This window comes from Chanodichthys erythropterus, chromosome 22 (genome assembly GCF_024489055.1).
Source record: "Chanodichthys erythropterus isolate Z2021 chromosome 22, ASM2448905v1, whole genome shotgun sequence".
Taxonomy (NCBI): domain Eukaryota; kingdom Metazoa; phylum Chordata; class Actinopteri; order Cypriniformes; family Xenocyprididae; genus Chanodichthys; species Chanodichthys erythropterus.
In genome coordinates this window covers 10,078,364-10,150,452 of record NC_090242.1, presented here as the reverse complement: position 1 = coordinate 10,150,452, position 72,089 = coordinate 10,078,364, and the positions used below count along the sequence as shown (strand labels likewise).

Genomic DNA, 72,089 nt, shown 5'->3' with positions numbered 1-72,089 from the left:
TTTCTTCCTTAATTAATCTGATTTTTGAATGAATTGGCTGAATGAACGATTTAAGTAGCTCACTCATTAAAACGTCGAATCGCTGCCACCTACTGGCGGTTTCAATATATAACATTATTTATTTTTAGAATCACTCCGTTATGTTAGAATTTGATGAATAGTTATATTCCATAAAGTTATGATAGATAGATAGATAGATAGATAGATAGATAGATAGATAGATAGATGATAGATAGAGAAGAAATAAATTATCCAATAACGCTACACATAAAACAGATTTTTTTTTTTTAATTAAAAAAAACACAAAAAAACAGGCAGCATACCAACGCTCAACCCCCCCAATGTTGAAACCAAATCTACGCCCTTGACTCCATCAGTAGTCTATTGTTTTAACGCTGTAATGTAAACGATAGCTGCTTAACTTTTGACATGTTTAATTGGCGTGCGCATTTAACATTTCGAGTCCCGTGAGCAATCGGATTGGAGTCACCATGTAAACGGGGCAAGCAACCAGGCGGCAACTCAACCAACTGACAAGTGTCAAGCAAGAGCACGACCGTCTGTCACTGTTATTTTCACTGCTTTCAGGTAAGTTTAGTGCCTAAAATTACACAAATAATACATACAACTGTTCTTGACACGTTCATACATGTAATTGACAAGCTTCTGTTGAATATTTTCTTCATAGAAAAGGTTTGTTGTCTTTGGAAAAAGATCGTTAGAATCTCAACCGTTAGGCTAACTTTAAGAGGTAGACTAACTTGACATAAACTCTTATTTATGAAAGTTTGGGCTTTTAATCACATTTTATGTGTAGATTAGAGGTTTTGATAGTTTTGTAAATGATTTTCTGGCAATTTGTCAATGGATGATTAGAAAATATAACTTAAAAGTATGCGGTGTACTGTTAATCGGTGACGTCACTTATATGGAGCGTGAAAATGGGGTGAAACTAACGTTATTTCAAACATGTTTTGATATTTCATGGTAAATAAATATTGATTAAAATTGCACTGTGATTTCAGGAGCGTCAGATATATGAATAATTTATATTTATTGCGTCCAAACATAATTAAGTGACATTGTATGAGGAATACTAAATAGAAGTAAAGCTACAAATGTAAATGCTGGCATCTTAAGACTTTTTTTTACACACACACACACACACACACACACACACACACACACACACACACACACACACACACACACACACACACACACACAGACAAACACACATAGCCTATATATAAATATATATGTATATATATATATATATACACATATATGTATATATATATATACACATATATATACACACATATATATGTTCTGTATATTATTCTTTCTCATTTCTGCATTTCACCTCTATTCTATTTTTTTTTTTTTTTAATAAACCTGACATTGAATACTACATTTTGTTGGCCCTGTGACAACTTGTTTATGTTCCTAGATTCTTCCATGTTAAAGTTTGATCAAAAGTTTATCAAGTATTCAAAAAATTCATCAAATATTTTTTGAGTCCTCTATGGCCATCTTGTTTAACTCTGCATTGAGGACACTTGGTATAGAGTTAGCAACCTACAGTAAGGTCCAACATAATTCAAAATGAGACAGATGATAATAAAAAAAGTACTGAGCATTGTGAATGTAAGAGCCTCACATTATATTAATAACAATCATTGTTGGTGTGTGAATTGCATTTCAGGGCAGTTTGTGAAGACGAGATGCTGTGACAACCTGGACAGAAGTCAGTTCCAGATCCACCTTCAACACCAGACTTCTCATATGGATTGCTGTATACTAGCATATTATTATTCGCTTCAGAATTGGGTGCATGCAGACAAATGTTTATAACATTCTTTCTTTCTGGTGTTGTGTCGAATTCTGTGACCTACCAAATCATATGACTATAGGCACTGCATTGACCTAATCTGACTAAACCTAACCCTAATCCTACCCTTTTGATAATTAACCATGGTTTTACTATAGTAAAATCTTGTTGTTGTTTTTTTTTTTGTTGTTGTTGTTTTTTTGACGTATTGATTACCATTTGTATAATCACACAAATACCATAGTTAAAACTGTTTTTCTAGCAGAACCATGGTTCATTTGTGGTAACCATGGAATTACTACAATGACTATATTTTTGCTTTTAATCATGGTAAAACCATGATAAATTTCCATAACCTACACCTTATAACCTACTAGGGTCACATAATTTAGTGGGTTACAGAATTCGGCATTATAACTGTTTGGATCAGCAATTAAAGGGTTAGTTCAACCAAAAATGAAAATAATATCATTAATTACTAACCCTTGTGTCAGTCTACACCCGTTAGACCTTCGTTGATCTTCGGAACACAAATTAAGATATTTTTGCTGAAATCTGATGGCTCAGTGAGGCCTCCATTGCCAGCAAGTTAAAGGATTAGTTCACTTTTTGAATGACAATGTCCTGATAATTTACTCACCCCATGTCATCCAAGATGTTCATGTCTTTCTTTCTTTGGTCAAAAAGAAATTAAGGTTTTTGATGAAAACATTCCAGGATTATTCTCCTATGGACTTCAGTGGACTCCAGACGATTGAAGGTCAAAATTACAGTTTCAGTGCAACTTAAAAGGCTTTCAGTGATACCAGACAAGGAATAAGGGTCTTATCAAGCAAAACGATCAGCCGTTTTTTTAAGTGCTTTCATTGCGAGTGCTTTCATGTTCCGTATTCTTCTAATGCTGTATATCCAATGCCTTCCCTATTCTACGTACGGAAAAAAACTGAACTGGTGCCGGGTTCGTTCCGTAAGTTGAATAGGGAAGGCGTAGGACATACAGAGTAAGCTTTTGAATCATAAACAACACCGTAGCACTCGCAAGGCGATCATTTGTGTTTATAAATCATATACTGTTTTTTTTTTTTTTTTTTTTTTCGAAAATGACTGATCGTTTCACTAGATAAGATTCTTATTCCTTGTCTGGTATCATTTAAAGCCCTTTTAAGCTGCACTGAAACTGTAATTTTGACTTTCAACCATCTGGGATCCATTGAAGACCACTATAAGGAGAATAATCCTGGAATGTTTTCATCAAAACCTTCATTTCTTTTCGACTGAAGAAAGAAAGACATGAACATCTTGGATGACATGGGGTGACTAAATTATCAGGACATTGTCATTCAGAAAGTGAACTAATCCTTTAATTTACACTTTCAGTGCCCAGAGAGTTACTAAAACGTTTAAAACAGTACAGCGGGCCTACTAATATTAGTATTGGGTCTTAATATTGTAGAACAGCACAAGGGTGAGTAATAATATTGACATAATTTTCATTTTTGGGTTTACTATGTCATTAAGACAGCTCCTAGCTGCCACCTACTGGCATAACAATGTAACCTGCAATGAAAGCGCTGAAAAATCGAGAAATCGCTAACATAGTTTCTCAAAATCAGGTATTTATTGAACAATAAACTTCTTATTTAATATATATTATTTAAGTTCCGATGCCTATATATTTGTAATTTGTGTTGAAAAAAATCCTTAAAATATAAGCATTAGTTTTACTGCAAACAAGTGATTAAAATATAATTATTATAATCGCAATAAAATAATTTGTATCTATTTAAAATGAAATACTTTACAATTTACAAATTAAATGTTTTTTTCTTCTGTAAAAACATCTGTCCTCTGAAATTTCTTGGAATTTGTTAATGACCCCATATTTAAATTCGCCAGTAATGGCATAATTTTCATGTGTTTTATTTATTTACATATTTACCTTTTTTTCCATATCATGTTACTTTTTTTACATTTTGTGAATAAATATGAGTGACAAAATTTGTGTGTAGTATAAATTATTAGGCCTACATATATGTTAATGTAGGCTTATACAATGGACAACAACCAGAGGTCTGCTCTACAGGTAAGGTAGTGCAATGTAAAAAAAGTTCTGTTGAATATTCAGATTTACAGAAATGTTGTAAACTGACATAATAGCTTATGATGAATTATAAAGAAATATAAAATACACCACTTAATGTATTTATCTTACCATACATTTATGTTTTATATATTTGTTTTATATGGTTTTAGTCATTTTATCTGGAAAGATAACACTAAAAAAAACATTTTGATGGCAGCATATGAAGTACTAGTTTGGACGTGTCAAGTACGTTTTTAAAACGTTGCAAGGAGACATTCAGACGTGATAAAAACGTTATAAAGACTTTTCTGCAATGTTGTGAAAAAACGTATTTATAACGTAAAAAAAACCCGACATCTGTCGTATTAAATACGTCCGATTAAAACGTTATCACGACCTTTTCACAACGTGAAAAAAACGTTTTTACAACGTTATTGTGTTTGCTGGGTAGTAAAGCAGCACACTGGGAAAAGCTGCATGATGAAAAGCATCGCTACTGAGAAATGTCATTAAACTATAATAGTATACAGTGACGCAGCTGCACGTGAGATGAGTCTGTCTCCTCCCATCTGTGTCTGGAAATAAAGCCTCGCTCTCCTCTGAAGGTTTTGTCGCAGATGTGCTGCGACTGCCATGAACTCTCTAGACTACGATGACAGCACCGCGTTCCTGGGAGACTGGGAACCTTTCCAAAGGACGGTGTTCACTCTGTTGTGTTTGAGCATTATTCCCAATGGATTCACGGGGTTATCCATGGTGTTCATGGGCGATACACCCGCTCATCACTGCCTCATTCCCGCGGCTCTGAACATCACTGATGAGTGGAGAAACGCGTCTATTCCTCTGGACGAGGATTCTCGACTCATAAAATGCTCAAGACACCGAGTGGACATCGTGAAGAACTATTCGGACAGAGGTTTGCTCCCGTGGGTGGATGTGAATGTCTCGTCCATTCCTCGAGAAGCCTGTATGGACGGCTGGGAGTATGATAAAGAAACGTACATCTCCACCATTGTTACAGAGGTTCGTTTGATGCTTTCTCCTTACTTCAGCCTAATGTGTTTATACAGTATGCAAAGCGGAAGTTCAGATTCGCCTTAAGCTGAGCTATCCGGGCCCCCGGGGCAGGTTGTTTCCCTGTGGGCCCCTTGAATTCGCGTTCCGGTTCGGCACCAGCTTTAGAGCAGAGCAGATGTCACGCTTTCATTCCGGTGAATGTTTTCTAAATGGCACTTCTGTATAGATGCATGCCTTGAGGAACTGACTACAAAAACGACTGAACGTGCACATTTTCGCACATCCAGATCCAGTGCAGTGAAAATGTTACCGCAGGGCATGTTGTCACAATAGAGACTTGCATTTTATTCGAACTGATTTGAAAAGAATGCTTTTGTAAGAAATAGGTTCCACGCCATGTATTTCATGTCTGTTACGGGATATGTAATGGCTTTACAGCAATATTATGAAACAAAACAATTCATAAAATAGCACAAAAAGGTGAGCTATTTTTGAAACAACAGAAACATAATTTATAAACAATATCAATGTGATTTTGATCTGTGATGATAGTTTTGTTTGTAGGACAGAATTCCCAAAGATGTTTCTAATATAAAGTCAACATGAAATCGAAATTGCATGCAGCGTAACCTCCATATATTGTTATATGCAACTTCTTACTGAACGGGGAACATTTTTTAAAATAAAAATGGATAAAAAAGCAAAATGCCTTGTGTGCTGCGTACAGTACGTCTGCTGAGAGACATGATTATTATCACAAAAAGAACAAGTTATGACATTTTGGGCCAGATTTACTAAACGGGGCAAATTAGCACAAGCGCGAATTCCACAAATGCGCCGATGATGGGAGTGGCAAGTTTTGCATCTACTGCCGACGCGCAAATTAAAGAACACGGACGCGGTCAAATCATTTACATAATGACCAACGCAATCTAACAAGAGCAGGGCATTGGGACACAAATAAGTAGAGCTGATGCTCATCAGGTGCGGGTCGACACAGGTTCAACTTGTAAATAATGGTGCAAATACCAGTAAATTGACTAGCGCAAACATTAGTAAATCATGTTGCGTGATTCATTTAAATACTCTCCTCCCATAAATTTTGCGTCTGAAGGGGAAACTCCTACAAATGCATATGCAATAAGGTCAGCCGTAAAAACAATGCCTAACTTTGCACTGCGTGTCTTTAGTAAATCCCGACAGTTGTTTTTAATGCTAGTAAGCTGTTAGTAAATCTGGCCCTTAGTTTCAAGATTACGATGTCAAAAATATATGCATGGACGAATCGTTTACGTTAAAATCAGTAATGGTCAGTTCTGATTTCATGACAACTTTAAGACAGTTTTGTTAGACATGGACATACAAAGGCTATAACTTTATTTTTGAGTTAAACTATGGGTTTCACAGAAAACAAGCATTTGTAAATGGAATTTTATCTGAAAATCCATAAAGTTACTGTATTAGAGCTTCTCCATGTGACAACTAGCCCCTGTCTCTATTTTTCCTGTATTCAGTCAGGAATAGAAGTGTCAAAATAATGTAAATCAAGTGTCTTTCATGGGTTAGACAGGAATGTAACTTAGTTTTTACAAATGGATATAATCATTACCAACCCAGCTTTGTTTGTTCGACGGCAGTGGGATTTGGTGTGTTCAGATGACTGGAGAGCTCCATTGACCACCTCACTCTTCTTCTGTGGTGTTTTGACTGGTTCTGTCATCTCTGGACAGATGTCTGACAGGTCAGAAAGCATCAAAACTTTTTCCCCACAAGCTAAAAGTGAATATTACAATTATTTAATGACAAGCACAACCTGACTGTCCTGATCCTCTGTTGTATCACTAGGCAATATGAGTCTGACTCGGCAACACAGCGGGACTGATATTCAGGATTGCAGTATGATTGAAAATGTGATATTGGGTTACACTTTATTTTAAGGTGACAAAGTTACAGAGTAATATTAATTAGGTAGCTACATGTACTTACTTTAGAATTACAGTTAGGTTTAGGTTTAGGTTTAGGGTTAGTTACTTGTAATTATGCATAATTTACTGTTATTACTATAGTAAGTACATGTAATAACTTGTTACTACGTCACCTTAAGATACAGAAAGTGAGAAAAAAACGCTCAGTCACTTCACTGCACTCTCGTGAAAACTGGAATGTTGCCTATTAAACTTGTCTTGTTTCTTCTCTTTTCCTCAGGTTTGGCAGGAAAATAGTGCTGTTTGTTACCATGGGGATTCAGACGGTATTCACCTTCATTCAAGTCTTCTCCCCATCTTGGTTGATTTTTTGCTTGTTGTTTTTCATTGTTGGAATGGGCCAGATTTCAAACTATGTTGCAGCATTTGTTTTAGGTAAAGGCTTTTGATTTGCTGTGATTTTATATTAGCATTGAATAATCGCAACTGACCTTGTACTGTTTTCAGTCATATAACGGCTTATTAAAAATAAACTGGCAGCACATTTATTCTACTAACACATGAAAATTGCATAACAAATGCATGTTTTTGTCTCAGAATATACTTTGAAGAAATTCTCAATAATTCAGACTGTAGACCCTGGATTAAACTACTATTTTTTACGAAATGTCCTTCCCCTAGGAATGGAAATATTGAGCCCATCCATTCGTGACCTCTACTCCACTCTTGGTGTGTGTCTTTTCTTTTCAATTGGTTATATGATGCTTCCACTGGCTGCCTACTTCCTGCGAGACTGGAGAACGCTGCTGATGGCCCTCACCGTCCCTGGATTCTTCTGCATACCCCTTTGGTGGTAAGTGTTTGCTATGGGACAGGTGCTGTTTAATAATGCACCATACAGAACAGTCATAGTTTGTATAGTCAACATTTGCTTGGCAAAGAGGCAGCAAAAAGGTCATGTGAATAAGATGGGTTTTACCTACAAATGCTTACAAACATTACAGAAAAATGAAGGACTCGCAGCTCTCCAGCCTCAAACTCGCCCATGTGGGTGATGCAGATTTGATCTAAAATCTTTATTAATGCTAATAATAAAGCTGTCAATAGATAAACATTTTTAATCACAATTAAGAGCACCCTTTTTGTGCAATTAATTATACACATATCGTGAAAATGAGCAAACAGAAAAATAACACAATGAAAACCAATTTAGAATCTAGACATGAACAGAAAAGCAGATCAAAACCAAACTCTGAAACGGGACTGTGGTCAGGAGCTGGAGCCATCGCTGGACGATTGTAGGGAGATGGAGTCGACTCTGGGCTAAGCTTAGGGACAGGAGCCATTTCTGGGCTCCAAGACATCCACTCATACTCCACCAGTACTCCCAGGCGTACAGGCGTGGTGTGGCTAAGGGCTCAGGTGCAGCAGCCATAATGGGACTAGACTCTGGAATCGCGGCCATGACGGAATGAGACTCTGGAATGGCGGCCATGACGGAATGAGACTCTGGAATGGCGGCCATGATGTGATGAGGTATGATGGCACTGTGGAAACGGAGAGTTCCTCATCTGCAATGCCCACTGTTAATGGAAATTTCCGCCTACCAGGGTTACAGGTGCTTGAGCCGTTGTGTGATAAACTCCCAATTCCCAAGATCATCTATCTGCATAATGAAAATTACTGTAATGGTGCAATATGGTGTGCTTCTGTAATTTACTTGCGTTAAATTATTGTAGTGTGTTAAGGATTTTGAATTAATCACATTAACATGTTAACGTTGACAGCCCTAGTTAGTAAAAATCATTGTTCTTGTAAGCTCACAGTGCAGTAACAAATGTTAGAGAGGACCTATTATGCCCTTGTACAAAGACTTGATTTTGTTTTTGGGCTCTACCAACAGGTTTTAATGTTTGATTGTTCAAGGAATCTTGTTTTCCTACAGAGCCCTGCACATGACATGCAAAAAAAAAAAGTAAATTGTGCACACAATTTACTAATTTGTTCCCTCGATTTACTAAATCATGTGCATGATTTACTATTTAGTTCCCTCGATTTGCTAAATCATGCGCACGATTTACTATTTCGCTCCCTCGATTTATAAATAATGTGCATGATTTCATTTGCCACACCTGTCCTTCCTCATTACCTGCTTTGTTTGCTCCCTATTTATTCTTGTGTTTTCAGTCCTTTGCCAGTTCGTTGTCGTACAGTATGTACCCCTTATGTCCTGCTCTGCCTGATCCAGTTACTGTGTCCAGTCCTGCCTTGTCCAGATGCCAGTCTTGTTTTCCCCCATGGGGTAGTTTTTGTTTTATTTATTTATTTTGTCAAATAAAAGCCTGTTTTCTCTGCATCTCTGAGTCCTCGCCTCATCCCTTTACCCAAAGCCTGACAGGCTGGAAGCAGTTAGTTGTGATAGTTCAAGGGCTTCGAGCATGTTTTGGAAATGTCCTGCCCCTTATTATAAATGCCAGTTTCAACACTGTAGCAAGGTCAGTAGATGTGGAAAGAAGGAGGCGGGAACTGGCGAACGTTTAACAACTTTAATAAACATAAAATAAACAAACAACAAAACAAAAGTAAATGGCGGCAGTCCCTCATGGACGACTGCCACACACACAAACATAATAAAGACATAACACAAATCCAGGCCTGGTTCTCTCTCGTCCTTCACTGTCGTCGCTCTCAATTTTATGCTTTCGGAGCTCCTCTGTAAGATACGTGACCGGTGCTGCACGCAGCTGACGCTCATTATCACTCACGCCGTTCTCTCACAGCTTTTGTCCCACCATGCTTGTCACAAACCCTGCCCCTTTATTCTGCATATGAGTTATTTAAATGAGGAATATTGTGACGTGTATGTTCTTGGAAGAAAGCTCAACTCTACAATGAAGGTGTTTCATGGAGTTCAGAATCAGAGAATAACTTAGACTGGAGGGACTTTAGAACTTTGTAGAGCTTTTTCATGATCAAACAGCAACATTACACACTAAAAAAGATGAACATGGAAAAAAGCAGAATAGGATCTTATGGAATTTAATTTCAATTTCTATTTGCTGCATTAAATAAGTATAATAAATGATCTGGTCCTGATATCTCAGAATAGTTGTTGTTGTTGTTTGCAGGTTTATTCCAGAGTCTCCTCGATGGCTGCTGTCTCAAGGGAGGGTTGACGAGGCCGAGGCAATTCTGAGAAAGGCTGCCAAGATGAACGGGGTTAAAGCCCCTGATGTCATTTTTCCCCTGCTTCAGGTGAAACCCACACCGGCCTGTGCTTTTCAAATGGCACACAGTGCTTTAAACAGTCTCTTTTATATCCTCATATGACAAAAGCTCTTTAACCCCTTTTATTTTCTGTTGAACTCAGTCTAAATTGATTTACTACTAGAGGGGTCATATATTGAGGAGTTGAAAGAGTTCAATGCACTGTGAAAGCATGCCATAATTTAGGCTTGTTTCATATATCTCACACCTGCTGCACATGTGCCACATGGATGTATGTATTAAACCCTTGCGGAAACAAGCCAATGCATAAACTCAGGTTAAAGCAAGCATATGCAGTCATATGCAACAAGCATTGAACTGGACAATTTATATTTAGTATGGCAACATTTAAATGCATGCACTTACTAATATGACAGTGCATTAGCTTCAATATATTATACTTAATCAGTAATCCATCAGCAAACCCGGTAACAATATTTACTCTAACCCAGATTATAATTGCATCTACCATAAAATCAGTTATTTCTCAACTCTTAGAAACAAGCATTTAATCACACTATTGAACAGCCTTTTTCAAAGTCCAAAGTTCATAATCCATAGTTCAGATGCTCAAGTAATCTTAAACACTAATCTAGTTCAGGTGTATGATTAAGCCAGAGTTTCCTAAGTGAGGAGAATTACATGTCAATAAATGACACTTTATTGCCCACTAAACTCTTTCTTTTTTCTCTTGTGACTCTTTTGTCACAGATGTAAACTTGGCAGATGTTAATGAGATATGTTAAATCTGTTAAAATGATTTATCAGTAAAAAAATTTCCTCCTTTGTGAGGAGATAATCTTATTTTATTAGTTAGTGACTTAAATTTAACCAGGAATAAGTGACGGGAATTATATGTGAACTGAGACTCTACTGAAACAATGCAGTATCATCATAAAAACAGTAATTAGCAATTCCACTGGCTTTGAAGATATCTGGTAAATAGTATTTTATTTTTCTTGGATGTTCTTATGATTGTCCACATGAGGATGCTTCATGTTGTTTTAGCTGTGGAAATCAGATGGTCTTTTGCTTACACTGTGTTTTGACAGTGCTGTGTAACAAGACATGTTTGTTGTGACGTGCGATACAGTCAAGGGAAAACGCTGGAAGGTTGCAGACCTACAGTCTCTGTGACCTGGTGAAGTCCAGCAACATCTGCTGCATTACTGTCCTGCTGTGCCTGGTCTGGTGAGAGCACTTACATGTACTTAAGATACACATGGGCTGCATCCAAAATCTCATACTTCTCTAATATATAGTGGGCAAAAAACAGTATATGACTAAAGAAGTATGTCTGGATTCACAGCACTCGTAAAAGAGTAGGCTAAAAGTACCTGGATGACCTACTACTTCCGGCAAGATTCTGAAGAGTGCATATGATGGACACTTTACTATCCCATGAGGCCACAGGAGAGGATTTGTGAATGGCAATGAAGCAATGCAACTGATGCTGGTAGGTCACATGATAATGACAACGTGGGAAATGTAGTACGTCCAAATTACATTCATACTACACACATTCATACTATATAGAAGATACTTTTTAGTGGCCGCAAAGTACATATTCAAAATAAGTACCTACTCAAGAGAGTATGCGATTTTGGACGCAGCCAGTATCTGGTTCAAGATGTGGATTAGTTCATATAAGTATCCCGTTACATTGTACAGATTTGTGTACTATTTAGTTTAGTTATTCAGTCAAACTGCACATCTGTATATCCATAGCTATTTTGACCATTAGTGAAAATGCTTCTGTTGAGCCTTTAATTTACTGTAACATTTGTCTTTACCACACTCTTAGAAAAAAGGTTCTAGAGGTTCAATATGGGACATCTAGGTTGCTAATGTAACCCCCATTCCCTGAAGAAGGGAACAGAGATTTAACGTCAGTGACTGACGAAATGGGATCACGCCTGAGAGCCCTGTCATCTTCGAGTGTTAACAAAACCAGCCAGTGGACATTTGCGAGTGAGATTTGCAACGCAAACCATGCCCCGTACTGCGGGTATATAGGAAATGAGCAGAGATACGCTCAATAATGTTTTCGCTGAGGAGCCGAGCAGTGCCCAGTCACTCAGTGGTGAACACAGAGATTGTGGTGACTAGATGTAACCTTTTCGTTCCCTCCTTCAGGGAACAGGGGTTACACTAGTAACCTAGACATTCCCATTCAGTCAGACACTACGAGTTAAGTCAATGACTGACAAATTGGTATCCCTAAGAAAAATGGCACAATCGCTGCATCTTCCAGTGCCCCGCGTAAGTCACTTGGTCCCCCATGCCCAGAAGGACAAGGTTTACACAGAGAAGTCAATCACAGCTGTTCCACTTGTCCCACACAGTGATACATTCAGATAATACTGGGAAAGCGTGCCTATTCCAAGTGGAATGGGATGCTACAGTGACCAAATCCTGCCCGTGGGGGAGTAACATGGAGATAGACATATGGACTGGCCAGAGGGCAGTACTACATATGGAAGGTCCCTGCAGAGGATCCAACCTAGGCAGGGTGGAGACAGCACCGACAGGGATGGCAGAGCAGCTCTGCCAAGGGAAAGACAGCTGCAGGAACTCCTACATGGTTCGCCAGAGGGGAGCTCAACTGAGGAGCAGTTAGGGCACGTATCCCATCCTAAGAGAGGAATGGCGCTGCAAGCAGGACACAGAGTCAGCCTTCCCATACATCACCTGTTAATAGACAACACACAGGAAGAGACTCTACTCTAAGATTGTAGAATCTTGAGAATGTGTTAGGTGTCACCCAGCCCGTAGCTCTGTAAATGTCTACCAGCGAGGCACCATGCACCAATGCCCAGGAGGAGGCAACACCCAGAGTGGAGTGAGCCCTCACCCCATGGGGGCATGGCTTGCCTTGGGATTAATACGCTAAGATGATGGCATCCACTATCCAGTGGGCCAACCTCTGCTTAGAGACAGACTTTCCCTTCTGTTGGCCTCCAAAGCAGAAAAAGAGCTGTGCGGTCCACATAAAGACAAGTTCAGCACCTGGTCCTTGAAGGGAGTGGTGGGAACATATCTAGGCCAGAGTCTCAGGATTACGTGAGAGTCAGCCTCTTAAAAGGGGGGAATAATGCTATTTCATGTATTCTGACTTATTTATACTTTTAAAGAGTTGGATTCTCATGCTAAACATGGCCAAAGTTTCAAAACACTAGTTGGACGTATGACGGAGTATTTCTGTGCCAAAAATACTCTTCCAAATCCTCATCAATTTTGCAGTCTTTTTTTCGAGTATGGGGCTGTGTGATGTCATAAAGGTCAGAATTCCTTGTACGGGCACCTCTCCCTCACGCAAAAGCTGCACATGCTCGTGACTCTTTAGATCCACTCACACGGCACCCCTCTAGGCGCTCGACTGTTTTCATAAAGACTCTCAAAAATATGATAAAACTAAAGACTTGAGATGTGACGGATGCACTACTACTCTATATGTCATCATCATCATCATCATCAGTCCCATGACCTGGTGTGGTTGTCGGGTCGCTGCGCTGTTGAACATCTGATCAGGTCCCTCCATTTGTCACGGTCATGTGCTAGTGCCTGTGTCTCTGCAAAGCTTTTTATGGTCCATTCTGTAATGTTGTCCGCCCACTTCTTTCTCTGTCTACCTTGTCTTCTGCCACCTGGGACACTACCTAGGAGGACTGTTGTGGACAGGTTATTGGCTCTGACAACATGTCCATACCATTTCAGCTTTTTCTTTCTAACTGTAGTAAAGAGGTCGCTGGCCTGCTTCACGCCTGATGGTGTTTCTCACTATTTCATTTGTGATGTGGTCCTTGTAAGAGATGCCAAGGATGATTCTATAGCATCTCATTTCAAGTGCCTGGATTCTTTGTTGCAACTCTCTCTCACAGGCATATAAGACTGAAAGGACAAGTGAATGCAGAAGTCTAATTTTTGTTTTAGAGAGATATTTTTGTCTCTCCATACAGGTTTCAGCTGTGACATAGCTGCTGTTGTTTGCGCTGTCCTCACTAAAACTTCTGGTTTTGACCCCTCTCTACATGTACTCAAGATTAACATGAGATTGGCATAAACTGTGTGTGATACCCCCTTTTAATGGAAGTGAGCGCAGTCAGGAGTGCTGTCTTAAGAGAGGATCTTGATCTCAACTGACTGCAAGGGCTCAAAGGGAGCTCTCTTTAGGGCTGTTAAGACCAGAGAGAGGTCCCAAGAGGGAATAAGGTGATGTCAAGAAGTGTTCAACCTCCTCACACCTCTCAGAAACCTGATGATCAGCCCCGTGGCCAGCTGTGTACCAGGGCATCCGTGCCAAGGGTTTTTCTTCGGTCAGGGAATAAAACAACTGGTAATGGGGCGTGGCCAGAGTGGCATTTCCAAATCAGCTGGACCACCTGGGTATGGAGTCTCCACTCTTCTGGGAGTGTAAGCTTGTGAGAGAGTGTCGGCTGCACGGGCGACGGGAGGGACAAAATATGACATTGCATCTCACATGTGACCGCCTTGATGGTTGATGTATACAACAGTTGATGTGTTGTCCGTCCGGACCAGTACATGTTTGTCCCAGAGCAACGGCCGAAACCAAAGCAGGGCAAGGAATGCTGGTAGCAACTTGAGGCAATTGATATGCCACTGCAGTCAAGGTCCTGTCCAGGAGCCCGCAGCAGTATGCCCGTTGCACACAGCACCCCAGCCGGATGATAAAAAATGTTTGGACTGCGAGGGGGAAGGGGAGCACAAGCGAACCAAACCAGCAGGACCAAAGGGACCACAGATGTACCCAGAGTAGTGTCTGAGTGTGCAGTGCAACACTTACCTGGCTCCATGGTTTGGCAGGGGGTGCATGAGAAGACATTGCGTCCTCGAATCACACTCTGCTGCATGCTGACGATGAAAGAGGGGACTGAGAGTGGCAAAGCATAATGTTGCACACTGCCAGCCTTGCCCTCTTGGGACCCAGAGAATGTGGAAATTGCTTACAAAATCTTTCACAAATGTTAATAATATATATTTATATAAAATATAAAGATGTCAATTTTCCTAGGCCGGACATCACTTTTAGCCACTACTAAATATAGAACATTTCTTTCTAAGAGTGAGCATAACAAGGCAAATGCAGTTAAAAATGATTTGAACAGCTTGACTTTGCAGTGTGTCAGTAATTGTTGCATCTCTTCTGCATCACTGGAGGAACATGAACAAAAGCTGATGCTCCTGATCACCGGCATGATCTGAAATGTTCAAAGAACAATGCCATTAATGTCATATATTTGCTTGTTTGATTAGAAATACCACAGAAACTTAAATCATAGCATTTTATTCTTCACTTACTGACTTCCTTCTTTTAGGTCAGCTGTTTCGATTGGATACTGTGCCTTGTCTCTGAACACGTCCAGTCTGCATGGTAACATCTACCTGAACTGCCTCCTGTCAGCAGTAGTGGAAGTGCCTGCACTCATCATGGCCTGGCTGATGCTCCGCCACTGGCCACGCCGCCTTTGCTTGTCCTCCACCCTGTCATTAGGAGGACTGGTTCTTCTCTTCATACACCTCATACCACAGCGTGAGAAATTTAATTGTGATGTGTTAGGATAGATTCATTAAAACATGTGTATTCGCAGAAATAGTGAATAGAAAGTTTAGTGTTCACTTTTGATTGTGTTAAACCTATTAATTGTCACCATATGCTGGATTTTCTGACAAACTTTAGCATGAAAGCATGGTTATGAGGATTTGTCTGTCTAATGATGTGTTTGATTTTTGACAGTGGGAAAAAAAAGTGTTTCTTCAGTATTTTTGTCTTGTTTTCTAGTGCAAATATCTAAACATTCATCAATCAAGATATATATATATATATATATATATATATATATATATATATATATATATATATATATATTTTTTTTTTTTTTTTGCTTGCCGTTTAATTTTTTATTTGATATTTTTTAAATTGAATTATGAACAATAATCAATTAATCCAGAAAACAAGACTTGATATCTTGGGTGCTTTTGCTTCCCAAATAAATGAATCTTGATTTAAGAATATTTAGATATTTGTGCTGGAAAACAAGACAAAAATACTGAGGAAGAGCATCATTTTTGCAGTATTTGGTCAACTTTGGATGGGGTGTTTTGTCTCTTTTAACCTGTAGATATGAGCTCTGTTGCCATTTCTCTGGTAATGCTGGGAAAGTTTGGTCTATCAGCAGCATTTGCGATCGTGTACCCAGCGACTGCAGAGCTTTACCCCACCATTCTGAGGAACACGGCTTTAGGAACCTGCTCCATGGCATCCAGAGTCGGCAGCATTTCTGCACCATACTTCATCTACTTAGGTCACAGTTTCATCTACATCATAGTATCCTAATTTTATTTATACAGCTTTAACGGATTTAATTTGCACAAGGGATGGACTGGCCTTAGCGAATGCTGGGACCTTTCCCAGTCAATTTGTGAGACAATTTAGTTGTCAAAACCAGGTTTCTATACAATTGATGTAGAGGGAGAAAAATATTCCCATAATGTCAGGTCGATGAGACATAGAAGGTAGTGTAAAAACTCTAAAAAACTGGAATCGCTTCCTCAAACTATAATTCCAGTTCAGAACTGTGCAAGAGAGGTTTATTTCACCTGAAAATTAACATTTTGTCATCATTTACTTGCCATCATGTCATTCCAAGATGTATATCTTTCTTTCTGTGGAACACAAAATAAGATATTTTGAAGAATGCTGGGGTCCAAACTTTCACTGAGGCATTTTCATAATATTTCCACCAGTATGTCAACCAATTTTCAAAATTTCAACAAGAGTAGAGATATTTGTAATGAACCACTTCTGTACAGAGGCGAAGACTGATGGCATCTGGGATGCAGAAGGAAAGTAGTTCCAGTGGAGCGGCAGAGGCTTAAGACCCCAAAATTAAGGGAGGAGAAACAAGGGACCTGTGCGAACTAGAGGGGAGGGAGAGTTGAGACAAAGGCAAAAGGAAGACAATTTTGAAATCTGTGGCCACAGAGGCTGACTCTGAACACTCTGCAGCCTCTGTCAGGCTTTGTTTCTGCCAGAGAGTCCATTCCTGAAATCACTACGCCACAGAGGTTGACTATAAACTTACTGTCTGCTCTGTCTCAGCCATGGAGGTTGTCCCTGAACTTCCTGAGCTTTCTGTCACAGCCACAGAGGCTGCCACCGATCTTTGTATGCTTCCTCTCTCTGCTCCGCCATGGTCCCCCAACCCCCCTGTAATCTTCTGCTCCGCCTTGGTGCCCAGCTCCACTGGCTCTACTGTGGTGGTCTCCAGCCCAGCCGGCTCCACTTATTGGTCTCCAGCTCCGCCTTCTCTGCCGGCTCCATTATCACGGTCACCATCCATGGTGTTCTTCCTGATGTGCTCTGTTTCCCCACTCTTCCCTGGCTCCCCTCTTTGTTTGCTCCATCCTGGCTCCCGCTCTGCCTGATCCGCCTGGTTCCCCACTCTACCCTGGCTTTGTTTGCTGTGCCCTGGCTCTCTGCTCTGCCATGGTCCCCTAACCTCTTGTAGTCTTCCGCTCTGCCTTGGTACCCAGCTCTACCATGGTGGTCTCCAGTTTTTCAGCTCTGCCCTCACTCGCCGCTCCACCCTGGCCCCCTGCTCTGCTTGCTCCACCCTGGCCCCCCACTGTGTCTGATCCGCCCTGGTTCCCCACTCTACTTTGGCTCCCTGCCCTCTGCTTTCTCCACCCTGGTCCCCCACTCCACTCTGGCTCCCCATTTTGTTTGCTTTGCCCTGACTCCCTGCTCTCCCTGCTCCACTCTGGTCCCCCGCTCTAATTGCTCCACCCTACCCTGGCCCCCAGCTGTGCCTGATCTGCCCTGGTTCCCCACTCTACTCTGGTTCTCTGCTTTGTTTGGTCCGTCCTGGCCCCCTGATCTGTTTGCTCCACACTGGCTCCCCATTCTACCCTGGTTCTTTGCCTTGTTTGCTCTGCCCTGGCCCCCCGCTGTGCCTGATGCACCCTGGTTTCCCACTCTACCCTGGTTCTCTGCCTTTTTTTGTTCCACTCTGGCCCCCCGCTCTGTTTGCTACACCCTGGTTCCCCATTCTACCTTGGTTCTTTGCTTTGTTTGTTCCGCTCTGGTCCCATGCTGTTCCTGATCCACCCTGGTTTCCCACTCTACCCTGGTTCTTTATTTGCTCCACCCTGGTTCTCTGCTTTGTTTGCTCCACTCTGGCCCCCCGCTGTGCCTGATCCACCCTGGTTTCCAACTCTACCCTTTTTCTTTGCTTTGTTTGCTCCGTCCTGGCCCCCTGCTGTTTCTGATCCACCCTGGTTCCCCACTCTACCCTGGTTCTTTATTTGCTCCACCCTGGTTCTCTGCTTTGTTTGCTCCGTCCTGGCCCCCCGCTGTGCCTGATCCACCCTGGTTTCCAACTCTACCCTTTTTCTTTGATTTGTTTGCTCCGTCCTGGCCCCCTGCTGTTCCTGATCCACCCTGGTTTCCCACTCTACCCTGGTTCTTTATTTGCTCCACCCTGGTTCTCTGCTTTGTTTGCTCCACTCTGGCCCCCCGCTGTGCCTGATCCACCCTGGTTTCCCACTCTACCCTTTTTCTTTGCTTTGTTTGCTCCGTCCTGGCCCCCTGCTGTTTCTGATCCACCCTGGTTCCCCACTCTACCCTGGTTCTCTGCTTTATTTGCTGCACTCTGGCCCCCCGCTCTGTTTGCTCCGCCCTGGTTCCCTGCTTTGTTTGCTCTACCCTGGCTCCCTGCTCGACCTCAGTCTCCTGACACGCTTCGACCTCTCGGGTCTGGTCCTCCATCCCCCTGATCTCCTGATCCACACCACCCACCTGGACTCATGTTTTGTGTCTTTTGTTAGCCATAGAGCATCTGGAAACCTTGGTCTTTGTCAGTCATTCCTTGTTCCCTGATGCAGTTGCTCATGTCTCTGTTCTCTGTGTTCCCTTGTTTAAGACCTGTGTTACCATCTGCAATTAAATTCAAAAGCTTTATTGTTTAGCCCTACAGGGGTAGTAAATTGTCTTCAGGCAAAGGCTCAAAAAAACAGAACACACAACATTAATTTAAAAAGGTAAACTTCACAACAACAACAACTCATCTTAAAATCCTATTTAAAAAATCAATGGCTGTTGGAACATATTTTCTTTCCTCGATCCTTGTGACACTGCTAAACAAACTGGCAGAATTAAGAGGTGAAAACAGCATGAGAAGAGACACAAAGAAATGACTGATGTAGACGAGGCACTTGGCATTTAAGACTCAAAAAATAAGTCATAAAAATATGACCTGGGTGTAGGTATCAGTCCTGGGCTCATTTTTAGTCCCAGTCCATCCCTGATTTGTGTGATGTCTAAACAATAAATATTTAAATTTCCATTCTCAAACATTTCAATCCAAGTAGACTATTAATGACCAATGCTTATTAAGTCTTTCCCCACCAGCATTTCTTCTTTTTAAGTTGTCAGCTAACGCCAGTATTTTTCATCATATTCACAAAACTTGCATGGCCCCCAGAATATTTTGTTTCATAAATATGTAAACAGTCAATCAAAAGAAAGAAAAGAGCCTGTACTTTTAAACAACTACAACAACAAAAAAACATATATTCTTGCTTCAGTCATTCTAGGTTTTATCAACACTTGAACGTGGGTAAGTTTCATAAAAAAAAAAAAAAAAAAAAAAAAAAACTATTAGCTGTGAAAATCACGTTTTTGCCAAACACTTTGTCCTGATGGGATTAAGAAAAATGAGAAAAACATAGGAGTACATCAAGTTAATCAACACTCCCAAAGCTTCACAGTCGTTTCCTCTTCACATTCAAAAGTGGTTTGACATTTCATTTTTAACATTTGGCAGTTTTGATTCATATGCTGTTGAATAATTTATATTATTTTAATTGTGAGTAAGTAAGTTTTCTGGTTTAAGCAGATCTTCTTCTTGGCTTGTTTTTGGAGCTGGAGATGCTCTACTATTTTAAAAGATCAAAATATATAATGTTTTTATTGTCAATTTCTCAAACATGCCTATCAAAACCATTTGTTCAAGTTTCTCTTGTTGTTTTGCTGCAGGAGGCTACTACAAATCTTTGCCGTACATCTTAATCGGCAGTCTGAATGTTCTCTCCGGGTTGCTCAGCCTTCTGCTTCCGGAGAGTCTGGGATCACCTTTACCAGAGACTATCAGTCACATGCAGACAGTGGTTTGGTAAGCCTGATAAGAGCAGCGCCCCCTGCTGTTTGCTGTGGCATTAGCAGTACTCTACATAACTGCCCCGATTTACTGAAAGTTTGCACTCACTTTTGGTGTACACTAAATAATTATGTTTTTTTTTTTTTGTTCAGGTCTAAAAAAAGACATTTTGCTTACAGTCCAACCAACAGTAAATGTGAAGAGGAGCATGAGTCTGAACACTTGTGACGGATCATAAGGATTATGAAGGATTACGAAGGCTCTGTAAATGAACCCCTTTACTCCAAGGCTTTAATGAATTAAGGGGGGGGGGGGGGGGGTCGTCCTTGTAATAATGGGGGGGGGGGGTCCTGTTTGTAATGGCTCTTTTTGGTTTTCACTGTAATAAAGGCAGACATTTTAATATCTTTTGGAATAAAGCCTCAACTTTTCAAACATATTTCTTTGTGTGTGTGTGTGTGTGTGTGTGTGTGTGTGTGTGTGTGTGTGTGTGTGTGTGTGTGTGTGTGTGTGAGAGAGTACATGTTATTCAATCCTGTTGGGGACTTCAACCTGAATGCACACAGACTCATGGGGACTCATGTCACTGTGAGGACCTCAATTGAGGTCCTTGTGAGGAAACAAGCTTATAAATCATACAGAATGAGTTTTTTTGAAAATGTAAAAATGCAGAAAGTTTTCTGTGATAGGTTGGTTTAGGGGCAGAGTTAGTGTAAGGGGAGAGAATATACAGTTTGTACAGTATAAAAACCATTACATCTATGGAAAGTCCAGATGTGTGTGTGTGTGTGTATACTGTTTCATAACTCAACATCCACAGGATAATTAGAACATTTTCTTTTTCAGTGTTTTGCAGAGAAGAGAAAACTAATAAAATGCAGAAAAGTGACGTTCAGTGATATTGTGAGGGTTCGAAATGTGTCAAGCCATAGACGTGATAAGACAGAGCAGCGGGACGAGCGGGTTCAGCCGAGATCAGAGGACTCCTCAGATATTCCCTTAGGGCCTGTGAGATTCTTTGTCTTCCACAGACTGAAACAAACACGCTCGTTTATGTTTCCTGCCAAACTGGTAACTCTTTTCCTTATTCCCCATAGAGACACTTTTGACACTGAAAGGGGATTCATGATCCCTTCGGCATGTGTTTCTGTTCTTTATAGATCCTCTCCACCATCAGAGAGCACTTCAGCACAAGTGCAGTTTGATCGGGAGCAGATCTGACCAGCAGAGGGCGACTCAGACTCGCAGTGAACAGCGTTAGATTTCTACACATTTTCTACACATATTTCTTCACACATATTAAGTTATGTAATCTGCACTTAACTGCTGATTTTACTGCAGTCTTGAATTTGATAAGCTTGCGATGCCTTGCAGTGCCAGCTAAAGTGGAATATATGACATTTTACATGTAATTTAATGGGAAGAGACCTGCTGTTGCTGTATATATGCTGTTAATGTGAATCAAACAACAAAAGAAAAAACAGAAAATTACTAACTGCTCTTGATTGAATAACTTAAGTTGCTTTCATAAGAATATATTTCTTACTTAAATGCTGCTGCTAAATGCTCTGGTGAGTAGATAAACATGGCGGACTGTGTACAGTTATGTTTGATTCTTGAATGATTCATTCTTTTGAGCTGGTACATATGAAGTAATCCATGTGTGCCGCACAAGTCCTGAAAAGTGAAACCAAAACGTTTCGATCACCCCCAGGTGGCTGTAGATCAGGGAAGGAGGAGGCGGGAACCGGCAAACGATTCAAACACTGTAATACAACACAAAACGAACATAAAAGCGGCAGCCCCTCATGGACAACTGCCGCACACGCATAAACAAAACATAACGTAAAACCAGGCCTGGTCCTCTCTCGTCCTTCACTTAACGCGATCAACGTGAGTTAGAATCCGCCTTTTGCCGAGTTCGCATTTATATTCAATAAAAATGAAAATAATGTTATAAAAGTGGAAATAAACTGTGAACGAGTGTTTAATAATATTAAAAGTGTTTATTGGGTAGGGTTAGGGGAAGAAATAGGGAGGGTTTTTATTCTCCCAATAAGGCTGCATCCATTTAATAATTTTAATAAATATAATCATATACACTCTGATGTTATTGCATTGTTTTAATGTACAAAAATACTAAGGTGCAAATATTATCTGCCAATATAAGGTATAGATAACATCTAATTACTATTTACTCTTATTGCAAAGAACTGCTACTCTTACATGGTGTAAATAGAATATATTGCAATTTTTTACTTCATGTAAATAGAATATATTGCTACTGTCACTTAGAGCAAATAGCCGCTGCCTATTTTAAATGAGTTTGGTTTTAGTTATTTTTATGCTAAAAAACGGGGATGTGACGGCTGAGATTGACAGCTTTTCTGAGCGAAGTTTGCCAAGGATTACAGAAGTGTCTACTATGCTAGCCTGAGGCAAGTACTGGAAATATGCTTATTATGACTACTGTTATTAAATAACATTTTATTAATATCCTGATAAATCCGAGAGATGTAAATAAATGTTACTATAGTTCATTGTGCATGCAGATTATAATTTGTCAAGATAAATCATGTGCTGTAATAATTTATGCATTACAGAGAACTTGCAAAGGGTTTACGTTACAGTATAAAACATTTACAAAAACCTACAGAGGTTTGTTTCTGTGTTGCTTTTGAATTTTGAAGATCCCAGGATTTAAGTTAGTCCTTTACTTTTAATGTTTTGTAAATAATAATAATAATAATATATAAATAAATAATGGAAAGGATAAAAGAAAACCTCATTCGCAAGTATTTTGTGTAGTTTGTAAGATATTTGCATACATTTTTATTTAAATAAATTATCTAAAAACTATGCTCAATTTTATTTTTTTAAATACAACAAAGCAAATTTTTAAAATCATTTAAATGAAATGTCAAAACCAAGAGACAATGGTATTTACAAATGTCAGTCATTATCAGCATAAACAAAATGGGGAAAAACATTATTAAACAATTGCTCATGCTGGGCAATGACATTTGTCTTGATTTTAGGGAAGGTTTCCCTTCAGGAAAACAAGCTGCCTGATTTTGTTCGGTTTCAGCCTGTTCCTCCTCTCTGAAATGATTTGCCCAGTTTTTAAAAATATTCTCTCTGCAGGCACAGAGGTTGCAACTATACAAAGTCTCCTCTTCCTAATGTCCATTAAACCTTCATAAACCACTAGCCGTGCTTTCCACCATGTGAGTGGATCCTTGCTCTTAACTTGAATAAATGTGGATGCTGTCACATGCCTGTGTTGTTTAGAAGCAAGGAAAACCATACATGAAATGCATATAGTTGAATTGTAGAAAAACATTTTCTTCGATAGACAAAGATTAAATGACTCAAAAATCTTTTTTTTTTTTTTTTTAAAGAATGTAAAGCTGAAATTTTATTAAAGTACACAAACCTTTTTGCGCCGATTTCAGATGGAACTTCTTTGAAAGGCTTTAGCATCTTGCAGGCATTGTTCACAATCTCCCACTCATCAGGAGGGAGTGTTGGCAAGCTGGGGGTGACAAGGGCAAGTGTGGCAATAATGGCATCTTTTTGCTGCAAACATCTTTGCAGCATGTAAAAGGTAATGTAATAGAACGTTGCTGGCTGATTTGCACATTTGTCCCGGCTACAGATCTGAGTATAGGTTGAGGTGTCACCACTACCTGGGACTGGGTGTGTTACTGAATCATCTCTATTGAAACTTGTGTAAGCAGGGCAGACAGGTGTTTTGTTTTTAGATGCAGTCTAAAATTTGTTGTAGATCCTCCTGAGCCTCAAAATTGTCATGATCCTGCAAGAGATAGGACTCAGATGCAAATGAGCAGTTCAGGGGTATTTATTAACTGAAGACTGAAGACTAGAGACAGTAAGGAGAGTGAGGCGTGAAACAGTAGGGTAGTGCAGACAACACAATGACAGGCAATCGCACAGGAATGATGACCAGTGAGACAGTCCACAGGAGAGGCAGCACCAGAAGAAAGACTAGTCAGGAACACAAGGAACCCATAGTTTAATGTAGAAATTTTAGATGTAGCACCCGTCTTGCTGCCAGGTAGAGGCTCACAGAACCAGAGGCTTGACACTTGAGAGTTTTACAGCTGTACCAGTCTTGCTGCCAGGCAGTGGGAGTCAGTGGCCAGGAACTCAGGATAAAGGGCAGGAACAAACACAAGGAACATAATACAAGATGAGACACAAGACACGATAAGACAGAGAAGATATAACAATTAACAACACAAAAATAAACTGAAACTAGACAATGACTAAACAAGGAGGCGTTACGAGAGTTGGCACATGCCCAACACAAACAAAGACAGAGCCATGTGCTCAGATACAAGACAAACATTGGAAACATTGAACAAAGATAAAACAGACAAGACTGTCAGGATCTTGACAGTACCCTCCCCCTAATGCAAATGAGTCCAAGTAGGTACCATATGGGAGGATGGATGGAGAACAAAACTTGGCTGCGTTCTACTCCTAATTTTTATGCCATTCACTCGCTAACTTCCCTCCTTCTCATGGTCTCGGATGTGCGTCATTGCTTATGTTGCACGAGTGTAAAAAGTAAGCCCTTGATCACTTAGAATTCACTATGGAGCTGATTTATTATTTAAAGGGGGAGGGGGGTATCACACACAGTTTCTGTCAATCTCATGTCAATCTTGAGTACCTATAGAGTAGTAGTGCATCCTTCATATCTCTGAAAAGTCTTTAGTTTTACTATAAAAGATACATACCTCACAGCAAAAAAATCACGGCTTCCGGAACGTATCCATGGACGGACCCGTATCGGCGTCTACTTGCACGTAATGATGGATCCGCAACAAAGACGGATCGCGGACCCACCGTGGCTCCACTCCACATCCGCGATTAAAACCTTTCCTCCGCTGAGGGTCCGTTTGAGACCTGCAAATTGATACAACCATTACAGTAAAGGTGCGTGCGCGTCTGCAGATCCAACATGGGTCCGCTCAGGTTTCGCTGAATGACAGTAGAAGTAGAATTTACGGCGCCGCCTGGAGGCAGAGCTGATCCTCTGGGCAGCGCCAAAACGAATGTGACAGTCACGCAAGTTTGGCGACTTGAATGCGGATCCGCCTAGGAGTCTCCTGCTGTGTGGGATACGCTGTACCGAGTCTTTCTGAATAAAGCCGAGCGGCTGGAGGCGTATTGTGTAGGCGGATTAACAAGCATTCGTAGGTAGAGAGTAAAGCCCCGGGTATACTTCACTTTCCGCGCCCAGATGCGCCACATGCACAGTCACGTCCGCACGTCTTTCAAAGTATACTACACCAGTATGCGTGCGGATGACCGCGTTCGTCACATGCGCAGTACAGTTTTTTCTATGCTCTACCAGACACTTCGGAGCAGCACTGAGTCGTGTCATCAACGGGACATTTACTGGGCATGATCGGAGAAGAAAAGAAGTGCATCCTTTCCCATATTTTACTTATCCCCCTCCATGAATTTGCCGCCCTAAACACGTCTTTGTACACTTTCAGATATGAATTGTACAAATGTGGTAACTTTCTAATCTCTTCGCACAAACGCTGGTCAAGTTCGCTGTGTTTTTCTCTTTTTTCAAGCATGTTGTTAAACCGGTCTTTTCACACTCTTCTTTGACGGCTGAACACTGTGCTCAATAATGTGCGTATTTCCACCTAGTGGACTCTTCTATACTGCTTGTGCATGCGCTGTTGCACGCGGACTGTCCGCGCGGTCTCAAAATTTGGCCTGCACGCGGCCAGGGTGTGCGGACGGTGCACGAACGCGGATGGCCGAAGTATACCCGGGCTTAAGCATCGGCGTCACTTTCCCGCCGGAACGCGCTCCCTCAGCTGGACTGAGTGGCAAAAGAACCTGCTGCGTGACTGGATTTAATAAGGGAAACTGCAAAAACGCGAGTAAAACAAACGATTACACTAAAGGTTGGACTCGAAAGTGTTCCTTATGACAAAGAAACCTAATCCATGGATATTGGCATGCAGCCAGAAATCGTGTTTTTCTGACATTTATATGTGCCTGATTTCGACGCTGGGGAAATACATAAAGCAAATCTGCCTGTGAACGCTTTACATAACTACAATATAGGTAGGTTTAAATCCGAGTAATCACTTATATCAATGTTATATATATCGTCATATTGTCCAGCACTTAAATTTGTATAGTTTTTGTCAGTGTTTATTGAAAAACACCCAATTATGCAGAATATAAGATGGTAAATATTTAATTGATGAGTTGTCAACACAATATATAACAATTCAATTTATACGGTATGATTTTACCTCAAAATCCAACAATTTGACACAAAATGATAACTGCAATCCATGTTTCTCTGCTGGAGTCCAGCTGTTTTCGTGAATTACACTTCTTTTTTCTGTAGCTTTCAGCAGTCTTTAAATATATACCTCAGGTTTTGTGTCAAAGCTATTTTTACAGTCAATCACAAAGCTATTTTTCGTTTTGGATGTGTTTTGTGTGTTTTTCGCGGCATTCACGCTGATAACCAGTGTTGCCGCTCAGTGGGCGTGACCGCAGTCATAACGGTCGACGATGACGTCACGTGCATACTGCGTCGAGAGCGTCTGAAAGCTGTGACATGCTTTTTAAAACGTTGTCCTTGAATAAACTATGGCTGTCAATCAGATTCAGCCATCCATGATCCAGAATCAGATCCAGAGGCTGAAACTGAAGAGGAGCAGCAGCAACAACAACGACCACAGCAGGACGTCTCTATGTTGTAAGTACAGTAAGTACAGTTCTACTTTTATTTTGTCATCGTAATTTTAATTCTTTGACCGTTTTAAAAAGTGTAACGTTACATGCGGGAAGTGCAGTTCGATGCCAACTGAGGCGGAAAATTGTTTGCTGCCAAGAAATAGAACCGGTTATACTTCAGTCACGAAATACATTAAAGTGTAAAGTTGTAGTTTGTGTAAGACTTAATATGATAGCAATGTACTTCTTTTCATGAACTTGTCTTTATAAAATATGTTACATGTTATTCCTTCACCACATATATAAACTTAGGGGATCACTTTTTAACATTGCAGGTGCAACCAGTGTATAGCTGTAATATGATCTAATTATTGTCTCTACCTCGTTATATAATGGAACGTTGCAAATAAGTTGATTTATTGACAATGTCAGCAGGTTAGTTCCACTGACATGCAGGTAAACCCACATATGTGTAACATTTATTCAAACTAATTTTTGCAAAGTAGCTTTCAGGAAAGAGAATGTCATGCAAAGGTTAAAATGCTGAAGTGTGACTGTAAATAACATGGCTGACATCATTTGTGATATTTTTTAAAAGGTAAGGAGACGGTTGACTCAGGAGCCAACCTCTCCACGGTGCATGACAGAACATCCAGGACTGGCTGAACGTCTATACACTTCAGAACATAAATATCATTTACAGAGCTGATTATGGCACACTTAGGAGGAGAACAGAGGAGGAGTAATTATGAAATAAGATTTCATTATGTAATCATAGAGATATCAAACCAATAAACTTTGCAAAATGTGTTTATTTATTTAGCAAGGTGCACATTGTAATAAAATAACTTTAAATCCGGCCACTGCTGGATTGAACCTAGACACATGTCTGGCAATGAGATCCTCCTTTGCTGGCCTGTCAAACTGTGCTGATATGGCAACTGGAATTGGAACTTTTCATATCTTCCTCAACAGAGTTGGCAGGGTCTTCAAACACCTCCACGAACATCAGTCTCATCAGGTCATTGACGTATCCTGACATAAAAAAGTTGTTATTAACAATTTGTTGCACTATTTCTAAACACTTGTGACACTTTTACTATTTTTAAAGTACTGTTATATTTCAAATTATATACTATTTAAAATATTTATATCTACATTAAAGTACACATGAAATCAAAATCGACCTTATTTACTTTGTTATTATTATAGTCTTGTGGTGAACAATTAATCCGTTCAAGTTAAAACACAGAAAAAAATTGTTTGTCGCGGTAATCTTTAATCAAAATCTGAAAAGTTACTTCCGGTCTGGAAAGGCATTCCTTCTGTGATGACATCAGTTTGACGGCTAAAGTTAAGTATTCCAGTATTCAGTTTCACTTGGAAAAACGTCACAACACTGGAGAAAAGAAGATTGCAACTTTCGGTTCACGCAGACTTTAACATCTGACAAAAATTGGTGTTAAACATTTTCAAACATTTATGAACAAACCAAAAGTAGGCTCTGTCTTCACTGACTTCTCCCCATCTTTCCCATCTTAGATTTTGGATATATTATCCTACATACAGCTTTGCCCTCCAAGTTCATTGCCTGTTCACGATCAGCATTCTCTTTGAAATGCATTGCCGCAAGATGTAGCCTAGAAAGATAAATTGGAAAATACATTAAAAAATGTACTGACAAGTACATGTACAAGTTTGAAAATACGGTGATACATATATACATTTTTTTGTCTTGTGTTGTAATGTTAATTATTAGAACAAGTATTACCTGCATAGCATTCCAATAAAAGGACATTCTTTGGGGTGGATCTTAAGTATTGTCACCATTGTTGTGAGTCTGCATGACCTTGACAAAACATTTTCTGCATAATGATTTAATAAAATTGATCTCGATGCTGAGATCTCGAGAGATCTGGTAGTGTTTCATGTTCTGTTGGGATTTAAAGGGTTTTGTGGGTCACCATTGTGCTGAAGATTAGATCCTGTGCTTCAATCCAGGATGAGCCAGAAAGCACTGATGTTATGCTGCATGTTGCTTTATTTCAGAGGCAGTGACACAGTTACATTAATTCACTCTTTTGGTTAAATGCAAGCGATTTTACAGTGAATGTGTTTTGTTAGTAACAATTCATGATATACCTGTAAAACAACAGTTTTTTTTCTGTTTTGCAATTTATTCAAATGAGGATATTTTACATTTATTTTACAGACTTTGTTTGGCAGCCGTTGCTGAAAGTCATTTGACTGTTTTTTTTTTTTTTGCTTTGTTTTGTTTTTTTTAAGATTATGTTTTGCAGTGAAGGTGTTTTATTGTAATAATTCATAATTGACAACATAATTCAAATTTAAATATATAACTTTAATTGGAAGGTTTTTGTTTGGCCGCCGTAGCTGACAGTCATTGACCGTTTTTCATTACAGTGTATGAACTGATCTCACTAGTGTGTATTCTTGTAGTGTGTGTGTTTTTAAGGGCTTCTGTCGCATGTCTGAGGGCAAAGTTTTTTGTTTTTTTTATATGATTGAATGGATTTGAATGGAGCGCTTCATTTTGACCTGAAAATAAGAAGTATGGAGAATTGGGTGAGAAGTTATGGATTTTTGGAAAAGGAGGCATAACTTCAAGAAATGTGGTTAAGCAATCGAGAAAAACTGTAAAAACTTAGAGCCTGATATATAAAAAAATACACATTCAAACCAAAATAGCAGACTTCCTGTTGGTTGAAACTAATGACCATATATTGTAAAGTTGTCTGGCTTGATGTGTTCAGTATGTGTACTGAGATTGGTGTCAAAAGCCCCTCCTCCCAGATCGCTTCTAGGCTTTGTCCATGTCTACTGGCTAACATCTCTGATGGGTGAGTCGAAATTCATGCAATTTAAAGCATGCTAAGAGCCTCAGAAACACCTGAAAAGAATATTAAAGTTTGATGTGTTGCCATGGCAAAAAAATAAATAAAAAATCCTTAGGAAAACAATAGAAAAATCGGTTACACTTTATTTTAAGATGTCTATGTTACACCGTAAATATACATTTAAGTACTGAGTAATATTAAGTAACTATGTACTCACCATAGGGTTAGGATTAGGGTTTGGTTTGGTTTAGGGTTAGTTGCATGTAACAATGACACTGTAAAATAAAGTGTTACCGAAAAATCTATATGAAAGCTGTTAAAACAATAAAAGTTCTAAAAAGAAATTCTAAATAACCAGTGGATCATTATAGAGCTGTACGTTTAACTTTGAACCTTTTTGATAGTTAGAAGTTCATATTTGCTTTTCTTTATTGAACTCCAAAGGTTCAGTCTCTTCTAAGAGTGTATGTAAACAATTAATTGTTAACTATAGGCTATTACTTTATTGCAGTTATGTTATCAACTAACTTTACATGTGTGAATGATAGGTAAGACACCACAAAATACCATTTTGCACAAATAAATAAACAAACAATCAATGTATTTAAGAATATTCTCTATCTGCTCTTCTACTGGAAATCACTGTATGTTTTAACAGTGAAAGTGCAACCTTATTTTAATTTGTAAATGTATATATGTTTTGGAAACTTGAGGAAAAAAAAAACAATGAAATTTCAGCAACATTTTTAATCGCTGTATGAATTACAACCAGAGAACAAGGAGAATATTCTGGCTCATGAATACGGTAAGTTAAACATGTCATATCATCACACCAGTATAAGTTACAAAAATATATTATGTCCACAGATACATTTGTACAGGTTTATTTCAGTTGTTATAGGCAGTGGCTTATTCAACAAATGATAACTAATAAAAGACAGTTTTAAAGCATAAGAATGTACAAAAGAAGAGCACAACAAAATTAAATCAAGTTGAAGTTTCCACGAAGTGAATGCATTCAGTCAAGACTGCACAAAACATTATGAACTGTTGCAAAACAATAAACAATTGCATACATTTTCGCTAAAACTAGCTATATTTACCTTTTTATTTTTATTTTTTATAGGCTGCTGAGAAAGAAGCATGAACTCAGTTCCACTCACGCCCGCGGGAAACTCATCAATATTCATGTGAACCACTGAAACCTAAAATCTCGTAAATCTGAAAATATCTCGTACCACCGGATTTTTAGACAAGGATGGGAGGAGGCTAATGACAGCCCTGAAGCGCAACATGAGAAAAATTCGAGGTGGGGGAAAATATAGCCTATATAGTGTATTAGATCCTTCCTGAATCCGAAGATTTTTTCCCTCACACTTTCCTCTGAAGATTTATCATGAACTCTCTAGACTACGATGACAGCACCGCGTTCCTGGGAGACTGGGGACCTTTCCAAAGGACGGTGTTCACTCTGTTGTGTTTGAGCATTATTCCCAATGGATTCACGGGGTTATCCATGGTGTTCATGGGCGATACACCCGCTCATCACTGCCTCATTCCCGCGGCTCTGAACATCACTGATGAGTGGAGAAACGCGTCTATTCCTCTGGACGAGGATTCTCGACTCATAAAATGCTCAAGACACCGAGTGGACATCGTGAAGAACTATTCGGACAGAGGTTTGCTCCCGTGGGTGGATGTGAATGTCTCGTCCATTCCTCGAGAAGCCTGTATGGACGGCTGGGAGTATGATAAAGAAACGTACATCTCCACCATTGTTACAGAGGTTCGTTTGATGCTTTCTCCTTACTTAAAAATGTGTTTATTACACTGGAAAAAAAAAGTTTAGTCGGTTCAACTTAGAAAATGCACTTCATTTACTCATTTTATAACTGAATTCAACCAACCTAAAGAAAAAGGTTTTACTGAAGCGGATGGATATAACTCATTTTTCCAGCTAGGTAAAGGTAGCCTACTTAATAAGTTTTTTTTTTGTTTGTTTGTTTTATAACAAAAGTCCTTTTCCAACTTGATATAAATACACTCTAAAAAATAATTAATTATCCTTAATTTAAGCTGGCTCTAAGTTGTCAGCTGGCTCACCTGGAGCATGTTCTGTTTTACCGTGAAAAACAAAGTAGAAAAAAAGAATATGGGTGATCTTCTTCCTCAGTAATGGAGAGCGGGGTAAGTTGTCACATGGGTAAGTTCTCAAAAATCAAATAGCCTCTTTGTGTCAACTTCCTGTTCACATGTGGTCAAGATCACTCTAATCCGAGGATAGCACAGTTTTTTAAATTTTTTGGCTTAAAAAGTGAAAAAAAATGCACTTTAAATTTTTGCAATACAACTTTGTTAGATATGAATGTTAAAAATTATTTTGCACAACATAGAGGAGACAATAACGTGTCTTTTGATAATTTAGCTGACGTGCTATGTTGAGCTCACCTTGAGATTTAACCAACATTAGCACACATATCAGTTTGGGACAAGTTGTCTCAATGACTTTGGGGCAAGTCGTCAACTTGCTCCAGTACAAATAAACACAGAGAACATGCTCAAAAAAGAGGTTCAACATGTTAAGTCAGTTATGTTCGGAGATTAAACATGTTAAGCGAGTTATCTGCATAATTCCATTTAGTTATCATGGATCTATGTGCAATCCAGAGATCATGTGAGTTTAAAGTTCAAAGTAAAGTGGTCTTGCCACTTAATGTGTTTTGACTCAAATGTGTATTGTTTGGAAGAAATAATTGTTTTTCCAAATTCTCTAGGCATGATAGTTTATATTTCCTGTTCTGGATTGAATTTAAAAATTAAAATCAATAATAATTAAGTAGTTGTGTTCTTATTTTTAGATAATCTAGTGTGATAACTTACCTGCTGATGGGGCAAATTGTCACGAGAGCATATTCTCTATTCAACAGTCTACAACTCCGTAATAAGATAAGATATGAAAATGTAATGAATACAACATATGTGCCCAAGACTTCCTTCTTTCATTTGGTATGACATTTATACCATTGTGATGTATGTTGCTCAGTAAATGTTAGACAGTGTGAAAAGTGTGACAACTTAGCCCACTTTCCCCTACTCCACTTTCATGGCATGTTTGTGGCTGGCAAGAAGCACATAACATCAGGAAGGTGATGCATGCTCACTTTCATTGGCTATCATCATGTCAGAGGCAGTCCGATCAAGAGCCGTAAATATCAAACTTGCTTGATATTTATGATTTGTGGTCATGGAGGCTCTGGCGTGATCTGGAGCAGTAAATTAATCATAATGACACCACACAAATGAGGACTTTTTGAACAAAAAGTCAATTGCAACAATCGGACCACGTGGGCTCAAAATGAGGCATAAAATCTTCGGGCCCTATTTTAAACGATCTAAGTGCATGGTCTAAAGCTCACAGCGCAAGTGCACTTAGGGTGTGTCTGAATCCACTTTTGCTAGTTAAGCGATGGGAAAAATGGTTGCCGTGTCCAGCGCATGGTCTAAAAGAGTTGTACCTAGTCTCTTAAAGGGGCTATACGTATGAATGACACCCAGTGGTCAAAATAGGTACTGCAGGCCAAATTCAATATTGTTTGCCCTGCCCCCTCCTTCAAAGACACCAGTGGCCAGCTTGAGGACATGCAACAAGAGGGAGCGCAATTGACAATGAAAGCTGATGAGTTGATTTATTTATGTTTTAATATGCAACTCACACTGCATCGGTAACAATACTTTGGGGAATGCCCTCAACATGCGTTCCCCATAGTGTCATTACAGATGCAGTGTCTCATTCCCTTTCTCAGGGAACAAGGGTTACAGTCGTAACCCAATATGTTTTCTATGTGGATTTATTGTCAGATTTTATCAAAGCTGAATTTTCAGTGTCACTACTCCAGAATTTTTACACTCTTTTCCACAATTGGACCTATCTATTTCATAACATTTACAGTTGACAAGCTCCTGAAAGGACAAATACTATAACCAATAGAAAGGCACAACAAAACAGTATATGAAGAGTGTCTACCAAGAAAGCGGCAAGATGAAAACCACTATTTTCTGTTTCAAACTTTCACATAGCATCTTTTGGTTATAAAAACATTAAAAATTCAAATCTACATTTTGATTTTAAAAGGTTATTTATAAAAACATATAATTTTTTCACAAAGTGCAATAAATCCATTTTTTTTTTCAAAATGCAATTTATCCATCGATATAAAAGTTATTTTTCATATTAGCAAAGTAAGTTGATTCACATATATGACAGCCTCTGAACTTTGTCAATACTGATCTTATATATAGGCATTTGACTAAAAATATTCAGCCGTTGCTCACAAAATGAATTCAACGAGTCATCTTGTTAATGTTATAAATTAATAATTTGTCATTAGCGATTAAAGAGTATCTGGCGCCAACACACGGTTAAAATAAACACATTTACAGAGTACATTGGTATTAAAAGCAGCTTTTAAAAACTGTTTGTGATTCAGTTTTGTGGATTGTGACAGAAGTTTGATGCTGTCGTGGAACAAGCAACAGCTTGACCGAGTGCCTCATGTATCTCCTCACGTGAATGATTACATTTCAATGACTTGTTTTTTTTTTCCCCACCGCAGAAACCACCACAGGTTCATCAATGCCGTCAAAATGATTCATTTTTCTGTTTTTGTTGATACTGGCGTTTGTCATGTTTTGGAAAGAAAGGGAGAAATCATGACAGAAAAACACAACGGATATCACATTTTGCGCAAAATTAATAAATGATTTTTCAATACTGACCAGACACAATACTGATTTTGGAGGAAACTCATGATGGCGTTTATCTTGGCGTTTATCTTGTTTTGGAACCAAACTCTTCATATGCAGTTCCAGGGTTTTTGACCCGTGAATGTGTGCAAATGTGCATTTTGTCCCAGTTCTGCAAACTCTGAAGAGGTGAAAACGGTGATGTTTTCAAATTAAATTGTTGTAGGGAGGGCCAGGGGTATCGTCCCATAGGAGACATTTTTATGATTTTTACATGTGAACGAAGCATTCTGGTGCACTCTGACAACATAATAATGGGAAAAGACAACATTGCCTTCAAGTAAAAAAAACCATAATAATAATTACATAAACATTTATTGACACTATAGGCTGGGCATTGATACAAATTTCACAGTTGGATTCGATTTTGATTCACAAGCATGTAATATGATTTTGTTTAGATTAACTTTGATTTAATAATGATTGATGTGGGGCCTATCAGCTCTAATACATGGCAAATTTAATCAAAAATGGTAACCATAAGTTTCATTAGTTAAACATTAGTTTAATGTTTAACTATATATTAACTAACATGAACTAACCATGAGCAATACATTTGTTAGTGTATTTACTCATCTTTGTTAACGTTAGTTAATGAAAATCCAGTTGTTCATTGTTTGTTCATGTTAGTTCACAGTGCATTAACTAATGTTAACAAGATTTTAATAATGTATTAGTAAATGTTGAATTTAACAATAACAAAGATTAATAAATGCTGTATAAGTGCAGTTAATTATTAGTTCATGATAACTAATGTAGTTAACTAATGTTAACTAATGAACCTTATTGTAAAGTGTTTGCAAAAAAAAAATCCCTCAACTAATGCTGTAAACTATATTTAACCCTTTAACCCTGTAAACAATGATGTCCAATTTTCCACAATGTGAGCATGTTTCTTGAAGTTACAAGCCAAAATGTGACATATATGCTGCTTTGGTTTATTACTTACTTACATATGGGTCTTGCTGGGCTTCATGAACAAAAACTCGCTCAAGTTTAGTCAAAGCCCAAAACAATTATACTCATTGTATTCTACTCCGTGAAACCTTTCAAATGACATATAACACATGATTATCTGAGCTGTATGATGCTTTTGGAGTACTGTCACGCTAGTTGTCTATAAATACAAGAACACGACGAAGAAGATCAGAAAACAGGTTAGTTTAATCCACAAGATAATGTCCAACACCGATTGGTAAAGTACACAACATAACATCAAGACGAGATCCGAGATCCGACAAACACACTAATAAGGGAGAACGTAATCAGGGAGAACAGAAACAGTGGATGGTATACTAATCAGGATACACACGATGAGGGCAAATGAACAGAACAAGACATGACAGAATTAAATGCAAACATAAAAGTCCATGAGTATTACAAGTACATAATACAAAAAAAAAATCTTAAATTATGATTTTTTAAAATTGTTTTTCAGCAAATAACTCAGCACTACTTATGAGTTAATCAAATTGGCTACATTCAATGTAAAGTTCAGACTCTAAGCTTTCAAATGACACCTATTTTGTGATGATTGTAAGGCGTGGGGTTTAACTGTTCATGGGTTGATTTCAATAAAGACGATGGACTTGAAATATTAATGGCTAATAACTTTTATTGAGCAGAGTGTTAGAACCGGGAAAAAAACAAAAAACAGATAGAATACAATGAGCGTTAAACAAGCAACCTCACATTAGTTACCCCATGTGAAAAGAAACATCCACGTTTCCAACATACAGAAAATAACAATGTCATGAATAAACCAGACAAAGTAATGTGCAGATTGTTGGTGCAACACAACCATGATTTTCAATTAACAATATGGTCTGTATTCCACATTAGACATTTAAAGACCTCAATAAATAAATAAAGCAAAGATATTCTTTTTTTTTTTTTTTTTTTTTTTTTTTTTTACTTCACAACATAGTCTTTGAACCTTGCAGGCAATCTGACAGGCCTGCGACCTAATGGTCTAGAGCAGTGGTTCTCAAACCTGTCCTGGGGACCCCCCACCACTGCACATTTTGCATGTCACCCTCATCTAACACACCTGATTCAAGTCATCAGCTAATTAGTAGAGACTGCAGGAGTTGAATTGGATGTGTTAGATGAGGGAGACATGCAAAATGTGCAGTGGTTGGGGGTCCCCAGGACAGGTTTGAGAACCACTGGTCTAGAGTCTAGAACAGCATGTGAAGCCATATCGGTAAGACGGTCCACTTTTGAGCTTGCAGTGTCACCAGACTGTGGGACATTAAACTGTACAGTGTTTTGAGTTAAGTTCAGTGGGGACTGTCCCAAAAGCAAATACCTAGCAGAATTCTGAATGGGGACTCCTCCAGTAAAAATGACAGAAGGCACGTTCTCTTGGGCAGCAAGTGTATTAGAATTAGAAGTACTAGAGGGTACTTCCTTTTCAACAGGCTGTGCAATGGTAGACGATGCATCTGATACTGTTCGCCCCAGCTGACATGTGGGAGCCAGGTAGGGTTTAAGACGGTTATGATGTACCACTTGTGGTGTCTTTTCAGGAAAACCTTTTGGCTGAATAGCATACAGTACAGAGTAACCACTGGCAGGCTGAACAGTTTGTGTTACAATGTAGGGTCCTTTCCAGCGTAGGGCCAGTTTACATCGGGAATGAGCAGGATCATTCAGCCAAACCAAGTCTCCCACACTGTACGTGGTGTATTTGGCCTTTTTATCATATTGTGCTTTTTGTTGTACATGAGCATGTTCCTGAGTCTCCTTACGGAACTGGAATGCAAAATGTAGTTTCCTGTAGACAGATGTAGCATACTCTGCAGGGGTGCCCGCAGAGGCACTGGAAAATTCAGCAGGACAAGGAAAGAGTAAATGAACAGGCAGTCTGGCTTCACATCCATGAACAAGGAAGAAAGGGGTGTATCCAGTACTGCTGTGTACACTGGTATTGTAAGAGAACTGGATTGACCTCAACATGGTATCCCATGGTTCTGTTTGCTGATACAGACTTTTACTCAATTGGTCTTTCAGGGTGCGATTAAATCTTTCGATTAAGCCATCTCCCTCAGGATGATATGGAGAAGTCCTAGTTTTGGTGACACCCAACTTGGAACACAACTCCTTGATTAAATCTGCCTCAAACTGATGGCCTTGATCTGTATGAAGGCATTCAGGAACACCATGCTCTGTAACATACTGCTCAAAAATACAGTGTGCAACCGTTACAGCTCTTTGGTCATTCATAGGGACAGCTTCACTGGGAATGACTACATGAAGAGTGGGTGATTCTTTTGGTTTGTTACAGGCAAAATGGTAGATCTTCTCATCCTGCAAATGCAGTCTATCAAACTGTCGCCAATATACTTTGAGCTCTGCCGAACCTTTCTTTAGAACCCACGATGGAGGTCTCCTTCCATCCTTTAACCACTCAATCAAACTGGGAAAGGTCTATGACAGCATGAGCAGTAAGAGGGGCTGTGATTAAAGAAGGTTCTGGCTTGCCTGTCATTGAGAGATCAGAAGTAGGCTGAGGAATGGCATTGCTTTGACTTGGGCATCTAGACAGTGAGTCTGCATTTGTGTGCTTTACGCCAGTCCTGTGCTTAATGACCCAATTGTATACATCAAGCTGTAATGGCCAACGGGCCCTGCGTCCTGTTGGATCTCAATCGATAGACATTTTCTTTAAACCTAACAAGGGGCGATGATCTGTAACAATCACAAAGGGGCACCCTTGCAAGTAGTGTGAGAAATGTCTAACGGACCAAACAATAGCCCACCATTCTCTGTCAAAGGTGGACGAGTTGCGCTCTGTTGCACTTAGCACATGACTGGCATAGGCTACTACCTTTTCAACACCCTGTTGTTGTTGTGCAAGAACGGAGCCAATAGCGTGGTGAGATGCATCCGTATATAGAATAAAAGACTTGCTGAAATCACGGTAAGTGAGGATAGGAGGGGAAGATAGAGCATTCTGAAAATACTGAAAAGTGTCTTCACATTCTTCACTCCAAATGAATTTGGCATGTTTCCTTGTCAGACTGTGTAGGGGAGCTGCTTTTTCTGCAAAATCTTTGATAAAACGGCAATAGTATGAACAGAGGCCTATGAAAGCTCTAACCTCTGTAGGTGTAGTTGGACGAGGCCAGTTCAATACTTTCTCAGTCACCTTGGGGTCTGGCTGAATGCCATCCTTTGAAACCACATGTCCTAGAAAGAGTACAGATTGCTTGAAAAACTGACATTTTTGAGAATGGAGTTTGAGACCAGCTTGCCGCAATCTACCAAACACTTCAGAGAGATCGTGGATGTGGTCTTGAAAGGTCTTACTGAAGACTATTATGTCATCAAGATATACCAAAGTCTTACACCAATGGAGGCCATGAAGAAGAAGCTCCATCAATCGCTGAAATGTCAGGGGGGCATTAGTAAGGCCCATTGGCATGACTTAAAATGATACAGGGAATCACCCATAGTAAAGGCAGTTTTTTCCTTACTAGCATCATCCATTTGAATCTGCCAATAGCCACTTGACAAATCTAGTGTACTAAAGAGGGTGGCTCCAGATAGGGCATCCAAACTGTCATCCACACGTGGGAGTGGGTGTGCATCTTTGATTGTAATCGAGTTTAAACGTCTGTAATCTATACAAAATCTGTAAGATCTATCCTTCTTACAAACAAGTATCACTGGGGAGGCCCATGGACTATGGCTAGGCTCAATTAAGTCAGCATCAAGAAGTTTCTTTACTTGTTTGTGGATTTCCTCTCGTAGGACAGGAGATGTACGATATGCCCTCTGACGTGCAGGGGACGTAGAGGATATGTGTATGCTATGCTTAATCAAATCAGTTCAACCTAGATCAGTAGAGGAAGTACTGAAGACATCACAGTTCTCTTGTAGGAGGGAGTGTACTACTTTCACCTCATAGGGAGTAAGAGTGTCCGTACCCATGTGAACATCAGGTATTGTGCACGAAGGGCTTGGCAGGCTAACCTGAGCTACAAGAGTGTCCACAGGCCTATAGAAATCAGAAGGCATGTTACGCACAGAGTAGAACTGACCTAAATGGGCCTGTTTGGGCAGCTCAATGTCTTGTTGTGTAGGATTAAGTAGATGAACAACAGTGAGCCCGTTTTCAACATTAGAGAAGCTACGAGCAACAGCTAAATCTTTGTCAAATGACACCTTTGGTTCTATGATACCTTGAAAACCATGGAGCTGACTACCTGTTTCAGATACACATGCTACTGAGGCAGGAACAACAATCTCTGTCAAGGGTGGGACTGAGACCTGTGAGAGCAAGAACACATAACAGCAAAAAGGCAATGCTTGGGAGGAACTGAGAAGAGAATTTTTTTCATTCTTGAACATGAAAGCAGTGTCAATTGAGGCACCATATGTTTTGAAAAAGTCCCACCCAAGAAGGGCGTCCTCTCTAAAGTCTCTTACAACATACATGTCCATACTGAAAATGTGTGACCCAAGGAGTAATGTGACAGTTAATTAACCTAAAATGTCTAATTGATGTCCTGTCAGTGTATGTGCCACCTGAAAACTTTTTAGTAAGGGCCGATGTTTCAGTGCAGGGATGCGTTGACGCAAGGCATTCCGTGTACATTCCGTGAATGGGGTCATTGTGGGCTTGGAGAGCGATGTCTGTAATACTGCTCACCCCTCCGTCGATCTCGGTTTCCCCCTGGGCTGCTGTCATCCTTCGAATGATGCCTATAGCTGGGTTGAGGTGTTACTGAGTCATCATATGCAGCATATCTTCGCTGAGGGCTAAAGCGGGTATCTCTACTCTCATAGAATATGGGTCTGTCATAGCCTTGCTGCTGATGATAACTTGACCTGGGGCTCCCTTGTGGTCTGCGGTGGCTGATACTGGAACGTACAGGAGATCGTCCTCTGAAGTATGGCTCATCAGATGCAGTGAAATGCTGATAACGAGATGATGGCATATAGTGATAGCTCTCTCAAGTGAAGGTGATCTCGGACGATGGGCGAAGTGGTGTTCGGGTAATGAGACAGCACTGCTGTGATGAGGCTTAGGCTGTGTCAGCATAGAAACTACGGACTGAAGTTTGTCTACTTTTAGATGGAGGTCATTGAGCTGCTCTGCAAGCATATTGGCAGACTCAGTTGTGAGGCTGTGTACCACGCAGCAGAGGAAAAGGCTCAGTGGCTGTGGAACGTGCCCTCTCACACCTACCAGCTACTTTAATTGCATCAATTGTAGCAACACCAAACTCGTACAGCTTAGTTTGCAATGCAGGTTCCAGTCCAGCTATATAATGTTGCAAAATTTCACCTTTAATGGCAGATTGTCCATAATCCGGAAAAGCTTGGTGAACAAGGTGGGTCATTTCAGCAGCATACACTTCTAATGGCTCATTACTCAGACGCGGTCTGGCATTCAAGTATGTTTGAAAAGTTCTTAGTAACTGTTTTTGGTCAAAAACTGCAGCCATTTTGCTACATGTACGGTCCTAATCAGATTTTTCTGTCATCTGACAAACTATCCCAATAACTGAATGCAGCACCTGCCAATCAAAAAACAAAAAAAACAGATAGAATACAATGAACGTTAAACAAGCAACCTCACATGATCAGGCAGAAGTTTTGAAAAATATGATTATTTCATTTTTTTATAGATAGGTGGCGCCCTCGGGCAGTACACTCCGTTTTAGAGTGATAACTCAGCACTCGTTAAGAGTTGAACAAAATGGTTGGATGCATTAGTTTCTAAGCTTTAAAATGATACCCATTTTGTGTTATTCCTGTCAGTGGTTGCTTAGTAATTTGATTATAATTTTTTTCGCAGGGGTTGGTGTCCCGCCGGCAGGACACTTTGGGCTTAAGGGGATAAATGTTATTTTTCTTAATTGCATTTACACTCAGTTAAGACACGTGCGATTGTATTTCCATAAAATGTCCCACAATGAATAGCAAAATTCAATGCAGAATTGAAAATGTATTCTGAGCAGATCATGTTCCTGCACCACCCTGTCAATGCTGCGTCAAGGTGTTGGAAATATTGCAGAGCTATAAAGATTCAACAAAAACATCATAGGTTAACTGATATTTCTTACAACTCAAAAATCAAAGCAGGTCAACTTGACCTGAAACCGTACATAAAGGTTAATGATCAAAGAGAAATAAGCAGGAGATTAAGAGTAACATCAACATAAAGCACTTAAACATTAACGACAACCGACAGAGAACTGACCATATAACCAGGGTTATAAATACATAAGCGAACTCAATTAAACACGGGTGGTGAAAATCTGTAACTGAGGGAACAAAAAAGCACACATTAGGAAACTAGTTCAACAAATAATGACAGGACAAACAGGAACAGAGTATACATGTTACAATTATATTGTATGACATCTGAATTATGTTTTCCTGTCATTTTATCAGTTCAGTGTTGTTAAACTGTTTTCTATTTTTTCTCATGTTGCTGTTGTAGTACATGGACAGTACCAGTCAAAATTTAAACCAACCTTCATTTTTGACTTGGACATTATGTCATGGGCACATAGTGGTAGTTATGTTTATGAAAATCAACAGCAAGATGAGAAAAAAGTAACGGTTCTTCCATGCTCATCTGCAACACAAAGTGTTAGATTTTATTCATAAACTTGTGACACCCCAGTACTGGGATGAGGAGTAGGTCTCGGCTTGGAGGAATCATTAATACTTCCACCTGCTCACCCTCCAAATGTGGAACCGTACAGATCGGTTCAATGAACCGTTTAAAAAATCTGATTCATTGGTTCCTGACATCATCATGCTATGATGTCACTATGCATTTCTTTTCTAACAAATCAATGTCATGTTGTATCAATGAAACATTTAAATAAAGTAATTTGTGTGAATGCATATTGCTGATTATTGTCTTTCATTCACTTATTGGAGTTTGTGATCACAGTTTCATTGGATTGCGGATCCTTTATAGCGGACCAATCATTTACATGGTTCATTAGTTAACGTCAGTAAACTACATTAACATACTAATAATGAACTTTATTTCTACAGCATATATTAATCTTTATTAATGTTAATTTCAACATTTAATAATACATTATTAAAATCAAGAGTTGTATAATGCACTGTGAACTAGCATGAACAAACTATGAACAGCTGTATTTTTATTAACTAAGGTTAACAAATACAGTAACAAATATATTGTTAATTGTTAGTTCATGTTAGCGAAGTACTAAGTAATGTTAACAAAAGATCCCGACAGGTGAAAAAGAATATTGGAGTTGGATTCATAAAGACTTGTTTCTGGAAGATTCAGCGATAGATACATTTTTAATAGTAATTTGTTGCAACTTAGTGGCATAACAATGCAATCAATACAGTCGCTATTTAAAGAACCAGTTCCTGTCAAAAGGTGATTTATTCTATTTTAATCGGTAACGTAGACTTTAGCGTTTATCTGAATGATAAACATTTGTATACGTCTGTGATGATTGGAATATTTGTAACACAATAATAATGATACTGGGTGTTTGAAAAGATTGTATGTTAAGCTGTTTAAATCTAAACATGACAACTAGAGTTCTGCAACCCAACCTGAGCCTGACGGACCCAGAAGAACTGGCAGGTTTTAGGTCGGGTTAAGTTTCATGAATAGCTTCAGGTTCGGGTCTGTAACTGAGAAAAACTATATAGGCTGTTATATAAGCCTTGTGTACCATCTTCTGTGTTGTGCTCGAAAGAGCGCACGAAAGTGGGAGCACATTTATAATTCACATTTAGATATTAACTGTTTTGTGCATGTGCTCCCGCTCGCACGCACTCTTTCAATCACAACACGGCACATATTCAATAATATTCTTGACATTTATTCAACAGTGCTTCTGATCTGCCTGCATTGACACTATTATTTAAGAGCTGCTGTGCAGCCAAATTATGTACCAGTTATCAATGTAAAGCTGCTTTGACACAATCTGCATTGTAAAAAGCGCTATGTAAATGGTGACTTGACTTGACTTGACACTCAAACCTATGAGTGTGATAAGGCAAACAAGGGTCCCACTTTACATTAAGTGTCCTTAACTACTATGTACTTACATTTAAATTAATAATTTGATACAATGCACTTATTGTGTACATACATGTTTTTACATTGTACTTATATATTAAAAACACCTGCATGTAATTACATCTGTAATTAATTTCTGTAATTACATTTATAATTACACAGTTGACCAATCTCTTACACCTTACCCTACCCTTAAACCTATCCATACCACCAAAGCTTTCCATAACCTTACCCGTATCCCACCCCAGTAGCAGCAAAAGTGTTTTGTAATTCAATATGAACCATGTACATTGTACTTATATTTTGATGTAAGTACATAGTAGTTAAGGCTACTTAATATAAAGTGGGACCCAAACAAGTACTGAGGGAAAACCTATTACAGTGCCAAATGATGCAGGGAAAGCAGCAAAATGAATTCTACTGAATAACAGGAGATAGCATAAAATTATACACAGGCCTCTAAAATTACTACACAATGTGTGTGTGAAGTAAATGACTACTGAGAGCAGCCACAAATCAAATAACTGTGCTTCTGCCTCAGGAATCAGAGCTTTATTAAATGTTTTAATGTTTTTAAACATATCTTTTTATCTATGCATTTGCAGATTGAGCACTGTGCTATGTCTGAACTGTTTGCATTTTATTTTATATATATTATCTTTTTATTCTTTTAATCACTTTTCCTGTTTTTATTTCATTTTTAATGTATTTTATATATTTTATGTATCATCTTGTTATTTCTGATTTTTAATGCATTTTAAATATTGCTGTCTGGTTGAAAGAGCTGGGAGAATTAGGAAGAAAGCATTTGTGATTAGGTTAAAATTTGGTAAATTTGGATAAGGGGACAAACCATGGGGAAATTTGAGCTGTGGTGCATGGTTAAGATATCTCTGGATTACAGTCAGGACACTTTCCAAAGGGGAAATTTGAACTGCATTGCATAGATAAGATATCTCCAGAAGGGGGAATAGGGCTGTGTGACGCAGTTTAAGGAGTCTTGGCAAAAGGGGAGATTGAAACTTTGTTTATCAGTTTGAAGTGCCTTAACAGGTAGCAGTCCTATCGTGTGAGGTTTAGATCCACTCTGACGGACAACAACAAAAACAACAACAAAAAACTCCCTAAAACTTCCTAGCTCTTCTATCCAGATAACAAAATTCTGTTTTTACTGTTATTTCTATTCCTTATGTTTTATTTTTATTATTCTTCTTTATGTAAAGCACTAAACATTTTATGACATAATAAACGAATAAGTGTAAACTTTATGAATGAAATGAGCCATGCATGTTCATAAATCAAATAGCAGCTATCTTGGCTTGTGATAACAAGAATAGGACATCTCTATACCGACGGATTTCAGATTCGGGTTAAACTATAACAGTACCGTTCGGGTTTGGGTCGGGTCAAACGATCTCGGGTACAGGCCGGGTTCAGGCCTCAGTTTAAAGACCTCTAATGACAACTCTCTTTAGAACAATGGCAGTGCGAATGCAGATTTTAATGTTCTTTTCAAAAAAAATAATTTTTTTTTTTTGTTTTTGTTCTGGTTCTTTTCAAAAAACACAACTGGTTCTGGATAAGAAACAGTTCTCCGTTCCCAATCCTTTTCATCAGACTCCTTGGTAATCCTCGGCAAACCTCAACAGCTAGTTGAATCGGCTCATTCGGTTCTTTTTGATTCATTGGATAATCTTTGGCAAACTTCTACAGTTTGTTGAACCGGCTCAATTGGTTCTTTTTGAGTCGGACGTGCTACTTCGGCTTATGCGTTTTGCGTCATCAACTGGGAACTAAAGTTTGATTCAGTTCGATTAGTGAACCGGCTCAACTGGTTACAGCCTGAGAACCGGTTTCAACTGGCTGAAAAGAACGATTCATTCAAGAACTGAACATAACAACCTGCAACCTCTTCTGTAAAGTCATGCCTTTTTCCTATCTTATCTTCATTTTTGAAGGTGGCATAGTTTTGTTTCAGGCATGTGAAAAGAAGCAACCATGGATGCCCCTCAGTTCCCTCAGAACCTCAGTTCAAGATTTACTTCCTTCTCATGTTTTTTTTTGTCTTGAATAAAGATTTTTGTTAACCATATTCCGCCATTTCTTGTGGTCTTGTTTTGAGGCAGCTTAAAACCTCTCTTTGTCTTGGTGGTGTGTCATAAAGTGTATTTCCTATCCCCATACTGTGTGTGGTAGGCATAGTATACTCACTCATTAAGCAAAATAAAAATGTTTATGTGTGTTACTGTTCAACAATTAAGAGAAATAGTATTGTTTACTGTTTCTACAGTTATTGCTAAATCCTAAAACTGTTTTTTTTTTTTTAAATATGCAGTTTTGTGTAAACTACATTACTGTCACTGTAACTTAAAAAGACAGAATTGAAATTTCTAGTTCTTCTACAGTAGGTTACTGTAATTGTTGTAGGTTACCGTAATTGTAACTTCACTCTAAAAAATGCTGGGTTAAATATGGACAAACCCAAGGATTGGGTTGTTTTCACCCAGCCATTTTTTTCAACCATTTTTGGATTTATTTTTTTAGCCAGCAATATAGTAATATAGTAAAAGGCATGTTTTTGCTCACCCCCAAATAGGGGCAAATTTGTGGGGTATTTTAAGCTGAAACTTGACCAGACCAGAGACTTACATTACATCTTGTGAAAGAGGGCATAATAGGTGCCCTTTAACTCAACCTGCTGGGTTTGTCCATATTTAACCCAACTTGGGTTGTTTTTAACCCAGCATTTTTTAGAGTGTGTCAGTAGCTGCCAGTTAATAACTGTGTTTTATTTTACAGTAAGTTACTTGTCAATTGCTTCCATTTACCATTCACTTGCATTGCATCAGTCTTTAGCTGACATTATGGGGGAAGCTCCTTTCCTCCAAGAATGCTGAAACCTGATTGAATCACGTATGTGCAAATACACAAAATGGGCGGGGCTACCCATCTATATAAGTGGACTGAGAATGCCATTTTCTCAGAATCTTTTTTCTTCAGAGTGAAGATTTTCTCCTCTCTGGACTCTGAAGGTGATGACAAAAGAAGCCTCTTACTCGCCGTTGAAGTGCCATAAGACTTTAGCACTTTTCCACTGTGGTTATCCAGTGAGCTTAAAAGAGCAAATTCTGACCAAATTTCCTGTTTCATTCAGAATGTCGCGCCATGAGTGTGGATCACATCAGATGAGCACAGCGAGTCCGTTGCCTGCCTTGGGAAAGCCCATGCTGAAGCCAAGAAAAGCTGCTCTCACTGCGAGAGCCTGAATCTCACTTCTCTCTGTGTGCAGATCGCTTTCTTTTCAGAGAGTGGCCCTGCCCCTCACGCAATTCCATTCTCTTTCTCTTAGGAACCTTGGAGGAAGAAACAGTGGATCCAAAAGGTTGAGTTAACATGTGCAAGTGAGCTTGTGCCGGCTCAGATCCCGTGTGCTTCAGCCTCCCCTCAGAGAGAAGATTTCCCAGTACTCTTTTCAAACGCGGACCAGCGCCGCTCATCTGGTTTGAGCTGCCTAGTCTCGTTTGGAGGATCCGAGGAGGATTTCTCTGATAACAACATGTTGCTGGCAGCTTGCGATATGGAGGAGTGGCCGGACACCGTGGAGGAATCTGCCCCCTTGCTGCCCAAGGATCCAGGCAATGCCAGGACTGGGCTGGATGGCGAGCTTGTCCGTGTCCTCACAATGGGCGTGGTCCAGACTTTAGTACGAGGGAGCGATTCGCATGTCCTCCCTTCTGAATTAGAGAGTCTACTGGCAAAGGGGACCATAGAAACATTCCTGTCAGCTCACAGCAAGTTGGGCTTTTACAGCCGCTACTTCCTCTTTCCAAAAAAGGATGGGGGCCTCAGGCATTTGAATTGTGCCTTGATAAAGCAGCTGTTCAAGATGTTAACATTGACAATGAATCCTCTTACAGGTTTGTCCAGGGGATTGGTTTTTGTCAGTGGATCTGAAAGACACTTACTTTCATATTCAGATAGCACCTCATCACAGACCGTTTTTGAGATTCACTTTCGTAGGAGTGGCTTCCCAGTATACTGTCCTTCCATTTGGACTGTCCCTGGCACTGTGCACGTTTACGAAATGCATGGATGAGGCCTACTTCCCTTCTGAGACAGAAGGGAGTGTGCATTCTGAATTACCTTGATGACTGACTCATTCTGGACCAGCTGCAGCACAAGTTGAATGCTCACAAGTCCCTGCTCCTTAGCCATTTGGAATGCCTGGGACTTAGCCAAAAGCTCACTGTCTCCCAGCCAGCAAATTTCCTTTCTAGGAGGAAACCCAAATGTAGGGCTGGCTCACTCTGCAACGTTCTCTGACAATTTCACTCCCCCTCAGGACATCTCAGAGAATGTTGGGCCTGATGGTGGCCACCTACTCTGTGGTTCCGTTGGGCTTGCTCCATATGTGGCCCTCCAATATTGGCTCAAAGCCCACTTTCCATTCCTAGCTTGGCTTCTTGGACTCCTCCATATGAAGGTAACCCAGAGCTTTGTCAAGGTCCTGGCCCTTTGGAAGGACCCTCATCTGTTTTGTGCAGGTGCAGATTTGGTTATAGTCTTCAGGAGGAAGGTTGTCAGGACAGATGCTTCCAACACACGCTACGTCTCCAGGAGAGTGGAGGCTCCAGCCCCAGAAGGTTCCAATGATTTGGAGTGTCTTAGGGAGGGCAGAGGTCGATCTCTTTGCCTCAGAAGAAAACTCTCACTGGCCAGTTTTCTCAAACAACAGGGATGCTCTAGCTCACGAATGGCCTAGCTTGCCCCTGTTTGCCTTTCCCACAATCACTCTTCTCCCGGGTCAGGGAGGACAGATGCTCAGTCTTTCTGGTGAAACCAGTCGTGGTTTCCTGAGATAATACCGCTGCTCTCAGCAGCCCCGTGGAAGGACCTCCTTTCTCAGGCGAAGGAAATTATTTAGCACCACCAACCCAAGTTGTGGAGCTTACACATATGGCCCCTCAACGGGAGCCTGCATGCTTTCCTGCAAATGTCTTAAGCACTATCTCACAGACTAGAGCCCCGTTTACTAGATGTTTCTATGCCCATAAGTGGTCAGTCTTCTCTGACTGGTGTGCAGTCTGGAATGAAGGCCCCTTGTGATATTTCACTGATTTTATCATTCCTGCAAGAGCTGCAGGACAAGGGTTGGACCCCTTTCATGCTCAAAGTCTACATGGCGGCCATCACAGTGAATCACACTCTCATGGCTGGCCAGTCGGTTGGAAGGAACAAATTAATGACACAGTTATTGAAAGGGGCCTGAAGGCTGAATCCACCTCACCTCTGTTCTAACCTGATTTGGTACGTGTCCACAGTCTTGAGGGCTCTCTGAGTTGGATGAACTGTGGCCCATTTTGCTTAATTCCTCCTTCTGCTGGCTTTAGCGTCAGTAACCACATGTTGCCTGGAGTTTGGGCCAAATGACTGCAAAGTCATCCTCAAACCGAGACATGGCTGCGTGCCTAAGGTGCTCTTTACTCCGTTTAGAGCACAGGTTATTAACCTTTCCACTCTTTCAGCAAGATTTGCACTTACGCTGCCTGGTTCAGGCTCTCAAAGTATATGTCGAGCGCTCTAGCCAGTTGTGCAATCAGAGCAGCTTTTTGTAAGCTTCGAAGGATGCACTAAATGGCACCCAGCCATGAAGCATGAAGGTTATCACACTGAATAGTGGATGCAATTGCTTTAGCTTATGCTTCTGTGGGTATTTAGTGCCCAATTGGAGTGACAGCCCACTCCACCAGGGACATGGCCTCCTCCCAGGCCTATTCCAGTGGAGTATCCATTGGCGACATCTGAGCCTCATTTTTTCAGGCTGATATTCTCACCCTAGTATTAACCTTGCTGCCTTCAAGGCTCTTAACCTTGAGTGCCCTTGGCCAGGGCTTGTAGGACAGTCTTTCGTTCTACGCTTGTAGCTCTGCGCTGTTGGATTGCATCCTCATAGCATCAGCCAAAGGCTGTATCGATAAGGGAACGTCTCAATTACCTGCCCGTTTTGGCAGGCTGAAGCACCATAGGTTTGTGCAGTTGCACAGACGTGATTTAATCAGGCTTCAGCATTCTTGGAGGAAAGAAGTTTTCCCCATAGTGTCAGCTACAATGCTTGTTCCCATTATCTCAAGGAACCGATGTTACGTCAGTAACCAAGACGTTAATAACTGTGTTTTTATTTTTATTTTTTACAGTAAGTTACTTGTCAATAGCTGCCAGTAAATAGCTGTTTTTATTTTACAGTAAGTTACTTGTCAATATCTTCCAGTTAATAACTGTTTTCATTTTACAGTATGTTACTTGTCAAACAAAGGATATATCATTGACTTGGATTTTTAGTTAAACTATGGGTTTCACAGACAACGAGCATTTGTGTAAATGGAATTTTAGCTAGAAATTCATAAAGTTACTGTTATAACCCTTGTGATAGCTTCTCCATGTGACAACTAGCCCCTGTCTCCATTTTTTTCTGTATTCAATAAGAAATGTAAGTTTCAAAATAATGTAAATCTCTCCATTCAGTGGCTTTCATGGACCGAATGTAGATTTTAAAAGCTTAACTTTGAACTGTTTTTTAATTTTCTTTCTACAAATGAATATAATCACTTAAAAACCTGTATTGTTTGTTCAACGGCAGTGGGATTTGGTGTGTTCAGATGATTGGAGAGTTCCATTGTCCACATCACTCTTCTTCTCTGGTGTTTTGACTGGTTCTATGATCTCTGGACCGATATCTGACAGGTTAGAAAGCATCAAACCTTTTTTTCCCAACAAGCCACATGTGAATATCATTATTTAATGACAAGCACAAAGATCCCATTTGGCAAAGAATAAGGCCATTCGTCATCCTGATTGTGATTTCAGGATTGCAGTATGATTGCAAGTGTGATATTGTTTATTAAGCTGCAGTATCAAGAGGAAGTCATTAGTGTGATGCACCATTTAGTATGTTTTTTTTTCTCTGTCAATGAAAAAAGTTCCAAAAAGGAAAATCTTCAAGTTTCGCATGTCATAACACAGAAGGTTGGGCTGGGATCAGTGTATTGGGTTAATTCAGGATAACTGGGACATTTTTTTCCCAGTCTCAATGGCAAAAATTGTTACATAGGACAAGTGGCTGCATGGTCTACTAGTTTGCATTTACACTTCAAGACTTAATACACAAATCTATTTTGACATATCAGATTTTTTTTGTCCCCTGTTGCTATAGTTATCATTATGCATACTTTCCACAATTGATTCAAATTGTGAATGGACTAGATACAGAACTTCACTTCACTGCACTTTTATGAAAATGGGTGAAAACTGTAATGTTGCCTTGTTGGAAATAAACTTGTTTTTTTCTTGGTTTTCAGGTTTGGCAGGAAAATAGTGCTGTTTGTTACCATGATGATTCAGACAGTATTCACCTTAATTCAAGTCTTCTCCCCATCTTGGTTGATTTTTTGCATATTGTTTTTCATTGCTGGAATGGGCCAAATTTCAAACTACTTGGTAGCATTTGCTTTAGGTAAAGGCTTTTGATGTGCTGTGATTTTGTGTGTGTTTGTGTGTATGCTTTATATTACATTATATTACATTGAAAATAATGACTGGCAGCACAATTGTTCTAATAACACATTTTTAGGTTGGGTTTAAAAATTGCATAGCAAACGCATGTTTTTGTCTTGGAATATACTTTGAAAATATTCTCAAAAATTCAGACTGTAGAATCTACTATTTTATTATTATTTTTTTTTTTACGAAATGTCCTTCCCCCAGGAATGGAAATATTGAGCCCATCCATTCGTGACCTCTACTCCACTCTTGGCGTATGTCTTTTCTTTTCAATTGGGTATATGATGCTTCCACTGGCTGCCTACTTCCTGCGAGACTGGAGAACGCTGCTGATGGCCCTCACCGTCCCTGGATTCTTCTGCATAGCCCTTTGGTGGTAAGTGTTTGCTATGCGACAGGTGCTGTTTAATAATGCACCAGACATCAGAAGAACAGTCATAGTTTGTATAGTCTTGACATTTACTTGGCAAAGTGGCATGTGCATGAGACAGCTTGACATTATTTTTCACCATATTTTAACCTTCCATCAAGAGTTTAGGACTCACAGCTCAGTTTTCAAGCACTCTGGCCTCAGACTCGCCCATGTGGATGTTGCAGATTTGAGACTCTACACTTTAAAAAAAAAAAAAGGTTCAGTGAAGTTCTATTGTCATAGTTGGGCTGCAGTAAACAAGGAGTATTAAAACAAAGAACTCTGGGCACTAGAAACATGAACAGAACAACCAAACACAATGCAACAAGAACTGATGAAAACAGAGCTTAAACAGACAGACTAAACCAATCAACGAAATGAATAGCAGGTAAACTTAATTAGGCTAACTGGCACACACAAAGACACTAGGTCAACATACGCAAACATGGAACTGAAACAGAACAGAACCAAACCAAAACCATATACCAGAAAACTATACCAGAATATACACATTACATCTATAGAGAACTCTAGGGTTCTTGACACACTTTTAAAGAACTTCTAAATAAGGAGAAATGCCTCAAACATGACCAAAACAAGAATAGGATCTTACATTCCAGTTTCTTTTTGCTGCAGTAAATAAGTATAATACAGGATCTTTTGTTGTTTGCAGGTTTATTCCAGAGTCTCCTCGATGGCTGCTGTCTCAAGGGAGGGTTGACGAGGCCGAGGCAATTCTGAGAAAGGCTGCCAAGATGAACGGGGTTAAAGCCCCTGATGTCATTTTCCCCCTGCTTCAGGTGAAACCCACACCGGCCTGTGCTTTTCGAATGACACAGTGCTTTACACAGTCATTTATATCCTCATATGACAAAAGCTCTTCAACCCCTTTTATTTTCTGTTGAACTCAGTTTAGATTGATTTACTACTAGAGGGGTCATATATTGAGGAGTTGAAAGAGTTCAGTGCATTTTGAAAGCATGGCAAAATTTAGGCTTGTTTAATCTATCTCACACCTAGTTACAAATTACTCTGCTGTATGACATAGCAGAAGCGTAGCTGCAAGAAGAGTTTAACCTACAGTATTTTTTTTTTACTGCATGTCACAAATTCACTACAAGCGTATTTACCAGCACAGTTTTGTGCAATATAAGCTTTAATGAAGCAACATATTTAGATAATGTAACAGAGATAACTTTTTTACCCGCCAACTGAAAAATATGTTGGACAGGCACTCTATCACCACTTCAGTCATGACCAGTTCTGTCAGATAATAATGATATGGACTTGGTATGGTTCTGATCTTGTCAAACTCCTCGCCCATTTGAGTGGAGACAGCAGCAGATCAAACCCCCAGAAGTAACCTAACCTTAACCACTGGCTTAGATAGATCAATAGCAGACTAACTTTAAGATGCAATGTCATATAGCTGTGACGCTGAAGATAAAGTCGAAGCAAGCCGAGGCATATAAGCATAGGAAGTCATAGGCAACAAGCATCGAACTGGACAATTTCTACTTAGTATGGCAACATTTAAATGCATGGAAATTACTAATATGCCAGTGCATTGTCTTCAGTATTATACTTCAGCAATCCCGTATTTATGGTAACCCTCATATCAATTGCATCTACCATAATATAAGTTATTCCACAACTCTTAGAAACAGGCATATCAATGAACAGGCTTTTCAAAGACAAAAGTTCATAATCCAGAGCTCAAGTAATTTAGTAATCTAGTTCAGGTGTATGATTAAGCCAGTGAGGAGAATTACTTGCCAATAAATGACAACAATCTCTTACGATACTTGCACAATATTAAAAGTGCTGTTTAGATGTAACTCCATTAAACATAAACATGCAGAAAATGGAAAACAACAACAAAAACAGTGTATTTTTGAACATGTTTCATTATAAGTTGCAACAAAACGGTAGTATTATTTTCAAATTCTGTTTTGACGTTTAAAAGTCTTCCTTGAGTATGAATGGGCAATAAAATGTTTAGAAAATAGAGCAACTGAAGGAGAAAAGAACTGTTTAATTTGCAGTGTGACTCATAAACTCATGTGCTGTTCAAGGTAACACTAAAAATAAGCTGACTGATGCTATAGCTAATAAAAATAACATTTTATTAAAATGGCCAAGCACTTTCAGTTTTGTTTGTTTGTTTTTGTCTTGTTTGTGTTTTTTTTTTTTTTTTTTGTCTAACCCTATCACAGCATCCCTATACTATATATATGGTCCATTCATTATTATCAGCAGCTTTATCGCATTGCTCAGGAGATAATTACCCTCCTCCATCCCCAGCTCCACCTGTCGTCTAGTCAGGGCTTGGCCTCTGATATTCCTCTTCAAATCAGCCAATTTTTTCTTAAATTATGTTGTACTTTAAATTATTGAACATCAATGATATCTGCAATACATTTATGTTGGTTGTGTTTTGTTACCCTAAGGGGGGTTATTGTTCTTGCCCAGAACAGAACCATACTGCCAATCCAAACTCCATGCTGACTGTCAATCATTTTTGACTATAGTGGTCCTGACAGAATTTTATTCAGATAAACTATCTCCCACCTGCATACAAGCAGCAAGCTGACACGCAAACTACCAAAACTGAAAGTTCAGCATCACATCCTGAAGCTCACAGTGACTAATTCAGAAGCTTAAAAATGGTACCTCATGACAAAAAGGTTGCCGGCCCCTGCTCTTGGATGTTCTTATGACTGTCCACATGAGGATGCTTTTTTGTTTTAGCTGTGTATATCAGATGATCTTTTGCTTACACTGTGTTTTGACAGTGCTGTATAACAAGACATGTTTGTTGTGACACGTGCGCTACAGTCAAGGGAAAACGCTGGAAGGTTGCAGACCTACAGTCTCTGTGACCTGGTGAAGTCCTGCAACATCTGCTGCATTACTGCCCTGCTGTGCCTGGTCTGGTGAGAGCACTTACATGTACTCAAGATACACATGGGCTGCATCCAAAATTGCATACTTCTCTACTATATAGTCGATGAAAAACAGTATGTTACAAAATAAGGCCGAATTCACAGTACTCATAAAAGTGCAGACAAAAAGTACCCGGCTGACCTACAACTTAAGGCGAGATGCTGAAGTGTGCATACGATGGAAACTTTACTATCCCATAAGGCCTATATAGAATATACTTTTAATGGCTGCAAAGTACTTATTCAAAATAAGTACCTGAAAGAGTGTGCGATTCTGGATGCAGACATTGTCTTGTTCAAGATGTGTATTAGTTCATACAGTATATAAGTACCCCATTACATCGTTGTCATAACATTTTCTTAGAAAAACTAAAATCTAAATGTTTATTCTACTGAAATCTTACTGATATGTCACTTGCATAATAATTTGAAATGCAATGTAGTCATAATACTGTAACAAGCATTAAAATACTCCTGACGTCAGAGACCACTAGTGAAAAATCTATGAGGCACCCAATGGAACCCTTTAAGGTTCTACATCAGTGTCCAAAAAGTGATGAATGGAGGGGAGATTTGTTTTTGATGACCCTACAAGTTTGATTAAACCATTAAAATATAAGGGAAATATTTTAGATTTTTGTAATATTTTAAATATGAGGGAAGAACTTTTTTTTGCATTTGTTCATAATTTCTGGCCAAAAATGATGTCAGCATTTGGCATGTTTCATTGCGTAATTTTCATGAATAAAACAATTGACTCCATGCACAACTATGCATTATGCTTACAAAAACGTTTACAATTATTTTTTTTTAAATATTTGACATCAATTTTCACTTTTGGCCACTACTAAGTATAGAACCTTTTCTTCTAAGAGTGAGCATAACAACATGAATGCAGAGTAAAAAAAAAAAATGATGTGAAAAGCTTAACTTTCTGTAAATGTCTCAGTATTTGTTGTGTCTCTTTTCTGTGTTCTCCAGCAGAGCATCTGTACAAAAAAAGAGACTACAAACAGACTCTTGGCCCTAATGTGTTTTGTATTTGAATATGAAAAGATAATCCAGTATTTGTTTTGTGGAAAGACTGAAATGTTTGTGCTGACTTTTGCATTATGTTGATTATATGTTGGTTATTAGTCATGCAGGAAACAAATAAAAGTGCAACATCTTATATAAAACCAGAAGAATATTTTCAAGTGAATATTAATCTCTGTATACTATACCATGTGATTGGACCTGCCACTCACTCACTGACTTTCTTCTGTAAGGTTTTCTGTTTCGATTGGATACAATGCCTTGTCTCTGAACACGTCCAGTCTGCATGGGAACATCTACCTGAACTGCTTCCTGTCAGCAGTAGTGGAAGTGCCTGCGCTCATCATGGCCTGGCTGATGCTTCGCCACTGGCCACGCCGCCTCTGCATGACCTCCACCCTGTCATTAGGGGGACTGCTGCTTCTCTTCATACACCTCATACCAGAACGTGAGAAATTTAACTGTGATGTAGCATGAAAGATATTCTTTAAAAGATGTGTTTCAGTTGAAATAGTGAATGAAAGGTTTAGTGTTCACTTTTGATTGTGTTTAATCCTTATGCGGTGTTCCATGGTTCCCTGAGAAGGGCAATGCATCCTTTAGAGGACACTTTGGGGAATGCCTACTTCATGACTGGTGTCTGAAAAATATGTGTTAATGTGACAATTTAATTGGACGATGACAGTCCATGACGTCACTACTGGTGTGACTGTGAGTATATAAGAGCACCTGTAATAGATGTCATCAACTTCTTTGTCTGAAGGAGACGGAGATGGGCAGGATCGATGCATGGCAGAGAGACGCAGTGTCTCATTCCCTTTCTCAGGGAATCATGGTTACAGGTGTAACCTGAGACGTTCCCTTTTGAATGAGAACTCGCACACTTTGGGGAACCAATGCCCACTCAGCCATGCTTTGAGAATAACTGCCTAATTGGCCTAATTGGCACAAAAAAGGACTCACCGGACTTATATACCGGAGTCAGATTCCTTCACTCAGGTCCACGAAACTGTCAAAGATACCATTCCCACCACCCAAGCTCTAAGTCCTAAGACAAACGGAGCTCAAGGTCTGGTAATGTCAGCTTGTACACCAAACATTATCTTTAAGGGAATGCTGGCACAGGAAAACAATAGTTTCCTTGCCTGTCACTCAGGACCTAAGGGAGGTGTCTACAAACCGAATTCCGGAAATGTTGGGACGTTTTTTAAATTTGAATGAAATGAAAACTAAACAACAAAGTTTTTTTTCACAATAGAACATAGTATAATATAACAAATGTTTAAACGTTTTTATGCACGCTTCAGAAGGCCTTTATTAACCCCCTGGAGTCGTATGGATTTCTTTTATGATGGATGGATGTGCTTTTTTGGACTTCAAAATCAGGAGCACCATTCACTACCATTATAATGCTTAGAAGAACCAGGATTTATTTTTTAATATAACTCTGATTGTGTTCATCATAGACATATACTCTTAGGATAGCTTGAGTAACTCATGGGATAATTTTGGGGTGAACTATCCCTTTAAGGACCCTAATTCAGGTCTTATGCACTGCACTGACAGAAATACCTGTTTAACAGTAGCCCAAAACATTGGGGGAAACAGAAACAGGGGGATGTTACTTCCCTCGAAAGCATGGCTGTTTACCAGCACACTTAGTCTCAATGACCTCCCTCAAATCCCTCCTTAGCCCCTTCTGGTCACCCCTTGTCTGCATCCTGCTCTTTGATGGAGGAGGGGTACGGTTGGCGATGCTATGTCTCTGGGCCCGTCTGCGGTCTTCAGACTCAAAGGTTTGAGGCGCAGGTCTGAGATGGTGCAGTATTAATCTCTTAAACACTGCAGACAGCACCCTCACCACTCTGAACCTCTCAGCCACCATCTCGACGGATGTGCTGGAAAAAAAACAGAGTGAGTTGGTACATCGAGGAGAAAACGATTTTCTTTCTCCCTGATAAGAGCCATGTTAATCCACAGATGTCTCTCCATGGCCACCATAGCTGCCATCGATCAGCCGATAGCGGCAGCTGTTTGCTTGGTGGCCTGGAGAGCAATTTCTGAGGTTTGGTGCCCTGGCTTTCATCCAGATCCTTAAGCAGGTCCACACTGGTAGGCTTGCAACACAGCCATTGTGTCTAAAAGGAAGACTCACAGGAGCTGCACATTTATGGCCAACCAGAAATCAGTTGTCTAAATGCCTACGAGCAATCTGAAGCCTCACACATTTCCAGGGGAGATCTATTCTCTCTGTAGTGTGGGCCATAACTTCTAGCAGCTCTACAAACTTGGGGTAGGCAGGCTAAGAGGGCTCCATAAGCATATCTTCACCCTCCACAGCCACAACTTGCTTTTCCTGGCTGGAAGCCAAAAGAGCGTTGTCTACTAGATTGGATGACTTGTTTAGAAAAGGCATATCCGCATCTAGCTGTCGGGTACAGATGCCTGTCCTAATTCCCTCGAGAAAATAGACAGACGTGAACGGTGCTTATTCGTGGAGAAGACCTCGCAATCGACACATTCTGCCTGCTCGAGGACAGAATTTTCGTGATCCTCTACGAGACAAATAACACACAAGTCATATGTATCTTCCAGTGTAAGATAGCTCTGACACGGTGGCACACACTTCCTGAACCACTTGTCAGAGGATGCATCCATTATCCGTAAATCTTGCTTCAAAACAAACAGTTTCCTGAAGTCAAAAAAGCTGATGATGTCTATTACAGGTGCCCATATATACTCAGGGTCGCACCAGTAGGACGGCCAATGACATTGTTGCCTTTAAACAAGTGCTTCAGACACTGGTCACACCAGAGGCGTTCCCCAAAGTGGAATTTTTGTAGGCTGGTTGTTTTTGCCCACGAACATTAGAAGTGTAACAAACTGGAAAAGTCACCAAAAATTATAAAAAAAATTTGGCAAGTAGTTGTACCCTGAGTGAGTAAAGTCAGTAAGTTTTAGTCCAATGCCATATAACATTATCTTGCATTTTCGAGAAAAAGAAAATCCTCTCTTGGTCAAAATGATCAAATCTGAGGGTTATACCTATTAATTGTCACCATTTCCTGGATTTTCTGGCAAACTTTTGCATGACAGCATGGTAATGAGGATAATCAGCATGGTTTCATTTACTTGAAAACCAAAATCACATATTAATTCTCATTTTCTGAAATGCAAATGTATCAAAAATAAAAAGAAAAATATCTGCCAATTATTTTTCTGACCCCATTTGCAGATATTTGTTCTTGTTTTAGGCATAAACTCACTTAATTTTGACACATTTTTCAGAAAATATATCTTCAGTCATTTTGCTTCTGCAGTAAATGTATCTTATTATATTATGTTTATATTATGTTATGTCTTTCTTAACCTGTAGATATGAGCTCTGTTACCACTGCTCTGGTGATGCTGGGAAAGTTCAGTCTGTCGGCAGCGTTTTCGATCCTGTACCCAGCGACTGCAGAGCTTTACCCCACCATTGTGAGGAGCACGTCTTTAGGAATCTGCTCCATGGCATCCAGAGTCGGCGGCCTTTCTTCACCATACTTCATCTACTTAGGTCACTGAACTCTAGCCTCTATAGTCTCTTCTATCTCATTCCTAAATCCTACATCTACTGTGATTGATCTAGTTTGTCATGTAAGGAAGGATTCTGTCACTCAGAAAGGCTATCCCAATGGATCACATTCACAGAAGCTGGTATTTTTGTTGCATTTTCCACTACAAATATCTAAAATTCTTAAAAGTATGCTAATGTTCGGACACTCTTACTTCTCTACACTTTTCTCTCTCGCCTTTATGTCATATCTTCTCATTCTTCACAAACTGCCACAGACTTCTACTAAAGTTTGCAGTTTTTTAAACAAATTTACTTGCGGCCCCGTCAGAACTGCCAGAAAACACAGGAAAGCTTCATCAGCTGCTCATGTTGCAGCTGAGTCCAGCACTCTGATAGCCCTTGCAAAAAATAAGTATACTTCAAGTTAATTTTATTAAGTATATTTCAGTAAAGTTCTAATTATATTTTTTAAGTATACTTTATGTAGTAAGTATACTAATATTATTGTACTAGTAGTATACTTGCAAATGAACTGTTTCAATACTACTTGGGACTAAACTGGCCCACTTTTTAGTGTATAAGAATATACTTTTAAGTATACTTTAAGTGTAATAGTAGTAAATTTTGGTTACACAACTAGTTTACAACTAAGTTTTTCCTTTGTACTGCATCTGTACTAAAAGTGAACGTTACAGGTATCTATTTACTAGTCAAATACTTGTAGTACATTTTTTAATTTATGAAAGTACACTTTGAAGTGTACTTTCAGTAAACTACTAGTTTAGTAGTTTTATACTGCAAGTATACTTGTAAGTTTTATTTAGGTGAACAAAACTGCATTCCTATAGTTAACTATTTATATATTATTTTATCTTTAAGGATGCTACTATGTTCCTATTTAGGTATTAATTTTTATACTTGAAACATACTGTATGTACACAAAACATGCAACATGACACGAGGACTGAACTTTATTGACAACTTCAGTCTTTTCTGGATTAAAAGACAACTGCTTACATCAGATGGCCTCCACTCAAACGAACATGGCCACAGGACTTCACATCAGCACCTGAATGTGAATGACGTATCCTACAAGGACAATGATAACACCAAGCAGCCACAACAAGCACTGCTCACGGACACAATCTCAGCTGAGCCTGTCCAAAAATGTTCTTTACAGAGAGACTGTGACGAACTACAACTGCTACAATTTGCGACACCCAAGGATAATCTCTAGGAAAAGTGGGGGAAGACAGGATAACATATTTCAGCTCCAATAACACCAGAGCCACAGCCCCTCTCACCAGACACATTATCCTTCTTCCCTGCATCCCCGCTTCTGAGCTTCTCAGAGAGAATGAAAGAACTGGTGTATGCCGGAACCAAACTATCCCACTCTATTGCTGCGAGCCCCTAGATATCAACCAAAAAGCGGCAAGCCCGCAACCACCAAAGCCTGTGGGCCAAGCTCGCCCTCCTCCTGTGAGAGATCTCCCAGCTCGCCCCCACACCCTCCTCCATCTGTTCTAGGTGAACCAAAAACAACTGATAACAGCTCTCACTGATATGTGTTGGGTCCCTGCTATGATAATAGTTACTGTCTCATATGTTTACAGAACAAGCGGGAACTCAGTGTGCCTGTAGCTTTCTCTATTTGTGTTCTATTACATGATAGGAAGTTTAAAGCCTTTTCTTGTCATACAGCAAACCCATTTAATCTGCTGCCTATTAAACGTCAATCTGAGATTGCTGTGGGGACAAAAACTGACACTGTTAAATTAGCACTTTTTAACTCGCAACAAACTTATAGTCAATGACATTATCAACAAAATGCTTCTAAATGAAATGTGGCTAGAAGACAGCTTTAGTGCAACAGTCCTGAATGAAACAACCCCTCCTAACTTACTGTTAAGAGTGTCTGCAGAGCTGTTAGGAGAGGTGGAGGTGTAGCTGCTCTATTTATGTCTAGCAATGCAAGCAAGTGTCTTGTGATGATTACTTGTCCTTTGAATATCTAAGTATAGCTATGGAACTAGGCACAGCTTATCAAATCTCATTTTCAATCATTATAAACAGCAACTTAAACAACATCCACACTCTTTTTGCTACTGTTGAGAGATTAACAAACCCCCAAGTCAAATTCCCAGTGAAATGCTCTCAGACAGCAAATGCTGTGAGTTTGCTTCCTTTTTTTCCAAGGAAGATCAATAATATCAGAACAGCTTATCTTTGTATTGTGCTGAGGTCAGACAGACTTTCAGAAATTAGTCACTCTGATTTCAACTGATGGTAAAATCTTGAAAGAAACTGTACAGAATTTTAAAACATCAACCTGAGCCCTTGACAGTCCTTTTTTTTTCCAAAACTGTGTTAGAAGCTGATCTCCTAGAAGTGGTAAACACCTCACTTCTTTTTTGGACTTTTCCAAAGTTCCTTAAAATTGCAATAGCTAAGGCACTCCTGATCCTCGGGATAACACCATATTGAGCAACTACAGATCTCAAATCTTCCTTTCTTTGGCAAGATAATCAAAAAAGTTGTTTTCAAAAAGCTGAACAAATTCTTAACCTTGAATGGATACTTTGACAACTTTCAATCTGGTTTCTGACCTCATCACAGCACAGAGACAGCGCTCATTAAGATAATAAACGATATTCGCTTAAATACTGATACAGGCAAATTATCAGTGCTGGTACTACTCGACCTCAGTGCTGCATTTGACACTGTCGATCAAAACATACTTCTTGACAGGCTGGAAAACTGGGTTGGGCTTTCTGGGATGGCCCTTAAATGGTTCAGGTCATACTTAGAAGGGAGAGGTTATTATGTGAGTATCGGTGACCATAAGTCTGAGTGGACATCGAAGGCTCAATTCTTGGACCGCTCTTGTTCAATCTATATATGCTGCCACTGAGCCAAATAATGAGAAAGAACCAAATTGCCTGTCACAGCTATGCAGATGACACCCAGATCTACTTATCCCTATCACCTAACGACTATAGCCCCATTGACTCCCTGTGCCAATGCATTGATGAAAATAACAGTTGGACGTGCCAAAATTTCCTTTAGTTAAACAAAGACAAAACTGAAGACATTGCGTTTGGAAACAAAGATGAAGTTCTCATGGTGAACACACTAAAAGATTTTAGAAAACTTATAAGATTTGCAAAGTATGAGAGAACACACATGAGGACAAAAATCCTAGATTTAACCATTTTGCTCCTAAAGTGTGCCATGATGTGACAAACACAGCACACCCAAAACAAACAGATTTTCAACCTAAATCATGCCATTTTGATGTCTCGAGAGATTTCCCGTGTCCACAGTTGGTGTGGACACAGGAAATCTCTCGAGACATCAGAATAAACAGGCAGGAAGACATTTCATTGACAGTGTTTGGAAGGATTTTGGTATGTTTTACAAGACACTTTGTCTAAATACATGTGCTGTTGCGCCATGACTTAGACTCTTCCATTCAGATAGGGACGCCCTGAATTTAGTAATAAATGTAATCATTTTTATTCTCTGCTTTTATTGTTATTTTTATTTCATATGCATGATATCTTTATTTCTTATGCATCTGTTATTACAGTTTTTTACAGAAACTCTTCACACAGTTCTCCTAACCAACTTTCATCTTGGCAAAGCAGTTAATTTCACATTCAAAATGCACTAAATCTACCAAAACACTTCATTCAGGTCTCAAATCAACTCATTCTTTCAGAACACTAGCAAAGGTTGACAGCCGACAAACACACTCTGTCACCCACAAAACAATGACCTGAAAAACACTAACAACATGTAGCATTATACAATGTTTTCTTGTGTAAAACAAGGACACATCTCTGTTTATAATTCACTGCAATATATGTTACTGGAATGAATCAGACATGATGCAGAATTCGTCAATATTTTATGTCTTTTATTTATTTTTATATTTTTTTTATAATTCCAAAATACAAGAATTTGTATACACACCATCCACTGATACAGATACAATTCAATTGTTTTTATAGCATTTGATTTTAAGATTTAAAATATATTTCATTAAAATATTACTGTAGGAATGTAGCAAATTGCTGTCTTATTGAGTTTTGTATTATGTTATTGTTTTGAACATAAGTTTAACAGTTTTGAAAACAGTATGTAAGCATGTGCAAATTGTTTTGGCAGTTCTTGTGTCTGAGTGAGAAAAGAATTCATGAAATTTGAGAGATGTAGTCATTGAATGCATTTTGTGCCAAAGCAATGATAACTGATCCTCAGTTTAGCCCACATAGACTTCTGTTGTGCTCACTGTGTGAAGAGTTTTGCAAAAGTGACCTAAGTATTGAGAAATGTGTCTTAGCGTCTGTAAAAAACTGTAATATTTAATGATTTTAATTCCTTTTCAGTGTAAAGCACTTTGAATTATTATTGTGTATGAAATGTGCTATATAAATAAACTTGCCCTGCCTTACCTTAAAACAAGAAACATTTACTCAAGAAGTAATATTTTCTGGAAAAATTAATTAAAATTAAGTGAGTTTATGCTTTAAACAATAAAATATATCAGTAATAATGCCTCAAGCATGCCTATCAAAACCATTTGTTCAAGTGTCCCTTGTTGTTTTGCTGCAGGAGGCTACTTCAGATCTTTGCCGTACATCTTAATCGGCAGTCTGAATATTCTCTCTGGGTTTCTTTACCTTCTGCTTCCGGAGAGTCTGGGATCACCTTTACCAGAGACTATCAGTCACATGCAGACAATGGTTTGGTAAGCCTAATAAGAGCAGCGCCCCCTGCTGTTTGCTGTGGCATTTGCAGTACTCTACATAAAGTTTGCTTGTATTACAGTATTTCTCAATTGTTTACACACAAATATTGGTACTTGAGACACAATGACCACAACATGTAACTCATGCACCAATCCCCTGAACCAATTCTGCTAAACTACAAGCACAATTCCTGCTTAACACTCACATTGCAGTTCTAAAACACACTTTTTTCAAAACACCACACCCAAATCTCTGCATTTGGCACAATTTTCGGGCAAAAAAATCTCTTGTTTTCACAAGGAACACACTGCCATTCAAATATGCACACTGACTCATCACATGGGCAAACACCTGACACATTTTTACAATTAGCAAACAGAGCTTTAGCATAAAAGAGCAACAGGTGAGCTCTTCTGTTTTGGAGCAATGGATGCCAACAATGGAAAAAGAGGCAGAGCAGCATAGTTTTTTTTTTTTTTTACTGTAACTTTAAATTCTTCTGTTGTTTTGTATGTGTTCTTGTGTGTTCTGACTATATATAAGTTTCATTAGGGGTTTTGCCCATTGTGTGTGTTTTTTGATTTGTGTGTAGAGTTCTGAGAGTATGAGGCATGCTTTCAGAAAATATGTGTAAACAATCAAGAAAAACTGTAAAACATATGCAGACTTTATGGTACCCACAAAAATGTAATGAAGTTGTATTGTCTTTTATTTATTTATTTATTTATTTTAAATTTAAATAAATAATATAATTATTGATGGGTGATACAGTTTTTGACATTTGTGTGATATTGCACAGGGATGCACTGACTTTTGTTGTAATGATACATTTTTTGTTTGTTTGTTTTTCAGGTGTAAAAAAAGACATTCTACTTGCAGTCCAACCAGCAGGGACTGTGAGGAGGAGGAGTATGAGTCTGAAAAATTTTAATGGATCATCTGGATTATTAAATTTTTTTACAGACGCTAGGACACATTTCTCAATACTTAAGTCACTTTTGCAAAACTCTACACACAGTGAGCACAACAGAAGTCTATCTGGGCTAAACTGAGGATCAATTATCATTGTTTTGGCACAAAATGCATTCAATGACTACATCTCTCAAATTTCATGAATTCTTTTCTCACTCAGACACAACAACTGCCAAAACTCTGTGTATGTACAGGCCAATTTGCACATGCTTACATACTGTTTTCAAAACTGTTAAACTTGAGTTCAAAACAATAACATAATACAAAACTGAATAAGACAGCAATTTGCTACATTTCTACAGTAATATTGTAATGAAATATATGCTGAATCTAAAAAATCAAATACTATCAAAACAATTAGATGAAACTGAACACCTACACAAGCATTAGTCTTTCAATTTCATTACCATCAATTCAAAAGGGGAAACTTAGGAATAATTTTGTTCTGCAATGTAAACATGGACCATGTAACATGTACTGCAGTGAATTATAAACAATAGAGAGTGTCATTCTTGTTTTATAAAGAAATCTTAAAAAAGAAAACATTGTATAATGCTACCTGATGTTAGTGTTTTTAGGTCAGTGTTTTATGACTGACAAAGTGTGTTTGCTGGGTGAAAACCTTTGTTAGTGTTCTGGAAGAATGAGTTGATTTGAGACTAAATGAAGTGTTTTGGTAGATATAGTGCATTTTGAATGTGAAATTAACTGCTGTGCCAAGATGAAAGTTGGTTTGGAGAACTGTGTGAAGAGTTTTAAAAAAGTGAGCTAAGTATTGATAAATGTGTCCTAGCGTCTGTAAAAACTGAAATGATTTTGAAGAATTAACCCCTTTACTCCAAGACCGTAGTGAAGGGTGGTGGTGGGTGGGTGGGTGTGTTGGAGGGTCCTTTTTGTAATGGTGTTTTTGATTCTCACTGTAATGAAGGCATTTAATAACTTTTGGAACTATTTGTTATAATTATTTCTGTCTGTCATGAACTGGGTTTGATTTTCTCTCTGTTTCCTCTTGTCCCTCTGTCTTCATTGCCCCTTAGACTCAGCTGTTTGTCATTAACCAGAGCTCGCGCTGAGTTGCCTTCATACCTGTTTCTCTTTCTTTGCTATTTCTCCCTGCTGTTTTCTCGCTTCTTTGTCAGGTGATTAACTACCGCATTGTGGCGTATATTTCTCAGCTCTGCTCGCTTCCAGATATCTTTAGCGTTTGGGTGTGGGGTGTTGATGTTGGTCCCATAGAGGGTGGGATGGTGTCCCCTTGGTAGCTAGTGCCCTACGCAGACCACATATTTTGTAAATATGGAACAGTGGTAGAGGAATCGTTGTAGTGAAATCATTGTAGTATGAAGCTTTTACTGAAATTAAAACATGAAATTGCTGCCACTGATCAACAACAAATCCAACATACATGGTCTTTGGTTATTATGGAAGCTTTTTATCCACCACAGAATAAAAAAAGCATAAAAGGCCATTTTTTACTTTTTTACAAAAATATTTATTTATTTTGCAATTGTGAGTCTACATCTCACAGTTCTGAATTGTGAGATATGAACTAGGAACTGAGAGAAAAAAAGTCAGAATTGTGAGATAAAAAGTCACAGTTACCTTTTTTATTTTCTATTCATGGCAGAAATAAGCTTTCATACGTTCTTGTGTAAGTGAAAAAAGGACAGAGATGCACAATCCAGCACACATTCTTCCTCCTCTCCCATACCTCTTCTTCTCCCTTGTCCTGATCCAACTTCTCCTCTCCCCCTTCATCTGTTCTTTCCCCCTCACCCAGATATTATTTTCTCTCTGCTCCTCTGTGTTGTTCTTCATACACACTGAACAAATCCGATTCAAAGTGTCCTTTTTTACTGTGTGTAATGCTTATCAATTGTTTCGGTATTTGTTTTATACTTTCCAGTACTGCTGTTGTTACAAAAGTACAGGTTTTATATTTAAAGATTGGAACATTGGGTCTTCATTTCTGACTTGCTGTGTTTAAGCATTTGCAAATAAGATGAGAAAGATCTATGATTTTGGTATGGAGTAAGCTTATATGAAAAGAAAATGTAAGCATTTTAGAAACGTGTTAATTGACTACATTTTGTGTGAAAATGACATGAATTGTGTTAATGGTGTGGCCTCAACAGACGAATGTTCTGCTAAATGTGTTTAGAGTTTTGAAAATGTGACTACAGATTGGACAAAAGTATGTTAGTAATTAAAAAAAAACTGTAAATTAGAATGTTGTAGAAAAGTTCATTTATTTCAGTAATTCAACTCAAATTGTGGAACTCGTCTAAATTCAAAGCACACAGACTGAAGTACTTTAAGTCCTTTGTTCTTTTAATTGTGATGATTTTTGCTCACATTTAACAAAAACCCACCAATTCACTATCTCACTAAATTAGAATACTTCATAAGATCAAAAAAAAACAAAACATTTTTTGTGAATTGTTGGCCTTCTGGAAAGTATGCTATTTACTGTATATCCTCTCAATACTTGGTTGGGCCTCCTTTTGCATGAATTACTGCATTAATGCGGCATGGCATGGAGGCAATCAGCCTGTGGCACTGCTCAGGTGTAATGAAGCCCAGGTTGCTTTGATAGCGGCCTCCAGCTCATCTGCATTGTTGGGTCTGGTGTCTCTCATCTTCCTCGTGACAATAACCCATAGATTCTTGATGGGGTTCAGGTCAGGCGAGTTTGCTGGCCAGTCAAGCACAGTAACACCATGGTCATTGAACCAGCTTTTGGTACCTTTGGCAGTGTGGGCAGGTGCCAAATCCTGCTGGAAAATGAAATCAGCATCTCCATAAAGCTTCTCAGCAGAAGGAAGCATGAAGTGCTCTAGAATGTCCTGGTAGATGGCTGCGTTGACTGTGGACTTCAGAAAACACAGTGACAGCAATTACGAGAAAAAAGTCAGAATTGCAAGATGTAAACTTGCAATTACGAGAAAAAAGTCAGAATTGTGAGATGTAAACTCAAGTCAGAATTGCGAGATGTAAATTCGCAATTACGAGAAAAAAGTCAGAATTGCGAGATGTAAACTCAAGTCAGAATTGCGAGATGTAAACTCGCAATTATGAGAAAAAAGTCAGAATTGCGAGATGTAAACTCAAGTCAGAATTGCGAGATGTAAACTCAAGTCAGAATTGCGAGATGTAAACTCGCAATTATGCAGATGACATGCAGCTCAAATCATCACTGACTGTGGAAACTTCACACTGGACTTCAAGCAACATGGTTTCTGTGCCTCTCCACTCTCCCCCCAGACTCTGGGACCTTGATTTCCAAATGAAATTCAAAATTTACTTTCATCTGAAAAGAGCACTTTGGACCACTGAGCAACAGTCCAGTTCTTTTTCTCCTTAGACCAGGTAAGATGCTTCTGACGTTGTCTTTGGTTCAGAAGTGGCTTGTACGTGTGACAGTTGTAGTCCATTTCCTGAAGACGTCTGTGTGTGGTGGCTCTTGATGCACTGACTCCAGCTTCAGTCCACTCCTTCTGAAGCTCTCCTAAGTTCTTAAATCGGCTTTGCCTGACAATCTTCTCAAGCCTGCAGTCATTCCTTTCACTTGTACACCTTCCATGAATAAGCTTTGGCACAGCATTCTGCAAACAGCCAGCTCTTTCTGCAGTGACCCTCTGTGGCTTACCCTCATTGTAGAGGGTCTTGATGATCGTCTTCTGGACAACTGTCAAGTCAGCAGACTTCCCCATGACTGCTGCTGGGATTACTGGCCTAAACCCAGTATTTATACTCTGAGAATGGTAGAAAAGACTGTTTCATGATATTCCAATTTACTGAGTTGCACCTGTATATACTACATGAGGAAATATATGTTATGAAGTATATTACTGAATATAGAATTATTTACCTTATATTAGTAAATATATTGTCACATATTTTTCAATATATGAAAGCGGCAATTCCTTATTATTTATTATTTTGTAATATATTTACACTATATATTATTATGTATATTTTATAATATACCTTTAAATCATATAATATGTTGAACATTCATATATTAGGAAAAATATTTTCTTTGCGTAAGGGTATGATGTTCACAGAAAATTCTTAGTAGAAAGTTCTCAGAAAGTTTTATGTATATAATACTTACACCCAGTGGTGTGCACAGACCTCCTCAGGGACAGGGGCGGACAGACTAAAAAGGGCACACACACACAAAAAGAATTATTACATCAAATAACAATCAAATGTATTATTTTTTTTTTTTTACAGAATTTAAATGTAATAATTTATTAAATAAATCACCTGTATTTAAAGCCGTACCTGTCTGTCTGTTGTGTTTTTATAAATTTTAATGACTTCCTCACAATCAATTGGAATATATCGCTCGATGAAGAGCAGCAATAGATCAAAGAGCCTCTCTTCATTACAAAGACTTTGAAGATTGGATTTCACAAGCTTTAACTTTGAAAATGACCATTCAACTGTAGATGTGGAGACAGGTAATGTTGCATATATTTTAAGGAGTTGAGAAAGAGAGGAGAAGACTTGTCTCTACTAACACTAGGTTTAAACAGTGTGCATGGCAGTGCTTTTTCATTTTGGCTCTGAATTTTAGCCTGCAGCCCCTTGTAACTGCACTCATGTTAGCTGCACCATCATAGCCTTGACCCTGGATATTTTCAGCGTTTAATCTATTTTCTGAAAGAAGGGTCATTACCACTTCCTCTAAGTCTTTTCCACTTGTTGATTTTACATGACACACTAGGATGAAGCACTCCTTTATTTGCATGTCATAGATAAACCGGACCACAAAGGATACTTGAGTGTGACATGTCAGTAGTTTCATCCAAAAGAATTGAAAATATCTTGGCCTCATTAATAATAATAATAATAATAATCCTTACATTTATATAGCGCTTTTCTGGGCACTCAAAGCGCTTTACATATTGAAGAGGGAATCTCCTCAACCACCACCAATGTGCAGCATCCACCTGGATGATGCGACGGCAGCCATATTGCGCCAGTACGCCCACCACACACCAGCTTATTGGTAGAGAGGAGACATAGTGAGGAAGCCAATCAGTGTATAGGGATGATTAGGAGGCCATGATGGACAGAGGCCAATGGGCAAGTTTGGCCAGGATGTCGGGGTTACACCCCTACTCTTTTCGAAGGACATCCTGGGATTTTTAATGACCACAGAGAGTCAGGACCTCGGTTTAACGTCTCATCCGAAGGACGGTGCTTTTTGTCAGTATAGTGTCCCCATCACTATACTGGGGTGTTAGGACCCACACAGACCACAGGGTGAGCACCCCCTGCTGGCCTCACTAACACCTCTTCCAGCAGCAACCTAGTTTTCCCAGGAGGTCTCCCATCCAGGTACTAACCAGGCTCAGCCCTGCTTAGCTTCAGTGGGCAACCAGTCTTGGGCTACAGGGTGATATGGCTGCTGGATCATTGATCTGATTTCAGAATTGCATTCCTCACTTATGTTCCAAGAGATCTTATCAGGTCATTTTGGGTCCTGTTGGATAAAAGTGTCACCTGTGGCTTCTTCTTGTGGGACTGAATCATCTGGAGACACTCTCAAGATGCACTCTGAGGACACTGTCATATTCAGCTAGAAGGTGAACAAGCTCAAGGAAGTTTCCTCTGTTTGAACTGGTTCTACTTACATCGTGGCCTCTAAATTCAAGTCCAGGCCTTGCTAAATATACTGTGATGTCTATGAAACGAAACAGGAATTCTTCTATTTTGCTGTGTTTCATTTTCATTTTTTAACTCACATTCTGCAGCTGGAGCTGTAAAAGCTTCAACTAACTGCCCCTTTCTATAGTTGGTCCACCTCACCATACTGATCATATGGGCTTCAGTGGCCACACGGTCACGGTTCTCGTCTGAATCCTCCTCCTCGCTCAGTCACTCAGGGGGCTTTCAGGTGAAGTAGAATGTTTAAAATCGTATCTCTTATTCTACAAAGAATATTTGGCATACTTTTTTCACTAGGGAGTCCTTATTACAGGTTTTGCTGATTTGAGTTTCTGCCTGTATGGTATAAGATGAACTAGCTGAATTTGTTCAGCTAGCTGTTGCAGCAAACGCATCTGGAGGGATGTAAACATTCAGGAAAACTCCCGCAGCGAGTAGAAAGGTTTACAGTTTATAAAGTGTGCCTCTAAATTAGGAGAGTATATCTGCATCAGCATTGTTACATCTGAACGCCAACTTTCGTTAATGTAGAAACACAATCCACCACCTTTTGTTTTACCCATTACCTGCACAATGCGATCCACTCTGAAGAGCTGGAAACCCGGCAGATGAAGCGTGTTGTCCAGAGTAGCTTCACTACCAGGTTTTAGTGAAGCAAAAAGCACCTGTTTGTGAAGTAAAATGCAGTTTAAAAAGTCCTTGTTGATGCGGGTGAGGAGAAGTTTGTTCATTTTGTTAGGAAGGGATTGCGAGATGAATGCTTTGGAGTGCAGTTCGCAAGCAGCGTTCGCAGAGCTTAAAAGGGTTAATTCACCCAACAATGTCAATTCTCTCATTAATTACTCAACCTCATGTCGTTCCACACCTGTAAGACCTCCGTTCATCTTCAGAACACAAATTAAGATATTTTTGATAAAATCCGATGGCTCAGTGAGGCCAGCATTACCTGCAAGATAACACTTTCAATGCCCAGAAAGCTACTAAAAACATATTTAAATCAGTTCATGTGACTGCAGTGGTTCAACCTTAATGTTATGAAGCGACGAGAATACTTTTTGTGCACCAAAAGAACAAAATAGTGACTTTATTCAACAATATCTAGTTAAGGGCAATTTCAAAACAGTGCTTCATGAAGCTTAAAACTGTCAGACTCACGCCCCCCAGTGGTGAACCATTGAAATTTCGAAACACTTATGATGTAACGAAGCCTCGTTTACTGAAATCACGTGACTTTGGCAGTTTGATACACTCTCCGAACCACTGATTCGAAACAAAAGATTCATAAAGCTTCATGAAGCAGTGTTTTGAAATCGCCCATCACTAGATATTGTTGAATAAAGTCAGTATTTTGTTTTTTTGGTGCACAAAAAGTATTCTCATCGCTTTATAACATTAAGGTTGAACCACCGCATATG

The 72,089-nt window shown here is 39.2% G+C and overlaps 2 protein-coding genes and 1 pseudogene across 3 annotated transcripts; 2 read left to right on the top strand and 1 right to left on the bottom strand.

The window, feature by feature from the left end:
• Positions 1–4,440: 4,440 nt before the first annotated feature.
• Positions 4,441–20,601, top strand: LOC137012560 (solute carrier family 22 member 4-like). Of its 2 annotated transcripts, XM_067375864.1 has the most exons (10): positions 4,445–4,940; positions 6,572–6,675; positions 7,140–7,294; positions 7,541–7,712; positions 9,988–10,114; positions 11,220–11,317; positions 15,463–15,677; positions 16,267–16,449; positions 20,184–20,319; positions 20,457–20,601. In XM_067375864.1, exons 1-10 carry the CDS (start codon positions 4,551–4,553, stop codon positions 20,530–20,532), a joined length of 1,656 nt encoding a protein of 551 aa, XP_067231965.1. In that variant the 5' UTR covers positions 4,445–4,550; the 3' UTR covers positions 20,533–20,601. The 2 variants fall into 2 exon arrangements, with proteins under 2 accessions (XP_067231966.1, XP_067231965.1); XM_067375865.1 differs by lacking the exon at positions 16,267–16,449 and having other exon boundaries at positions 4,441–4,940.
• A 10,584-nt stretch (positions 20,602–31,185) lies between these two features.
• Positions 31,186–65,754, top strand: LOC137012425 (solute carrier family 22 member 4-like). The gene is made up of 10 exons (XM_067375624.1): positions 31,186–31,695; positions 50,393–50,496; positions 51,111–51,265; positions 51,517–51,688; positions 52,398–52,524; positions 54,563–54,660; positions 55,938–56,152; positions 59,081–59,263; positions 63,884–64,019; positions 64,873–65,754. The coding sequence occupies exons 1-10, from the start codon at positions 31,306–31,308 to the stop codon at positions 64,949–64,951; spliced, it is 1,659 nt and encodes a 552-aa protein (XP_067231725.1). The 5' UTR covers positions 31,186–31,305; the 3' UTR covers positions 64,952–65,754.
• Positions 65,755–70,302: 4,548 nt separating this feature from the next.
• On the bottom strand, positions 70,303–70,419 carry LOC137013363 (5S ribosomal RNA; annotated as a pseudogene).
• Between the last annotated feature and the right edge of the window lie 1,670 nt (positions 70,420–72,089).

Excerpts from the sequence above, each read along its gene's own strand:
- LOC137012560 (XM_067375864.1), top strand. The coding sequence starts at position 4,551 with ATGAACTCTCTAGACTACGATGACAGCACCGCGTTCCTGGGAGACTGG. Across the intron at positions 7,295-7,540 it reads TGTTGCAGCATTTGTTTTAG|GAATGGAAATATTGAGCCCA; the intron begins GTAAAGGCTTTT and ends TCCTTCCCCTAG. Across the intron at positions 20,320-20,456 it reads CACATGCAGACAGTGGTTTG|GTCTAAAAAAAGACATTTTG; the intron begins GTAAGCCTGATA and ends TTTTTTGTTCAG.
- LOC137012425 (XM_067375624.1), top strand. The coding sequence starts at position 31,306 with ATGAACTCTCTAGACTACGATGACAGCACCGCGTTCCTGGGAGACTGG. Across the intron at positions 31,696-50,392 it reads TCTCCACCATTGTTACAGAG|TGGGATTTGGTGTGTTCAGA; the intron begins GTTCGTTTGATG and ends GTTCAACGGCAG. Across the intron at positions 50,497-51,110 it reads TCTGGACCGATATCTGACAG|GTTTGGCAGGAAAATAGTGC; the intron begins GTTAGAAAGCAT and ends CTTGGTTTTCAG.